Below are 68,889 nucleotides of genomic sequence, written 5' to 3'. Positions count from 1 at the left end.
ACGCGCCCACCGAACACAGGGCGGGGCGGCCCACGAAGGACATGGTTACGGCGCCGCTCAGCAGGAACACCACGGAAGCTGGGGGGCCTCGCTTACAGACTCAAGCGTGTGCTTCGAACCAGAGACAGATAACACAAACCAGAGACATAACATGGTGCTGTCTTCCCCGCGGCCCGATCGCACGTCGAGGACCCAAAGAGTAGACGTGGCAATGGCTCCTCTGACTTCCACTAACACCTCACGGCGCTCTGAGTCCCACCCCCCCCCCACCCCCCACCTCTGAGCTTCGACTGGGTTGGAAGTCTTGGTTCTCGAGGGAGGAAAGTCCCCCCGGAAATCCGCAATGGCTCTTTCGATTTGGAAGACGAGGCTCCCACGCAGAAACGTGGGGGCCCTCGTGCCGCCGCGTCGAAACACTAAGGAGAGGGTGACCTCACCGGCTGGGGCCGTGGAGCCCTCATACCAGGGACAAGGTGGGTTGTCGCTTCACGCTGAGAGCAGGAAGAGGCAAGGCTCGAACCCAGGGAGTCATCTGAGGTGCGTTTTGGTATTTCTGCCGCCCAGAGTAAACAGAAGGCTACCACAACCAAAAGTAAGTAAATAGCCGGATAACTGGAGGTTTGTGCCCCCCCCCGGGGACGAAGGTCTAAGGCACCCCGTTAGTTAAAGAAACCGTGCCCAGCGGAGATGCTGCCGCGGGCGAGGGACCCCCGACAGGGGACGGTACGGGAGCGGGCGCGGTGACAGCTGTCTGTGCTCCGATGCCCGTTAAGTGTGTACGTGTTTGTATCTCGCGGCTTTTAAGATCTCCTCGTCCCCCTTGGCGTTTTCGGGGAGCGCTGTTGGGAGTGGACGCTGCAATCTGGTCTCAGGCAGAAGATTCAGACAGAAGGAGACCGAATGGGAAGGGTCGCCAGGGACGGCGTCTCGTCCCGCCGATGCGGGGGGGTGGGGGGGTGGGGGGGAGGCTCGACCGCCTGGCTCCAGCACGACACGCTTCATCTTCTCGGGCAGGCACGGAGGGCTGGGTGCTCTGTTTCTGCTTCTGTTATAGGAAGTTCCCATCCGCTCAGAAATGAACGTTCGCCAGCTGGATGAACAAAGGGCAGGACTGTGGCAGTCCGGAAGTTTCTGGCTCGTCGCCCGCCGCCTTTACGTTCGACGTGATCTCAAACATCCTTTACGCTGTGCCTCGCGAGGTCCCCGCCAACCTCATTTTGCCCTTTGCCAGCGTCTCCCTGGGAAGCTCTGGGAGGTAGACTGGGGAGCCCTCCTCCTTCCTCTGTGCTTCCTGTGAATTCCCGCCAGCGTGTAAAGACTCTTCACGGTTTTGTCCTGAAGCAGCTGCCGAATCCGGTCCGTGGCTTTTCCGACAAGCACAGAATCCACTTGATCATGCGGCCGGCCCTCGCAGGCGGCAGCCGGCGGGTGCCCCTCCCCCGGGGTCTGGGTCCCCAGCCATTGGGACGCTCGGTGCAGAGATGCCAGCTGAAGCTGCCAGTGCTCCTTCCTCCAAAGTCTGACCTCAGCTCCGTGCTGTCCCTCTTCTGTGTTACTTGGTGATAAGTACTTGGTGATAGGACCCTCTTCTCTGCCCCTAGCCCTGGAGGTGGTCATCGCTTCCTGCAGCTGATGCCTCAGAGAGACTTCAGATGTCTTGTTTTGTTAAGTTCACTTATTTATTTTGAGAGACAGAGAGGGGGGCAGAGAGAGAGAACCCCAAGTAGACTCCATGCTGTCAGCACAGAGCCCCAATGTGGGGCTCGATCCCACAAACCGTGAGATCGTGACCTGAGTTGAGATCAAGAGTCGGGCGCTTAACCACCTGAGCCACCCAGATGCCCCTAGACGTTTTTATTTTGTTGGACAGTTATCTAGTTAACTTTGGACGTCATGAACGACCACATCTATTAACTTCTCTCTGGTCAGATCATTGGTGGGATTTCTGTCTTTGAACTGGACCCTGAGTCCCTTATCAATGATCTGTATTGCAAATTTCCTCTCACGTCCGTGACTTTCCTTTTCACTTATTGTTTTAAGTTGTTATTTTCTTTTAAGTTTATTTATTTGTCTTGAGGAGTAGGGAGGCAGACAGAGAAGGAGAGAGAGAATCCCAAGCAGGTTCCGTGCCGTCCGTGCAGAGCCCGACGCAGGACTCAATCTCACCAACCATGAGATCGTGACCTGAGCCAAAATCAAGAGTTGGACGCTCAACCAACTGAGCAACCCAGGCACCCTTTAAGTTTTTATTTTAATTCCAGTTAGTTAACATTTTTTCCACTTACTTTTAAAATAAGTTTTCACGGGGCACCTGCGTGGCTCAGTCGGTTGAGCATCTGACATCAGCTCAGGTCATGATCTCACGGTCCGTGAGTTCCAGCCCCCCGCGTTGGGCTCTGTGCTGACAGCTTGGAGCCTGGACCCTGCTTGGGATTCTGTGTCTCCTCCTCTCTCTGCCTCTCCCCCGCTTGTACTCCGTCTCTCTCTCTCTCCTTCTCTCTCAAAAATGAATAAACATTTAAAAAAATAAAGCAAAATAAGCTTTTTAATTTAGGAAAGTTTTAGACTCACAGAAAAATTGCAAAGATAGTTCAGAGTTACCATATACCCCCCCATATACACCATAGATGTGTATATTTTTTAGCATTTAAGGCTCTTAGTCCCCCACCCCCACCCCACACATGATTTTTTTTTTTTTAAGTTTATTTATTTATTTTGAGTTCGGGAGGAGCACAGAGAGAGGGAGAGAGAGAGTCCCAAGCAGGCTCTGTCCTGCAGTCCCAGCAGGGAGCCTGGCTCAGGGCTCAAACTCAACAACTGTGAGGTCATGACCTGAGCTGAAATCAAGAGCCAGGAGGCTTAACCAACTGAGCCCCCCAGGGGAAACCTGGCCCCCCATCCCGCATGATTTTAACTGCATCCTACAAGCTTTGATATGTTGCATTTTTATCATTATTCCATTAAAGTACTTTACAATTTATATTCTGAATTTCTCTTTGATCCATGAGAAATTTGGAAATACATTTCTTTAAAAAAATTTTTTTTAATGTTTATTTACTTTTGAGAGACAAAGAGAGACAGAGCATGAGCAGGGAAGGGGTGGAGAGAGAGGGAGACATAGAATCCGAAGTAGGCTCCAGGCTCCAGGCCTTCAGCACAGAGCTGGGAGGGGGGCTCGAACTCACAAACCATGAGATCATGATCTGAGCCGAAGGTGGGATGCTTAACCGACTGAGCCACCCAGGCACCCCTAGAAATATATTTCTTAATGATCATTAAATATGCTTTCTTCTAGTTGGTTTTTTTTTATTGTTTTATAGACCATTTTTCCCGTGACTCTATTTATATATGATCTGAACACTCTGAAATATGTCGAAACTAACTTACAGCCGCCACATGCTCAGTTTCCTGAATGTTCTGAGTCCGTGGGCAGGATGCGCACAGGGGGTGCGCACGCAGGACTCGCAGGTACAGGACGCGCGCTCACCGCGCAGGGGCGGGGCGTGCACTCGCGGTGCGGGTTCGCGGTGCGGGTTCGCGGTGCGGGTTCGCGGTGCGGGTTCGCGGTGCGGGTTCGCGGTGCGGGTTCGCGGTGCGGGTTCGCGGTGCGGGTTCGCGGTGCGGGCGCAGCGCCCCGGGGGCCCCCGTCAGGACCGGTGTCTTTGTCACCGTCGGGGAAACCGTAAAATACACTCGGTAAGGGAGCGAGCAGATGCCACATGAGGGTATTATTGGGGCATGACTGGAGGGGGTGCGGAATGCTCGGGGCAGCATCGGGGCAAGGGAAGTTCAAGACCTAATTTTGAGACGCAGTGAGCAGCGAGCAAACTTGAATTATCTTGAAAAACATATCGATCCTTAGGAGTCAGAATGCTGATAGCAGTGGCAAAAGTGCACGAGAAGCAACACAAAACTACTGTCAATAAAACGCTGGGACCAACCGCGACGGTGGCGGGCGGAGACAAGGGCCGCTCCGGGTCCCCGGCTCCCCCGCCCCCAGTCGCGCGCTCCGGCCCCGCCCCCGGAGCATCCGCGGCTCCGGCTCGTCGCGCCGCCCTGCCCGGCCTCGGCGCTCGGCTCGGCATGCCTGCGGCGCTGCCATGGAGACGCGGCCCCGAGGCCAACGGGCCCCGCCCCCGCCTCCGAGCGCCCCGCCCCCGCGCCCGCACGTCACCGCGGCCGCTCGGCGCGGGTGACTGGGCGCGGGTCTGCGGTGGGGGCGGGTGACTGGGGCGGGAGGAGATGGGGGGCGCGGAGGACTGGGGCGGGAGGCGACGGGGAGGGGTGACTGGGGCGGGAGGAGATGGGGGGCGCGGGTGACTGGACCGGGAGGCGACGGGGAGGGGTGATCGGGGCGGGAGGCGATGGGGGCCACGAGGGACTGGGGCAGGAGGCGACGGGGAGGGGTGACCGGGGCGGGAGGCGATGGGGGGGGCGCAGGGGACTGGGACGGGAGGTGATGGGGAAGGGTGACCGGGGCAGGAGGCGATGGGATGAGAAGGCGATGGGGAGGGGTGACTGGGGCGGGTGGCAGTGGGGGAAGAGCCCAGTAACAGGGCGACTCTTGGTAGGAGGCAGTGATGGGTGGAGGGCCCAGGATGCTGGGGAGGCAACGGGGTCGTGCCATGAAGGGATCCCGTGCCATGAAGGATGCCCGCTGGCCGGGCAAAGTCAGGGAGACTCTGCCACCAGAAATGAGGGCAGCGCTGAGTGATGGGGACTCTGGCCATAAAGAAGGAAAATTCTGCATGGCTGGGAAAGCATTTGGGGGGGTCTTGTGGATGCTTCCCTGTTTGGTTTCCACATGACGTCATTTCTCTTTCCAGCCCAGGGGCCTCCCAGATGCCTGGAGCAGAAAGAACGTGCTGGTGGCGGGGTGAGTACCAAGCCATCCTCAGCATGGGCAGCCCAGGCAAACACCCTCCAGGCCAGGCGCCGAGGGATGAGCCCCCAAACCTGTGCTCTTCCAAGTTCTCAGGACTTCCGTCACAGATGCAGACTCAAGCGCTCCAACAAGCAGTTCCCCGGTATTGCCCGTTAGCTCCTAAAAGAAGTAGGATAAGTCACAGGCCTGCCCCTTACACCCAGGCTCACAGTCTGGGTCACTGGACGGCGACTGAAATCGTGAAATGTGTCAGTACTTTGGTCTGATGCTCCGATCCAAGAAGAGTTAAGATCCTGAGCCGTCAAGGCCCCGCTTGCCGCTGGGTGCTTTCCCCCGCACCTGACGACACGGTCATTTCTTTGTAGCATCACTCCGGGCAAGAGCTGAGGACAAAGCACTGAAGGAAAGCCTGGCTCCAAACCCCGCCGTGCATCAGCGCTGGAGGCCCGCCCAGGCCCAGATCAGTGGAGGGCAGCTACGGGGAATGAGGTCAAGTTTCGTCTAGTTGCACGGTGTCCTTTCACGCAGGGCACCAGAGATACCTTTCCGAGTTAAGTGGGTCAAGCCATGGTGTCAGAATCACAGTAGACCCCCGGCAAGTCCCCCCAAGGTGGGTGCCTCGTCCCTGGCAACCGTACATCTAGTAAGGTGCGCATAGCCGTCACCAGAAGACTCTGTGGCCGGGGCGCCACCGTCCAGCTTGCTGTCTCACGTGTGGTTCTCAGGTGTCTTTCCAGAATGCTCAGAGGCTCCTCTCAAGTTTCCTCGCGATGCAGTCGTCCTGAGGGTGTTGCCTACAAAGGGCCTGGATTCCTCCTTTTTGCCACGGAGTTCGATAAGGGATCCCGAAACCCAACAACCGAAAAAGTCAGTTAGCGCACTTAGCATAAGGCAGCAGGCAGCTGTCCACGCCACGCGAGGTCTGGCTCAGAGAGGCCCAGTGTGCAGGAGCCCAGGAGGGGAGTTTGCGGCCAGGGATGAGTGGCCGCGTGCCGCTGGCGGAGAAGGCCCTGTCTGAGAGCTATGCCCGGCTCCGGTACCGGGACACCTCCTTGCTCATCTGGCAGCAGCAGCAGCAGAAACTGGAATCCGTGCCCCCCGGGACATACCTGAGCAGGAGCCGAAGCATGTGGTACTCCCAGTACGGAAACGAGGCCATCCTGGTCCGGGACAGAAACAAGCTTGAGGTCTCCCGGGACACGGGCCAGTCCAAGTTTTGTACGGTCATGTAACTCCAGCCTGAAGACCGGGGCCCAGGCACCAGGCTGGGGGGAGAGCAGGCCACGTTTCGTTCAGGGGCCTTGGTGATTTCCAGTCCTTACTGGGAGATGGCGAACAGTGAGCGCGAAGACGAAGCCGGGCCGGTGGCGCCCAAGCCCTCTCTCACGGGATCGAGGGACTGGCGGACCTGGCCTCTGGGCCCGGTGCCTGGTCCGCTGGCACTGCGGGCACAGCCCAGGCCGGGGCACGGCCAGACGCTGCTTTTCTCTGACGCTTCCAAACGAACCAAGCAAGGGGGACTCCCTGGCTACAAACCACCTTTTCAAAACCTTCTAGGCTGTCGTTAGCATTCCCCCTTCTGCCTGGTCTGGAGACAGATCTAGAAAAAGGTGGAGGGGTTAGCGCCACGTATGGGCAGGCAGCGTCTGCGGGGGGCAGGCTGGATTCCGAGGCCGGCGGCGGCACCGCGGCAGGGACTGACGCCGCGCGTCTTGTTCCAAGATGGGCATCGCGTGCAAGGCGCGGGGCAGCTTCCGCACCAGCTGCCGGGTACGTCCCAACACGGGGCGGAAGCCCAGAACTACTGGGCTGGAATCGCGTGGCTGGAAAAGGCCGGTGCGGCTTCGCAGTGCGCCGCCTCTGCGGGGCCGGGCGCGGGCCGCGGGAGGCATTTTCAAAGGCTTTGCCGTCTGCTGTGACTGAAGGCTGTGAGGCTGTGCAGCTGTAGGAATCTTTTGTCAAGGCTGGTTTTTCTAAATAAATACCCTTCGGGACACTCCTTCCTTCCTCCCTTTTCTTTTCTTTTATGTTTGTTCGTAGCACCTTAACTCGGCTTCAGATTCTGTGTGTGTGTGTGTGTGTGTGTGTGTGTGTTCATACCAGGAGAATCTAATGATTGCTACAAACCCCGTTACAGGAACGCATAAAGCAACCCCAAAGCATCAGCCCTGTGCGTGTGCGCGCACAACTGCACGTGCTTTTGCAGGCACGGCCTGCGCCGTGCGCCTTGTTCTGGGAGTTTCTTCTGCCGTACAGAGGGACGTCTCCACCATGCTTTGAATGTCTGATCAGCATTCCGGTGAGAGCCGGCAGGTGGGCAGAGGGTCTCCTTGATGGTGCCGTGCAGACAGCACAGCTCGAGCTTCGTCGTACGTGGTTCTCTTTGTGGCTGTGCCAAGTTCACTGGCAAACATCCCGGAAGTGGGACTGCTGGGTCCGAGTGCGTTCCCCAAATGTTTAGTGTCCAGCCACCGGCCTGGTCTTTTGTGACCACGGACCCCTGGCCGGCTTGCTGCATGGGTTGGGAGGCTTGAAGTCACATTTCCTGGATCGCCTCCCGGAGTGGACGAGGGAGGCTGGTCCCAGGTACCAAGTGAGGCCTCTGCAGTGAGAGCTGGCCTGTGGAGCAGCCGACACGGGAATTAACCCAGTGGACGGCTGGGTCAACATCTCTGCAGGTCTCCCGTTAAAGTCCTGCTTGGGAAGAAAGCAGACTTCAGAGACTCATCGGGAATGCCTCTGTGCCACACGCTGACCCGCACCGGATGAACCTGAGAACAGGTGCCGGTTGAGTTCGGTTTGGCCCCAGGCATGGAGGGGTAGCGCCTGGGAAGACCAGCACCGGCCACCACCCACCGCCCGTGTCTGCAACTGCAAGGGTCAGGGTGTGCAGGTGACCGACGTGCGCCGGCTGCTTGTAGGACAGTAGGCGCTAAGCTGCTTAGAGCATCGGAAGCCACCATCTGCCCGAGGGAAGCCCGGACTGCTGGTCTCCCTGGCTTGGGCTGGGGCCACTGAGGTGGACACGGCCCAGCCCCCGTCCTTGGGGAGGTTGGCCTGGATGAGGCGGGGGGGGGGAAGAGTGTGGACAAGGATGCCGGTGCAGGGGATGCTGGGAGGGTGCCCGCTGACAGCCTGGGGGTGGGGCGGGGCGGGGCGCCAGGCCTGGACCTGGGCCCACCGGCAGCTTTCTGGAGGACAAAAGCTGCCGGCTCCACAAGGCCCGGCTCAAACGGCCAGACTGCTTGCACAACAGCGTCCGAGCTCCCGCGTCAACCGCTCCTCGCCGAAGCTTCTACTACGCGCCGGGTTCCGCAAACGTGCGACAGTGTCTGATGCCCGTTGTCCCGGAACCCGCCCCCGTGGGGACCGAGGCACGGCGGGGAAGGGGGGATCCGCCCGGACAGGAGGGATGGCCGCAGGAGGACGGGAACGTGACAGATGTGCCTCCACACGGAGGACAGCTTGCTCTGGAGGACAGTGGGCAGACAGGAAAGGCTACGAACGATGCTCCTGAAACCCTGGTGCCTTCCTGCCCGGGCGGAGGACCGGAGCTGCTTGGCGTATTTCTGCCCGGCCCCTCGTTCTGCAGCAGTAAGGGGACTGGGCCGCCTTCCGAGCACCTCCACACACACGCACAGGAGGCTGGGAGCCACCAAAAGCACAGGAAACAGCACGTACGGCACCTCTTTTTTTTGCTGTTTGTTTTATTATGAAACAAAACAAATGCCCCAGGAGAAGGGTCCATGATTACCAGAGACATCCAAGAGTACTTTCTACCATTTTTATTCTGTTGTGTTGAGGCCAGCACTGCAATAAACAAGCTAAAACTACTTACATTGGACTCATTTTCAGTAACTGACATTTACAGGAATATACTAGAAACGGCACTAAAAAGTTTAAGAAAAGTTACGGTAAACTTGCATGCACATCATACAGAAAAGTAACATTTTAAATATAAAAAAGAAAAACTTCCTGGAGGCGTTACGCCAGCGTCGAGGCACAGGCTACAGCGGGTGGAATGCGTCCCTTCTCTGGGCGGTGTTTCTCCCAGAGGGCTGTCACAGACGTGGGTGTGGCAGAACAAAAACAAACAAAAGGAAAACATATCTTACAGTTTGTAAGCAAGAGGACGCCGCCGGCCGGCCGCCCGGCAGGAGCAAGGGTCTCTGCCCCCTCGGCCTCCGGGGCTCACGTGTTTACGCACGGGTCCCTCCCGCTCGACAAAAGGCCGTGAGGGGCTGCCCTCGGGTCCTCGGCGCCGGGACGGCCCTGCCCGTCGTCCCGCTGCAGCCTCCCCAACACAGAGACGAGGAGAGACGGCAGCCACCGCAGGCTGACCTCGAGGGGGCCGAGGACGTTCCCCCAAACTCTAAAGAGAAACCAGCTTTGAAGTCTGCACAGAAAGCCTTAAAAAAAAAAAAACCGCAGCACCGACAGCCTACGACTGTTCCGGATGGACAGCAGCCCTCCGTGCCATCGCGGCCAGCAGCCTCTTCCCGGGGCGAGAGGGGCAGAGGTGTTCCAGAACCCGGTCTCCTGCAGAGCCGGCGGGTACCGAAGGGCTCGGAAACGCGTCCGCCGTGTGAGGAGCCCGGGCTCCCCGACCTACCGGCTCACACAGGCCCCTCGCCGCCTCTGCGGCTGGACAGGTGCTCCCGGGGAGCCCCCCCTTGGCCCCGTGCAACTCTCGGCACCCTCTGTTCGGGGTCCGTTCGTCACCCGGAGGTGCGCTCGCCGTGCGTTGCCAGAGAGATCCTGCTTTAAGACCCATCCATCGTGTCATGTATTCATTCCTTAAAGTCCTAGTTTAAATATTCCATTAAAGATCTGCTTAGAAAACACCTTTGAAAAACAAGGGTAACTTTAAAAAATGGCAAGTTTAAAATCCACATATATTTTCATTATAAACAAAACGTGATTAAAAGTTTAACTGGCTCAAAACTCACCTAGCGTCAGAATCACCAGCAGTAAGAAAAATGGTAACCCATCCACTGCCCCGTCAGTCAGAGTTCCACATCCACCAAGGGCATCCGTGACCGTAAGGGCCGGTGGAATCTGAATGCATTTTATGATTTAAAAAAACTGCCCCCCTATTAGGATACTGAGGACTAGTCCCCTCGTCTGCCTGGAAACGTGCCACCAGACCAAAGGCCAGGCCACCCGCAGCTCCGCCCCCAGCACCCGCCTCCAGGAAGTCCTCGCAGGGAGGCCTGGGAGAATGCCCTGTGTCAGTCATTTCTGTGCTAATGGGAAAATGCCCTGTGTGGTCTTGGGGAGCGAACCCTCCTGCGGCCGGGGGGATTTGGGGGTCTTTCACCCCTGGAGAGAGGAGCCCAGCCAGGGCGAGCCCCTGCCCTGGGGGCTGGGAGGTGAGGGGTGCCCCGTCTGGGGACCCGGACGGCTGACCCCTGGCACTCTTGGCCTCAGCCACACGCTCAGAGCTCAGGCAGGCAGTGTGGGGCGGGGCGTCCCTGTACTCAAAGGCCGCAGGGCGGCCTCTGGAAGAAACAAAACCAAAACATAACCTTCTGTTAAACTCTGTATATTATTATTATTATTTTTTTTACAATAGAAAGTTAAAAATCAAGACTTAGATTTACTATACATTTTTTTTTTCTCTCAGATTACAAAGTTTATATTATATAACTGGGGTTCCCTAAATTGATTTCTTTTAAAACAGTCCTAAAGAGACCAGAGGCGAATACAAAAGAACTCAACGAAATAAAAACTGGGGGTGTGCTGCAGCTGGAAGTTGTCTGTACGTCTGCAAACGTCTCTCTCTCACACACTCACACACACACACACACACACACACACGAAGAACAGACGCGGAACCCCAGCGGAGCCAGGAGGGGGGCCGGCGCGGGCGGTGGGGCGCGAGCACCTGCAGGCCGGAGTCCGGGGTTCTCCTGCCAACCACTGACGAGGCCTGCACTTCTGCGATTTTTTCTTTTTAATGCATTTCTTTTGCAGTTTTGTTTTTCTTTTCTTTTTTTTTAAAAAAATGACCAATGATGTTAATAAATAAAGTATTCATATATACATGAAGTTGGGGAAACGGTTCCAGGGTGTGCGGCAGCTGATGAGTCGGGGACACACGTCGGGCTGGGCTTTCGTAGAAAACTGCTGGACCTTACAAAAAGGTCTCCTTTTATTTTTTTATTTATTTTTTGTCTTTTTAACCTTTTTTTTTGTTTTTCGTTGTTTTGTTTTTTTTTCTTAAGTTGAGGTAAAAGTTTCAGTGTATGGAAACCTACGAGCTGCACACGCAGCCCCCGTGTTCCCTTCCGGGAGCCCCGGACACCCCTCGTCTCCGCGCCCGCCTGCCTCTCTCCCCGCCCCTGCAGAAGCCCTGCCTGGAGCTGGACGGGGCCCCCGAAGCCCGCGCCAGGCTGGCTGTTCTCCGCGCCCCCAGAAAGAGGCGACCCCAGCCGCGAGGCTGAGCTCGGGGCCCAAAGGACAAAGACAGCGCCTGTTTGCCAAGCTGACCGCTCTCCATACAGTACCATCCAGAGAAACTTCCTTTGCAACAACGCGTTCCGGAGCTAGAGACCAGGTGGGGCGTAAGAGAGGCGTTTCGCAAGAAACCTCAGACCGCATCTGGCATGTTTTCTCTACGGCTGTCAGGTCAGCGTTCGAAGTTACCATCTCCAAGCAACCGAGTTCGGTTACAAAGGCTTTATGCAGAGTCGCACCGTCTCATGAAGCCTCGCGTACCCACGAGAAAGATCTCTGACCTATTAAAGCAAAAACTGGAAGCTACCGTAACACTGAGTTAAGAAGAAAGCCCGCACACCATGGAACGAAAGTGGTATATTAACCACAGAAGGGAACACTGCAGAGTCGGGGCGTGTGCGACGTCGCTGGTTTTGTGCCGTTCTGTGAGTCCAGAGCTCATTCCGAGTCGCTGCTGTCGGAGCTGGATCCGCTGGAACTGCTGCTCTCGGACGCGGACGAGCTGCTGCTGCTGAGCCGGGACGGCCCTCCCGAGGGCGCGGAGCCCGCTTTCTCTGAGGGAGACGCGGCAGGTGAGAGGCGCTCCCCCGCGCACCCCCACGCACCCCTGCACCCGCCGGGCGAGCCCTTCCGGAACGCCCACCGGCGTCACACCGCCACGTCCCGTGCCTCGACCCACCCGTTTCTTCACCCCGAAGCTCGGGCAGCATTAACGAATGTTTGTTGAAAAGAATGACCGCGTCAATGAGATCATGGTACGGTAAGAGATGCGCTCGGCCTCCGTCCGGGTTCTGGGCACAGAGCTCCTAAAACCCTTGGAATCCCCGGACGGGGACGTCTTTGGTTATTTGCACGGAGCCCCCTTTACATCACACCCGAGTTTATGCTCATGAGCGACTCAGGGTACACCTGGTCCCCAGGAAAACCATGTGGAGGGGGCTGGGAACTTCCATCCCCTGGCCCCTAACTCCGGGGAAGGGAGGGCAGGGGAGGTGGAGCGCTAAAATGTTCCCGCTCCCCAGAGCTTCCAGGTTGGCGGACGGGCGGAGGGGCGGGGAGGCTCCAGCGAGGGGAGGGAAGCTCCACGCCCTCACCCCTGCCACGCCTCGCCCTGTGCACCCCTCCCCTTCGGCTGTTCCTGAGTTGTGCCCTTTACAATAAACGACACAGTAAATAAAGCACCTTCCTGAGTTCTGCGAGCCATTCTAGCAAATTATCAAATCCGAGCAGAGGGTCACGGGAACCCCAGTTGACAGGTCGGTGGTAAGGCAGGCCCAGGACTTGCACCTGGCATCTAAGAGAAGGGCGGTCTTTGGGGGTGGACCCCCCACCACTGGGGTCTGAGCGAACCCTACGTAAATAGTGTCAGGACCGAACTGGATGGCTGGACCCCACCCACAGCTGGCACTGCAGAGTCAGTGTGAGCAGAAGCCCACACGCTTGGTGTCAGAAGTGGGAGTAAAACTAGCTCAGAGGTCAACAAAACTAAATATACTTGAGTCTAGAAAACACAGGTGCGATCTGCTAGGAATCTGACGGGGCGTGGGGGGAGGTCAGCAGTATAAAGATATCCACCAGTCACGTGCCGCCTACTCTGCCCTTCCCAGGGGCGATCCAGGGGACCCTCCCAGGCTTCAGAGGGAGCAGGCAGGGCAAGCAGGACTCGGCAAGGCGGCGGCAGCCAGCCGCCACACTATCGTGCAGATGGGACCCCGACTCTGATCACCACCTGGGCGCCACCATCCCCGGGGCTGGGAGAACATTATCTGCCCTTTCTTACAGGCTCCAGAGGAAAGAGACAACGAGTCAAATCACCTGCTCACCTAAAATAAGGCTCCGCGGTCCACAAAGCACAGGGCCTGGCCAGGGGCAGCCGGGAAGAAAGCCCGTTGCCAGGGGCCAGGACCCCAGTCCCTCTCAAGCCACGGGGTCTACCCCCAAAGACCACAGTGAGGCCCTTCCACAGAGTCCTCTCCGGGGGTCCTGGCCTGGGGCGCTTCCAACCCATGCCTCCCATCTGCTCAACCTCCCTGCAGGACCGGGGTCCCCAGTTTACAGGCAAGGGACTCGGGGGTTCAAGAGATCGAGAGCTTCACCTAAGGACACACTGCCCCTGAGCCGGTGGCGCCGCAGACCGAAGCCTGGGTCCGCCGGCCACTGCCCTACCGCCGACCCTCCCCGCTCGCCAGCAGCAGCAGGGGCCGCCGGGGGACCCCACGCCTCGGCAGCAGCGTGGCCCACGCACAGGTACCTTTCTTGGCAGGCTTCTTGTTGTTCAGCTGTCCGCTGACATCCTGCAGCCGCCTCTCTAACTCCTTCTTCTTTTCCTGAGCTAACTCCTCCTTGGACTTGGCCGCCTGCTTCTTCCCGCTTGTGGCTGCAGAAGAGCACGGAGCTGAGAGGCGGGGCGGGGCGAGGGCGGGCAGCCACCCCTGGGGCCAAGGCCGCACCCGGCCCTCGGCAGGGCGGCCTCCAGGTGCCAGCCAGCACCCCCCCTCCCGGATGCTCACGAGCTGTGCCTGCCCCCCCCCCCCCCCCCGCAAGGCCGCCGCCCGAGCTCCCTGCCGGGACACGGACACCGGCCCGCATGCGCTGTTCCCTCGCCACAGGCACAGCCTTTTCTGCAAACCTCACGCCATCCCCACTCCACACGGCGCACAGACGGGCGCGTGCCGCTTGGCGACACCGTCCCCCGTGCGGAGGGCAGAGTCGAGACCTGAACGCTGACCCTCCAACTCACAGTTCTCCTCACGGGCGCAGCTCTCCCTCGGCTCGGCCGCCCCGCACGCCTGTGCCGCCACCTCGGAGTCCAAGGGGAACTTACCGAGGGCCCAAAGTGCGTGACTGCGGGGGTCACGTGACTCCGTCCAGGGGGAAGCAACCGACCCCTCAGAGTGAGGGAGAAAGCCCGATGAGCGGGCCACACGCAGGTGTAGGCGCACGCTGGCTGTTCCCTGGGGCCGGGCGCTGCCCAGCGCTCCTGCCTCCTCGGGCCTGTCCTTTCCCTCACTCCCCAGCACCCGCCGCCCCAGGCAGTGCCTCGTCCCCGTCCGGTGCCAATGTCCGTCCTGGGAGGCCTCTGGACCCTCAACTCCCAGTAAGAGGAAACTGGTCTGCCCCGGCAGGGGGACCATCGAGAGGTCCCCTGCAGCCCTGCTCCAAACGGAGCCTCAGGGAGGCTTGTGGCGAAGGCCTTAGCTGGCACTCGAATGCAGGAGGCTCAGGACCGACCCAGGGGTCCTGCCTGTCCCTGTGACCGCCAAGGCGTGCACGTGCCGCCCACCTGCCCAAGGGCAGGGGAGGAGGGCCCGGCTGAGCCATCAGCACCTGTCTTTGGGGCACATGGCGGGAACGGGGGGAGGAGAGTGACCCACCCCACTTCCTAGCTCCCCCCCCCCCCCGCCCCCACCGGGCCTACAGAAGAGGGAAGCGGGGGAGGCAGTGGGGAGGAGGACAGAGATGGCAAGCAGGGTGCTCTGCCCCCACAACTTACAGAATGGCTTCCTTTGCTTTTTCTGTAAACAAGACTTGACGTATCTCTCTAGTTCCCGCAACGTGGTGGGTTTCAGAGTCTCAAAGTCAATCTCTATCTCGTCAGGGTTGGAGTCCCTGAGTGAGGGCTCCCGGGACTGGATGATGTGCACCACCCGGCCCAGCTTCTCCCCGGGCAGCCGGTTGATGTCCAGGCTGAGCTGGCGCTTCTCGTCGTAGCTCATGGGCAAGCCCTCTTCCTCCTCCTCCGAGTCGTAGGAGGCCGACGCCTGCTTGCCGCCCTTCTTGGGCTGCCTGAGGGACACGGCAAAGAACACCGTGGCACAGAGCCCCTGTCCCGTCCCGCTGACCATGTGGAGCCCCTGCCTCTGTCCTCCCAGCCCCCGTGGAGCCCCTGCCCCATCCTCCTGTCTCCTGCCCCCCTGCCCCCCGTCCCCCCACCCCCATGAAGCCCCAGCCTCATCCCCTCTGCCCCTTGTCCCCCCAGCCTCATGGAGCCCCTGCCCCGTCCCCTGTGAAGCCCCTACCCCTGTTCCCCCAGCCCCTGTGGAGGCCCTGCCCCATGACCCTACCCCCACCCCCACCCCGTGGAGCCTCCAGCCCCCCCTGAAGCCCAGCCCCTTGCCCACATTCTGTCTGGCCTTCTTCCTCTCCAGAACCAGGCTCTTTTACCAAGGAGCAAGCCCAAAGTGGTGCCCCAGGCAGAGAAGCCAGGTGGGCTGAGGGCTGCATGTGTACCTGCAGGGATACAGAACACCCTGTTCCAGCAGAAGGTGCTCCAAGCCTGAGCCAGGAAAGGACTACAGTGGCCAGCTCCCTTCAACACCCCACAGGCATCTCAAATTCATCTCAAATTCAGCAGGTCAAAAACTGACCTCCATACTGACATAATCCAAAAGGAGACAGGAACGGAGACAGAGGAGTAAAAGCCAGAGGGATGACAGAAGACACGGAATGGCAGACCAAAACGCAACTGTAACAATTACTACACTAAACATAAATGGTCTAAAGACACCACCTAAAAGAAAAGCAAAGTCAGGCTGGATAAGAAACAAGACCCGACTTGTGTGTGGTCCACAAGCCCCATTTTAAATACAGTGACAGAACCAGGTTAAGAGTAAAGAAATGGGGGAATCAAAGGCTAACCAAAAGAAAGCTGAGCTGCAGTGGGTGTATTAGCACCAGACAGAGGAGACTTCAGAAAAAGGAATATCGTCAGGAAGAAACAGCACATGGTAAAGGGATCAAGTGACCGAGAAGACATCACGGTCCTCAGCGTGCATGTGTCTAAAGTCCAAGCCTCGGGGCGCCTGGGTGGCGCAGTCGGTTAAGCGTCCGACTTCAGCCAGGTCACGATCTCACGGTCCGTGAGTTCGAGCCCCGCGTCGGGCTCTGGGCTGATGGCTCGGAGCCTGGAGCCTGTTTCCGATTCTGTGTCTCCCTCTCTCTCTGCCCCTCCCCCGTTCATGCTCTGTCTCTCTCTGTCCCAAAAATAAATAAACGTTGAAAAAAAACAAAAATTTTAAATCCAAGCCTCAAAATACATGAAGCAAAACCGGTAGAACCAAAGGAGGCAGACACATCCGCGATTACGGCTGGGGACCCAACGATTCTCTCCCTCACATTAATTAATGCAACAAATCAGCAAGAAGAGAGAAGACCAACACCACCATCAACCAAATTAACCCAACTGACATGTTTTTGTCTTCTTTCCCCCCTGACACTTAGGCAACACTAGACCCAAAAGCGGGAGAACACATATGCAAGTCAACGTGGAACATTGCCAAATCTTGGCCATAAAATAAATCTGAACAAACTCAAAAGTACTGAGATCACACAAAGTATGTTCTCAGACCCTAATGGAATTAAACCAGAAACTAGTAACAGAAAAATCTCCAGAAGAATCTCTAGTTACTTGGAAATTAACACGTCTAAATATCCTGTGGTCAAAGAGGAAGTCTGAAGGGAAATCAGAAGGTATTTTGAACCAAATAAAATCATGTACCAAATTTATAGAGTACAGCTGAAATAGTGTTTAGATAGAAATTAATAATTGTTACTAAATGCTTCCATTACAAAAGATCTCAAATCAATAAACCTAAGTTCCTAATTCAAGAGAGCAAATTAAGTCCAAAGCAAGCAAAGGAAATAATAAAAATAAGACCATAAACAAAAGGAAGCGAAAGCAGACAAAAACCAATGACGTTAAAAGCTAGTTGTTTCTACGGCCAATAAAACAAATCAGTCAATCTCCACATTCACTGAGAAAAAAGACACAAATTACCACCACCAGGAATAAAAGAAAGGACGCATCACTACAGACCCCACAGATGTTACGAGGATAACAAAGGCACACAGCAAACAAACCAATGCCCATAAATTCCACAATTCGGGGAAAGGAGCAATGTGTCAAAAGGCACAAATCCCCAAAACTCAGCCAAGAAGAAACTGATAAGCTGACTAGTCCCCTAGCTACAAAAATAACTGGGTTCGTTGTTAAAAACCTAACAACGAAAACTCCAGGCCTGGATGCTTTTGCTGGGGAGTTCTACTTAATACTTAAGAATGAACACCAACTCTACACATCTACTCAGAAAATAAGAGAGAGCACCTCCCAACTCATTTTTGAGGCCAGTGTTATACTGACACCAAATCCAGACAGAGAGTACGAGAAAATCTGAGGGAGGAAGGGCAAAACCCGAGTATTCCCACCACCACCTCTGGACAATGCTGCCGTCAACCCCGCTGCCAGAGTCCACACGCCTCTGTCCTCTGGCTTCCAGGCACCGCGGCCTGTCCCTTTGGCCTCCCACCTCCACAGCCACCCGGGCCCCTCTTGCCCGCAGAACCACAAAACCTCCCAGGGTGTCCTTTCTCCCATTACTGCCTCCCACTGACCCATTCTCCACATGGACCAGGATCTGACCACTTCTAGCTCCAACACTTCCTGACTCCCCTTCACTTGCTCAGGGAATGAAACCAGAAGCCTCAACAAAGCTGGCCCACCTCAGCCACTCCTCTTCCCGACCCAGTCTCTGTTCCTCAGTGGAGCCGACCTCGTCCTAATTCCCACTAGTCTCTAGAACGCTTCTGCTGGGCTCCATGGCTTTGTCCCCACTGTTCCTGACCCTTGGAACCGTAACCCGACTGCTGCCGAGTTGCTGCAAGACTGCTGCTCTTGCACAGCGGTCACCCCCCCTCTGGGAAGCCTTCCTTCTACCTTGCGGGAGAGGCATGCCTTCCCCCCGTCCTCCACTGTCCCCGTTGTCCGGGGAGGGGTAGGCACTCCTCGGGGCAGTGGCTGGTGTGGCAAGAGTGAAGACAGAAGGTAGGCAGACCAGACAGCAGAATCTCTACCAAGGTGCAGTGCCCCCGGATCAAATCAGGAAAACATCCCCAAAGCCTGGAGATGCCAAGGTCTGTGCCAGATGGTGCCCGAGATCGAGAGGCTAGCTGCACGGACTGCTGAGCAAGGCCCCCCAGAGCCCAGTCTTCGCAAAAAGGGCCTCATCTGTCCCCCTAGTCTCCCCAAAAGGCGGGAGAGACAAGGACCACCCAGCTCCCATCCCGCTGGATGACGAGAGCCCAGTCTCCGCATCACCGGGACTTGCCCCCAAGGCTCAAAGGCCCAGATCCAGCACCTGACCCACCACACAAGCACCTAGGACGTGGGGCACTGGGCTCGAGGGGGTCTGAAGGCACTACAGCCCACCTGCTGGCCGCGGCCGTGCTGCTGGCCTTCTTGGCGGGAGGCTTCTTCGGTTGGGCCTGCTTGGCAGGTGGGGCCACCTTGGCCTTCTTGTCATCCTCGGACTTCGCCTTGTGCCTCTCCTTGTCCTTGTCCTTGTCCTTGTCCTTCTTCTTCTTCTCCTTCTCCTTCTTCTCCTTCTTCCTCTTTGGCTTATTCACTGGGGCCTGCGACAGGGCGGCCAGCTGCTCGTGCACGGCCTTCAGCTGGAAGATAGCAGGTGGCTGAGCAAGGCTGCCCTGGGGCTGGCCCAAGGGGGCCACAGGTGGTGGCGGGGGCTTTGGGGTGCCCTTGGAGCTACCTCCACCTTGCAGGGAGGTGAGCCAGGGCCACCGGGGCCACACCCTGCTGTGGAAAGGCAGGCAGGTCCCAGAGCAGGTGGCATCGAGCTCCACTCTGCCCTCACTGCCCCGTGACGGCTGGAGAAGAGCTGCCTTGCCGTCCTCACCGGAAACGAGGCTCACGGGTGGCCAGGAGGCCAGCAGGTGAGCCTGGTGACACGTGCAGACCAGGACAGGTGCACAGTAACAACCTGATAAATCGTAGCCAAGGGTGCCTGGGGGGCTCAGTCGGTTAAGCCTCCGACTTTGACTCAGGTCATGATCTCACGGTTCACGAGTTCGAGCCCTGCGTCGGGCTCTGTGCTGACAGCTCGGAGCCTGGAGCCTGCTTCCGATTCTGTGCCCCTCCCCTGCTCGCTCGCTCACTCTCTCTCTCTCTCTCTCTCTTTCAAAAACAAATAAACATTAAAAAAGCAAAACAAAAAACCTTAAATGGTAGCTAACGTTCTTCTCACCAGGTATCTTCCAGACGAAGGCAAGTCTACATAGAGGCCTGTTAGATAGAGGTCTATTCGTCTGCACGAAGGAGGTTTTCCACAGCTTCCTTCAGAAGCCACAGGGAGGCCACTCGGCAGATGCACAGACTGACCCAGAGCCAGCAGCTACCATCTCGTTTCAGGGACACCCCCCCCCCAACATGGGCCACGAGGGGCCACCGTAAGCGGCACCTCACAGGGGAGGAAACGGATCCTCGCGGATCCCAGGCTGCCCGGTGGCTGCACCCAGGGCCACCTTCCCTGTGGCGTCGCCTCTAACGAGGCTCAAGCCGAAGTCCAACGCCAGCCCCACCGTGGTGACCGCGGAGGCACCTGCACTCGGCTCTCAGGCCGCCTCACCCCCGCAGCGGCCAGGGAGCCGGCCCCTCTCAGACACTTCCGCGGCGGGCGAGGCACCCGGGGTCCGCCGGGACCCCCGGAACGGCCACCGCAAGCCAGGCGGGCGTGACCCCGACCCGCGGGCGTGGCCGAGGGGCCCCCGGAACAGACGACTGCCCGCACCTGCTCCTGCAGCTCTGCCAGCCTGGTGGCCCTCTCCTCCTCCGAGTCCGAGCTGCCTGAGTCCGAGGAGCTCTCCTCGCTGCTGCGGCTGCTCTCGGTGCCCTTGCTCAGCACGGGGGCCGCAGGGGCGGGCAGCGCCGGTGCCTCCGCGGGCTCGTCCGGCATCTTGGCGAACCGCATCTCAAACACGTCCTGTGGGAGAGCAGGGGCCGCCTGAGGTCCTGGACGCCCACGAGGCGGCCCCTCAGGGTGGGGGACCCACACCCGAGGGCCCCTGAGATGCCCTTGGAGATAACACCCACAGCTGCTTGGAAGGCCCCCCCCCCAGGGTGCCCCCCCACCTATCCAGGCCCCGGGCGCAGGTCCAGGGACAGGCGCCACGGGGCCCCAGCCACGGACACAGCCTTCTAGGAACTGGTCCGAAAGCCCCCTTTCTCAAGCACGCAAACCTTCTGGAGACCGGTGCCTCCCTTTAGCCTCTGGGTCTGAGGCTCTCCGAGGCTGCCCCCCCTGCAAAGCAGCCCGAGTGCCTGCCTTTGTCTGACCTGTGACCTCTGTGGGGCCCCCAGCTGCTGGGTCTAGGGGCTGGTTTACTTCCCCCTTGGGGTCACCTTGGGGTTTTTACTGCAGCATCGCATCTCATTCCGACTCAGGCCCCAAAAAAGTTGTCCTGTCAAAGTTGGCTTTCGAAAAGCCCCCCACAGAGCAGGACCCAGGCCCTCAGGAGCACCTCCCAGCGCAGGTCCCCTCTCCCGGCCGCCCAGGTTCATTTCAGATGGGGGCGCGCAGCCACGTGGGAGCTCTCCCTCTGCAGAGCTCATGCGGCTGCATCCACACCAGATGACTCACATGAGATGCCACCCCAGTGACGAGCCATCCAGCTCCAGAAGCACCCGCTCCGGGTTCTGGACCCAGACTCTCCTCCTGGGGTGAAGACCGCCCCAAAGACACAGAGGCGCGGAGCCAGGGTCTGGCCGGGCTCTGGCACGTGGCCTGGAGGGGCGCGGACCCCAGAGCTGCCCCCGCACACTGTGCCAGCCCATGCGCTAAACGGCCATCGCTAATCACGGCTCTCGGCCTCTGTGGCTGTGCTGTCGAGAACCACCTTTTGCAGGACAGAAGCGGGGCCTCCGGCCTCCGCTTGCACACCCGACCTGCCACCAGGGCCGCCTGGCTCCCTTATTAGGCTGAACCGGTGCACCGGGTTCAGAAGCATCACGGAGCAAACACGGAGGGGAATTCTGCTCCGAGGCACAGCGGGCGTGGTCTCAGTACGAAACCGCAGACCCCGCGGGCTTTCTCCGGGCATTCTGGGACCACCAAGGCCACTCCGCCCTCCTCCCCAGCGGGAGCCGGTCCACAGAGGGCATTCCCCCCCCCCCCCCGCATCAGCACGGCCCCCCCACAGGAGGACCCAGTGGCACGAAGACGGCTTCTCAGCTTCTCCCCCATCCCTCCCTGAGTCTCGGGTGGTCAAGGGTTCTGAGCAAGACAAACAGAAAAAAGCGTTCTAAGCAAAAAACCAGGAACATCTCACGCGACACACATACTGCGTCCTGGAGAAACGGAATGCTGGAAGAGAGAGAGTAGAGGTCCACGATTTTTACCCTTCCCTCCAAAATACTGTTCCAATTACACGACATTTAAAACTCCGCTGCTATTAACCATGAAAGCAACAGCGCCCATCACCAAGGGAGCGTACTGGCCCCCGCAGAAACGTGTGCGCAGCACCCAGACTTTGGCCAGAAATCCCACGCATGCACGTGCACACACACACACACGTCTGTGCGTGCGAGGTGTGAGAGCACAGGTACACAGTCCCTGCACCAAAGGTCAGGCTCGCCTTCCCTACGGTTCCCACACCTCGTTCCCACAAACCGCTTTCGGCGTCAGAAAAGGCCACGCAAACAGCCATCACATACAACCTCCGGCAGCCTCGCGGCGAGGCCCCCCCCACACCCCCAGGCACGGAGCTGAGAGCAGGAGAGCTGCAGGAGAACGGACACCCCCTCATCCTCCCCGGCCCAGCTGGAGCGCACGCCCGTCCCGGAGGGCGTGTGCCCGCGGCTCGCCTGTCCGCCCCCGGGGAGAAACGTGTCCCGCGGCATTCCTGGCCAGATGTCCCCTGCGATGCCCATGTCCTTCCCGAGTGCCCACCCTGGGCTGGGTCCCACCTGTGCCCAGAAGGCCCCTCTGCCCGGGAGCGCCTCAGGTTACCTGGAGCTTCCTGGCCATGGCCACCACCTCGTGGTCTGGGGGGTTGTACTTGTAGCAATTGGAGAACATTAACCGGATGTCAGCTGCGAAACCCTGCGCGTCTGGGTACTCGCGGCTGTCCATCTTCTTCTGTAAGACATGAGCAACAGGGTGTGACGGGCGCTGCCCCCGCCCAGCAACCCCACTCCCCGCCAGGCCCCGCCTGCATGGACCACTGCCAGCAGCAAGCCCAATAAATAGAGAGAGAGAGAGAGAGAGAGAGAGAGGGAGAGAGGGAGGGAGAGAGGGAGGGAGGGAGGGAGGAAGCAGGACTCAAGGGCTTGGGAGGGGGCTCTGGGACCCCCTGGAACAACACCCCAGAGAGGCCGCTGCCCTGGGTGGAAGGAAAGGAGGCATCCTGGCTCCCGCAGCCGCCACGTAAGCTCTCCTTGCCCTGGTTTCCACACATTGCGTGACATTATACACAGTGAAATCCCTCACGGGGGGAGCTTCGGGGGGGACGAGGGGCTTCCGGTAAAAGTCACTGCCAACACTGGGCAGGGGGGAGGGGGTCTCCTCAGGTCATGGACTGAGACGTTCACTTCACCTCTCTGAGGACCCAGAGGCCCCCCCACAAGCAGCACCGGACAGTCCTGGCCGACCCAGTGGAACAAGGTGGGGCTGGCAGGGGTGAGACTCAGGCAGGCTGTATGCCGAGCACAGAGGCACCACCATGGACGGGCACAAGCTGCCAGTCAGGGCAGATGGAGGGGAGACTCGGTGAGGGAGCGAGCTCCCTGGCTCTCCCAGGCCCAAGCAGAAATCATCAGTCAGCGACCTCCTGTCGGCGAGGGTTGCCCCTCTTCCCTGGGCGTTGAGCGCCACTGCAGAGGGACCCTGCAGGTTAGGGCCCAACCACCTGTCTCATTTGAGCCTAGACTAACAGAATCCCGGACTCTGGTGGGCTGAGTGCAGCCCGACTCCAGGACCCTCGGCCTCTCTAGCGCCCTGGATACATGCCCCGTCTCCCACCAGCTGCAGAGCTGCGGACAGCACCCAGGCTGCATGGCTCCAGCCCTCGGCACAGCCTCCCTACCGCGGGAGGCCCGGCTACCGGGCACAAACGGGCACCCGAGACCCTCTTGACTTCTGTACGATTTTCAGGCTCTGGTGCTAACTTGACCGCTGGCCGCCTGGGCGGGGCTGAGGCACAGACAGGCTAAACCTAAGTGCACTGGGGGCCCAACGAGAGTCGGCGGCTGGCTGGGGCTCCTCGGGGGCTCCCGGATGATGGGTGTTTCTCAAGGGGAGCGCCAGAGCAAACCGCCCAGGTCCCCGCAGGACGCGGCCCCCTCCCCACAGCCTCAGCGCTTCCCACTCAGCCTCTCCCCGGCTGTGTGGCCTGGACGTGTGGCTGCTCGCGTCCGGCCTCACGTGCCCCCCAAGGCTCTGGGGATTAAGAAGGGCACGAGTGTCACTGTTGTCAACGACGCCCTCATCTGGGTGACGTGAGCTCTGCCGGCCGAGCTCAAGGCTTGAAGAGTCAAAGACCTGGATTCCGGGCCTGGGTCCGCCCACAACTCACCCACCCGGCCAGCCTCAGCTTCCCGGTCTCTCAACAGCAGCGGCGCGTGCAGACGAAAAGGCCCAGCCCCAGAGCCCCCAACCCAAGTCCCAGCCAGGTCACTGCATGGGGAGAACGAGACGGGCAGACAGCCCTGTCTGGGACTGAGGGGGCCGGCCACCTGCTGTCAGCCTGGAGCCAGGACCCCATAGACCCCACGGAGGGAGAGAGCCTCCACGAGGCGAGCGCTCGGCCTCCGAGAACTGCACCTGGGAGCGCGTGTTCCCGCCGCCCCACAGTCAAGACTGGCTAGACACGAGCCGGCCTCGGCCAAGCACGAATCTGAAGCACGGCTAGCAATCTTCCCCGGGAAGGGAGGCAGCCACAGAGCTGGGATCTGCTCTCCACCGGCCTCTGCCTTGCTGGCACCTTTGCGTTCGTCCTGCATTTGTACTGACTCATGCTGGTCACGAACCGTCCAAAGCCAAGGTTACCAGGTTCCCAGTGGGGGCAGGACCTAAGGTATCTGAGGAAGAGGCCTGGTCACTCGAATGCTTCACCAAGCGCCACCACCGAGGTGGGGCGGGGGGCGGACAGCCAGGTCTGTCCTGCCTGAAACCCACACGCGCCCGGGGGAGGAGGCTCCGGTAAGGAGACTCTGCCCGTGTCTGGCAACACTGGGAAAGGAGGCAGAATGACGGAGACCAGCCGTTCCAGGGCCAGACCCTATCCGTGCAAAGGCGCCACCACTCCCCTTTGTGGGGTGGCTCTTGGGGCCACTCGGGCAGCCTGCAGAGGAGGTGGCCTACAGTCCCCCACTGCCAGGGGCGTTCCTCGGAACCTCGGGAGCCAACACTGGGCCGGCTCGGAGCGCTCTCTGAGGCCGGAGACGGGGGGAGGGGGGCAGGTGTGCTGGGGCCCAAGCCCGATCGGGACAGGGGGTCAGGAACCCCACCTGTGTGTGCTCAGGGAAGACCCCTGGGAGCTCATGCCAGCCCTGGGTCTGCTGCCCTTCGGCTGCGGCCGCCCCCCGGGGCACTTTCTCTCCCCGGTCTCTGCTTGTTTAACACCGGCCTGGCCTGGCACAACACCCGAGAAAGCCCCGGGCGGAGCCCCTGGCACAGGAACCGGGGGCGGGGGGGTCCCGGGCTCTCGGTCTCAGCTCTGCCACCTGCCCCACTCCGAGGCCCCGGTCTGGCCAGTGAGGGCGTGGGTCGCCCGAAAGGGCCCCCTTGCTGAGGTCACGGAAACCGCAGACGCGCCGGCACGGGAGGCGGGAAGGAGAGCGCAGACCCGGGTGCAAGCGGGACGAGGACCCCGAAGCCGCAGGCTCAGCAGACAGAACGCGCCTCCCACCCCACCCCCCCGCCCCCGGGCCCGCGGGACCCCTGCGGCCAGCGGTCAACGCGCCAGCCCCGCCCTGAGCGGGCCCCGCGTCCGCGTACCTTGACGGTGCTGAGGTCCATCGGGTGCTTGATGATGTCGTGGTAGTCGTGCAGCTCTAGGGCCTCGGCGTCCACCGGCTTGTAGAAGGGCCAGGCGTAGGCCGCGTGCTTCTTGGACAGCATCTCCTTGAGGATGCTGTCACAGTGCCGCAAGTGCTCCGACAGCTTGCCCTTCTTGCCCGCGTGCTGCGGCACCTCGCCGTCCTCCAGGTCCTTCTTGGGCGGCTTGATGGGGCGGCCCCCGCTCTCTCGCCGCGCCACCACCTTGGCCTGCTTGGGGTCTGACAGCGGCGGGGGCGACTCGCTCCGGCTCGCGGTGATGGCCGACGTGGTGGGCGTCGTGGTGTCTGCTTTCCGCTTCACACCCTTTTTCTGCGACAGCGACGACGCGACCGGTGAGCCCCGGGCACGAGGACGCGGGTGGCTGCAGCCGCGCTCCCAGGGCGCTATTGGCCAGGCACCGAGCAAAGCGACCGCGCGCACGCGCATGCACAGCCACACCCGTCCTCCCGCTGCCCCCCACCCCCGCGGCACACGGGACGCCGAGGCTCAGAGGGGCCACGTTTCAGGCCCAAGGTCACACAGCTGGCAGTGGTGAGGCTGGACTCAGAAACCGTCCCCCGAGCCGCCCCTCTGAGGGCCCTGTCCGTTTGCCCCCAGGCCTCCGAGGCTCCGGTCACACCCCAGCAGCGTGAGGTGTCACGTGCGACTCAGCTGCATCTGTCTGACCTCGGGGGCCGTGCTGGCTCCAGAGGCCAGCATGGCCAGGATGACCCCAGGACCCGGATCGTCCCCAAGCGGGACTCGGGCTAAGGGACAGCAGAGATGAACGGGATTCCCGGCTCTTAAAGGCCAGTGGGAAAGCCCCAGATCAGGGCCTCAAAGCTGGGGCTCCAGGGGCAGCCACGGTGGAGCAGGCCGGGGCCCGGAGGCAGGAAGAGCGGGGAGGGCAGGGTTGCAGCCGCGGGTCTCGGACCAAGGACTCCCAGGGGCTGATTGGGCAAGTCGGGACTTTCACCCCAAAGGCAGCGGGAGCCACAGAGAGCTCTCTTCCCCGAGGAGAGGGAATGTCAAAACGACCAACAGAGCCTTTCGCAGGCGTGTGCAGGGCACTCACAGGGGCTGTGCCCGGTGAGGGAGAACCTGTTAAAGCCCGGGAGTCCTGGGGCGTGCGCGTCTCTTCAGGCACCGGGCCGGGGGGCCCACAGGCATCACGGTGTGTGCTGCGGCCAGGGCTCAGTGCGTCCCCGAGACCGGCTCGGCCAGCTCCCCACCTCCCAGACAGGCAGAGGCGCCCCTCGGAGCCGCAGCGCCCGGGCTGACGGCCTCACGGGGATCTGCTCCCTGGGGCGCCGCCACGGTCTCCGCCCCGGCCAAGCCACTGCCCCCCGGCTGGCAGGGGCACGAGCTGGCGGTCCACAGACACTCGTGGGCACCCACAGGACGCCGAGCGCGTGCCACAGAGGCCCGGCGGAGAGCTCATCTGGCCATGGCAAACAGGACACGCTCCAAAAACAGCCGGGCACTGTGCTCGGCAGCCTGGCCAGGCGCCGCCCGGGAAAGAGCAGGCGGTGAAGACCACGGGGGAGGGAGAGCAACGGAGGGGGCGTTTTACCTTGGGGGAGCCACTTAACCCCTCTGAGCGCCTGCTTCCTCATCTGTAAGATGGGGGAAATACTGTCTGCCCCAGAGGGCCGCTGTGAGGGGCAAACGGAAGACACACGTCAGCGTCCGGCACGCGGCCTGCCCCAGACCTCACGGGGAGCGCCGGCTCTGAGCCCAGACCCGGCCAGGACGGTCCCCGCCACGGAAGTGCCAGCCACACCGGGGGGACGGATGGCGCCGGAGCTCACGCCAGCAGGGGCGGGTGCAAGGCCCCCCGTGACGCACCCGGGCCGCTGCCCTAAATGCAAGCGTGAGCGGGGGAGCTGCGGGCCCCTCCACGCTGCTCCCCACACCTTCCCACAGGACCCTTGCGCAGAGAAGACCGAGCCTTCAGGGCCAGAGAAGTGGGGGTTCAGCACAGCCTGCCCTCACCAGCTGTGTGACCTAAAGCCACCCGAGCCTCGGTCTCCCCGTCTGCATCAGGAGCACGGAGAGAACCAAAGTCACGTGTACCCAACACCCGACGAGCAGTCGGTGCCCAGGGACAGGTGGCCGTGCGCCCCCCCCCCCCCTCGGCCCGCCCCACACCTGCCTGAATCCAGGAACCCCGGCCTGGCCATCAGACAGCCGGCTGACCTCGTCCCCAGGAACGCTCACCTTGACGACAGGCGGTGTGGGAGGGACCACGGGGATGATGGGCGTCGAGGGAGGAGGTGGGGCGGCGGCCGGGGGGACGGGGACCGACGTGATGTTTGCAGTAATGGTTGGCACAGGGGTGGCGGCAATGACGGGCGTCTGGGAGACGGTGGGGGGGACGCTCTGAAAGGGGGCTGCTGGGGTGACAGAGGACACGGCCGCCACTTGCTGCGTACCTTGAAGGCAAGGAAAGCACGTTGAACACACCAGGCTCTACCTGCCAGCCAGCTTCTAGAAGCTTCTAGAAGCTTCCTGGACCATCCCCTCCAGCCAGAGCACTCCGGGGCCAGGGAGCCCCTCCCCCTGAGGCCCCGGCCCTGAACCTTGGCTGCCTCCACGGAACACACCTCCCCAGGCTCTCCCTCTGGCCAGAGACTAAAATCTCAACGAGGAAGCTGGACAAGGGGCAGCCTGGGAGGAAGGGCCGGGCGTGGGACCGCGAAACCGGAGGTTCACTCAGACTCCACCTCTAACCAGCTGAGAGACCCAGGCGGAGCTCCTTAACCACCCACGGTCCCATCTGCGAAGTGTGATGGCCGGCGGTGTGGGGGACCCACTGCGGCCTCCCCCGTCAGCCTCTCCATCAGGGCGCACCTCGGTTCCAGGTTCCGGCCAGGTACGACCCCCAAGGCTCCCAGTGCTAATCCCCACTGCCCTCTCGACAGGGCGCACAGCCCCTCTCCTGTCACAGAGAATGCAACACAGGCCAGAGAGGCAAAGTCCTGGGGGGACACAAGGACCTCCTGTCCAGACTGCTGGAAGAGGTGGTCTCAGAGGATGGGGACATGGCAAGACCACAGTCTCCCCACAACAGCAGGCTCGAAGGCAGACAGTAACAGGCCACCAAGGGCCGGCGGGACCTCAGACAGCCCCGACTCGACAGACAGGGAAACTGAGCTCAGAGGGGCCGAGGGACCCGCACGAGAAATGCTGCTGTCAGTCCCCGGGGGGTGTCAGGATAAAGGGACCGTGCCCGTCCGCCCCTTTACCTGCACTCTGGGTTCCGCCAGCCGGCTTCCGGCCTTTGCCCTTCGGAGCAGGGGGTAATAATTCAACTTCCTCCTGGGGCATCTGGGCCACTTTCTGCAGAAAAATTTTCTCTAAGGCTTGGGCCATTAGCACTATGTCATCTGTGGGCTGAAGACACAGGGGGAGCCAAGGTCACTTGTCGGGAAAGGAACCACGTGTTCGCCAAAGACATCGCTGGTTGTAGCTCAAGAAAACACTGACTCGAGAATCTGTTAAGAGATTTACTAGGGCGGGAGGCGGGAGGAGGCCAAAGGGGCGCATCCCACTGTGGAGACGGGAAGGGTAACAACCACCCTTCAGCCCATCACGTGGAGGAAACACAACCTTCTACCCGCTCCCACTCAATTCGTCTCTGCTTTAATCACGTCGCTCTTGAAAACGGCGAAACCCCCACGAATGTAGGGTCCCGTGGACCTTCCCTAATCTACTCTTCCCGCTGCAAACCACTGTGTGGACACGCTCCCTCATCGTGCAGGGTCCTCGCCGTCTCGGGCGGCTGCACACACGCGAGCCCGCATCTCTACGGGAGGGGCGTCTAGGTCGGAGGGCGCGGACGGTTTGAAGCATTTGGTTCCCTAAACTCCTTCTGAAAAGGCTGTTCCCACTTTTACCTCCCCTCCCCCAGGGTGGGGGAGGGGGGCGGTGTGGGCAGCGTGTGGGACCCTGAGTGGGGACGGTGGCCAGAAGGGCGGAGGGCCAGGGGGTGACGTGCCCGGCCCCGAGGGCCCTCTTGCGGCCACGTGCGCCCTTACCTTGTTATAAATGTAACAGTTTGTGAACATGGTGTTGAAGTCCTGCATACACTCGCTCGCGCTCCAATAATAACTGTTTTCTAGTCTCTTCTTGATAGTCCCCATGTCCATCGGGTTCTTTATTATCTTATGATAATCCTAGGAAAGAGATTTTCAGAGGCGTCATCAGCACCCACCGCGTGGCCCTTTCCGCTGCTCCCGAGGACAGTGACTGCACGCCGCGCAGTCTCTTCAGGTGAGTCAGGCGCCAGGCCCGGGTCAAAGGCAGGATGTGGGGCGAGCGCCCGGCCAGCCGCAAACCCCTCCACGCCTCTCGCCCGACGGCTTCTGCCTGCATGGGAGGCTCTTAGAGACGCACGCGACTGTGCAGCCGGAGCAGGCCCCAGAGCTGATCGGCACTCTAGAGACGGGGCCGAGCCCCCTCCCGGATTCCAAACCAAGGGTCTGCCGGAGGCCGGTGCCGAGCCGGGCCACCAACTCCTGGCCCCGGGCTTCGCCTTCAAACGCTCAGGGTTTCTCTACCTGGGTCCAGATGAGAAACCCATCGGATGGATGGCCCGCGCCGGGAACGTGACCGCCAGGGGCGGGTGCAGCGCTCTCCAGGAGGGTACACGGGACAGGAGGAAGACGGGTGAGTCCTGTCTCCTGCTCCCGCCGTCTCCAGCCCGTAGGGCTCAGGTCTCTACACTCGGTGCCCTGCTCCCTACACTCGGGGACACGGCCCTCCCACTCCCACCGCCGCTCCTTGGTCACCAAGGGCCACGGGCTGTGCCTGGCTTACCGGCACCACCGCTGCCTCGGCCCGAGGGGCGGTCCGTCCAGGAACGGGGCCGCAGGGGGGCAGGGATGAGCGGGTACTCACAGGCAGGTTGAGCTTGATGGCGTCCACGGGCTGGTAGAAGGGCCAGGCGAACTGGTGCTTCCAGAGCGTCTTCACCACCACATTCTGCATGTACTGTAGCTGGTTGGTCTTGCGGCCTGGCTTGGTGGGGTTGGAGACCTCCGGCGGGGGCGGGTTCACAGGGCCCGGGGCCGCCGGGATCCCCGTGGGGGCGACCGTCGCGGTGGTGGACATCCTCCGCTGCTCGCTCACTGGCCGTCACAGCAGCGGCTCGGGGACGCCCTGGCTTCCACTGTGCTCCTTTCGGAGGCCTGACGTCCCATTTCTGGGCCCAGCTGGGCAGCACCTACGGGGGAGGAGGTACAGCAGAGACGGCCCGGTCACCCAGGCCCCACCGCCTCTCCCAGCCCCACGGACTCCCGCGTGGTCGCAGTGAGGCCGATTCATCTTGCTCACGACAGTCGCCCTGGTCAAACCAGCCCTCCCCTGTCACCCAACCACTCTAACTATGGCTCTCAGGCTGGGGCAGGGAGGTAACAGAACACGGGCCACCTGGCCACGCGGGCGACGCAAGGGCGGGAAGGCGGCCGTCCGGGCACACGGCAGCGGCGGGAGGCGGTGGCCCCGGACGCGGCCAGTCCTGGCTCACTGCCCACCAACTGCCTGCCTACTGGGGGCGGACTCTGACTGTTCTTGGCCGTGGCACCTTTGGGGGAATGATTCACACGTAGAGACGGCTACAGCATCGACCCCGCAGAGCCGAGCCGGGCAGGCAGGACGTGTGCGGAACCACGCACCGCGTGTGGAGCTGGGCCCCCGGGGCAGCGAAGTTCTGATGTAACCACGAGAACGGGTGCTGGTTTGTGATGGCGGGCGGGGGTATGACACGCCCGGCCCCGGGCCAATCGGGAGGGCGGGGGGAGGGCACCCCCCACCCTCCTCTCTCAGCAAATGAGGGGCTGCTGTGGACCTCCCTCCCCCCACCCCCCGCCAACTTTCAGGAATGCCCTCCAGGCTCACGGCTGGAATCCAAGATGATTAACTACACCCCAGAACACACAGGCCGGCCCCGACATCGGAGCCCCAACATATCCCGGGGGCCAGCCGGCAGCCCGCTTTTACTCGCGAATGGACTGTTTACTTTACGAGTGGACTGTTGGCCGCCTGTGGAATGAGAGCACCGGGCCACATTTCTGAGCCCTGCTACACTCCAGGTTTCTGTGTGTCCCAGTCCCCGTCACAATATCCAGACGTGTCGGGGCCGGGTGGCAGTGCCCTCTGCATGAGGGGCCGGGGAGCACCGGGGGACGGCACTGGGACGGCACATGTCGGTGACCGCGATCAGCCACCCTGCCCACAACTTGCAAAAGCGGATGGTTAAGACCTGGGGAGTTCTGTGAGCTGGTTAGCACCCTGTGGGTAGCTGGCCACCTGCCACGTGGGAGTGTTCACGCCAAAGTAACGGGCACCTGCTACAAACCACCGCGAGCGGCGCGAAGAGGGTTCAGACAGCAGGGGCATCTCTGACGCACCAAGCAGACCGGCGGTGCATCCGAGGGACACCCCGGAACCACCACCACGAGGCGCCGCGCCCAGCACCCTGGGGAGCCCACAGCCCCACCCCCCCTTCCACGCACTGCCGCGGTGAGCTGGCGCCTCTCCCGCTCCTCTGGGTCGCCAAGCCTGGGCAGCAGCACGGTCGGCATGGTGTCCTCGGCCCCCGCCAGCGGCTCAGCGGGGAGGGTGGCCGTGCCAGCTCATGCTAATGGCTACGAGGGTGGGTCTTGACCACCAGAAAGGTGTGGGAGCCGGGCGCAAACCTGGGTCGTGCTCACACCCTGCGGCCCCACCCTCACTCCTGGCAGGTCAGCCCACGCTTGGCCTGAGCACCACTGCCACCTGCTGGGATCCCTGTGAACCCCTTGCCGCCAGCCCTCCCCGCGCATCGCATCTGGCAGGGGGGTGGGCCCAGGCCACCCGGGGCCGCTGTTGCTGCCGCCGCCACTCTGCCCAGGAAGCCAGGGAACAAGCAGGATGCAGCCAGGGGCTAAAACACCATCTGGGGGTCTGGGGGGACACGGGCCAACACCCCCGCCCCAAGCAGGAGGACAGACGGGCACTGCTCACTGCAGGGACACGCTCAGGAGGCCACCAAGACTGGAGAAATGCCCCAAGGCCTCCCTCCCTCCCTCCTCCGACCACTGCTGCTCCAAACCCGTGGCTGAGCAGGGAGCCAGCGCCGGCCACAAACACTGGAACGCGTCCCCAACCCTGCCTTCAGGGGAGTGCCCAGGGGCAGACCAGCAGCCGCCGCGACCTGGGGCCCAGACGGCGCCGCGGAAGCTCCTGCACCGAAGGTCAGCGGTCACTACGGGCCACAGGAGGCCTTCCACGGTGGCCCGAGGTGAAGCCCGCCTCCAGCTCCGCTCAGGGGCCCGGTGAGACGCGCAGGAGGGGCCCAGCACCGTCCAGCCCATGACGCCCCAAGATCTGTGGGGACTGTGCACGGCGATGGGCCCTCCCCCTTCCTGCAAACACTCTACTGAACCTGGGCGGGGACACCGCCCCCCCCCCCCCAGACCGCTGCAAATACCTGAGGGTGACAGCACCCAGCCCGCGGCCTCTCACGCCTCCCGGGAGCCGGTCCTCCTTCCCCGGCAGCCCAGGCACCAGCTCAACGGGGAGGAAGGAAGGGCAGCCAGAGCAGAAGAGGCTGGGGACCCCCCCCCCCCCAAGCCCTTCCAGCCCAGGTGCCAGGACCCACCTCTCCAGAGGAGGCTGGACCGGCAAGGGGACGGCCAGAGAACTTGGGCCACACACCTCCAATACCTGATGCCCGGGAGGCGGCCCGTGGAGGGAGGGGGACTCAGGGAGAGGCCCCCTGGTCCTGGTCATAAAACCGCACAGGCACCCGGTGTCATCCCCTCCGGCGCGGCGGGCAGCGTCGAGTGGCCGCAGCCCCGCAGGCGCACGCACACCGTCACCCCTCGAGATGGAGCCGAGGCCTGGGCGTCGGTCACCTCTGCTCAAAGCGCAGGTGGACGGCGGGTCCAGGACGAGCAGGGCCGCACTGAAAGCCTGGCCTTGCCTTTCCCCCTGGACACTTCTCCGGGCCAGGCGGTGGCCTCGCAGACGCTGACGAGGACGAAGGAGAGCCACAGGCCACCGTGGGAACCCCCACCGGGAGGCGGAGGACGGGCAAGGACCTGCACACCAGCCCGCGAGGACGGGGGCTCTCACCCTCTGCTTGGGTTTCTGAACAGGTAGGTTGTGTTTAAAACCCGTTTCTTTTGCAAAAGAAAGAGCATAAAGGAATTTCTATTTCGAAAAACCGCTCGAGCACCAGCCAGCCCCAGTCCTGCACTCGGTTCACGGCCAAGCGTTCGGAGTGCCCGTTTCTCCTCCGAGGCCTGGGGCCGCGGACCTGGGGTCAGGGGAAGGGCTGAGCAGCCCAGCAAGCTCCCGGGAGGGGAAACCCCAGGGCCACCTTGACCCCAAAGTACGGGGTGGCACCCAGCAGCGTGGCCAGCCCCTGGGGTCCCACCGGCCACACCCAGGCTACCCGGACCCAGCCCACCCCTCAGGGCAAAGCACAGGACAAGACCCAGAGCACGCGAGCATGGCTCCTGCCACTCGGCCTGGAGGCACACGGAGCCGGCACGCTATCCATCAGCCTCCCTGGGTGGGATCAGGGCTGCGTTCTGAGACCAGGAAGCAAATGATGCTTCCAGAAAGAAATTAAAACTTGGGGTGCCTCGGTCGGTCAGGCGTCCGACTTTGGCTCAGGCCATGATCTCACGGTTCCTGAGTGTGAGCCCCACGTCGGGCTCTGTGCCGACAGCTCGGAGCCTGGAGCTGCTTTGGGTCCTGTGTCTCCCTCTCTCTGACCCTCCCCCACTCACACTCACGTCTCTCTCTCAAAAGTAAATAAAACATTTAAAAAAAAACAAAAAACAAAAAAAACTTACACAGACCACTAGCCGACCCCCTCACAGGGTTCAGCCACGAACTAAAAATCTGTAATGGACAAAGCACAAAATGACAGGGAGGTTTAACGTGCTGTGAAGGTCGGCTGCCGTGGAATCCCGCGACAACAGCTCCCAGGGTGGCCACCGGTCCCCGGACGCCCACAGCGCCCCGAGCAGCCTCTCCCTGGGACGTGTCCAGGAGCAGGGCCGACCCCACCAGCCAGCACCCACCACCCTCAGGCCCAGCCCTCACAGCTGCCCCCCACCCCCACCCCGGGCGAGGCTGGTAGTGGCAGACGGCAGAGAAAACACCGAGAGGCACGCGGAGCGGTCGGCCGCGGCCACGAGCCCCTCGCCTCTGCTGGTGCCGAGACGCGCGTGTGACCTATGAGGTCAGTGACCGTGCAGGCTCACAGATGACAAGGCTGAGGCTCCCTGCCCTCGGCGTATTTCCTGAGCTGGGCATTCGAGGGACAGGACCCAGGCAGCCGAAGAAGGTGACGGTCCTGCTGTCACCACACCGACATCAAGGGCACCAGGCCAGGGGGGCCGCACAGAGGGCGGCAAGAAACACCCGCCCGGGTCTCCACACCAGGGTTCAAAACTCGGCTCTCCTCGCTGGCCGACCTCCAGCATTGCCGTCGTCCTACCGAGCGCTCCCAACCCAGCCCCACGGACAGAAACACGGGCGGCATGGCTTCCCACCCACGAGGATATGGAGACCAGGGACATCCTGGCCAACGGCTAGGGAGCTGGGTGACTCTGGCATGTTGGGCTGGAAGAAAATTAGGTGCCCTGGTTCCCAAGTCACCCGGGGAGGGGGACTCAGCACAGCCAAGGGCCGGGGACCACAGCCGCGAGTCTCTGTACGCCCATTACGGGATGCTGTGCGGACACGCGGAGGTCACACGCGGGACAGACATTGGAAACATGTCCGCCTAAGGTAAACACAGCCTTGCACCTCACCTCTGTGTCCCGGCGGACCGGGACCGGCCCCTCAACGTCCTCCCAACCCCACACGTTATGACCATGAGCCACCCAGCCAGCCACGCACACAGAAGCATCACACGTGTCAGAGGAGCAGGGAGGCTCCTGCCGCACCCACTGCTCTCCCCCGGGCCTGCCCCTCCGGGTGGGCGCCAGCCCCTCTCTGCCCCAACAGGCCTGAGCTCCCTGCGGGAACACGGGACACCCCAGCCCCGCCCCTCGGCCGCGCCAGGCCGGGGAGAAACAGCGGGGCAGAAGCCCGCCCTGCTGCACTGGCCGGGGACAGAAGACACAGAAAACTGCCGGCTTGGCTTGCTCCTGCATCTACTGCTGGGGACCTCCGGCACCTCCTCGAGGGAGTCTCCAGTGGGGGCGCCCTGGGGCCCCCAAATCGAGGGGGAAACAAAGGCAGACCAGGGCACCAGAAGGGTCCAACCCCGTCGTAGCTGGGTGGATCCGCGTGACACGGAAGGCTGCCCGTCCCTGGGGTCAACTTCTACACCCACCTGGGACTCCCAGGTCGCACGGAAGGGGACAGGCCTGTGCTGCTCCACTGCACGCTCTTGGCAGTCACGGGCGGGCGAGGGCTGCTGGGTGGTGGCCCCGGACTCTGGCGCCTGAGCCGGCTGCTAGAAATGCCTGCTGCAAAGTGAATCGAGGGGCGTTTCCTTCAACACTCTTTGGTAATCTTTCGGATTCAGCGTTAGGACTTTGGGGGCAACAGAGGTATCGCGGCTTTCAGTTTTCTGGAGCTACTATCTTCCAGAGACAGGTGCTCAGAGTCTTACGAATGAAACACGCCCAGAGCTTGCTTCCCGATAGTGGGGGTGGAGCCTGAAAATGAGTGGGGGTCTGGAGACAGGACAAACCAGGAGAAGCTGGGCACCCTGGGGGCTATGGACTGCACTGGAAGCTCCTACAGCACCAGAACAGGGTGAACCCCTTTTCCCTGGGTGTTCAGGACCCTGCACCCCCCCACCCCGCTCACAGCAGCTGTGAGATCTGGGGGACATGACCTTGCTCCCCACTCCCCCCTCACCTGGCTAGGAAGAGGACCCCCATGCAGGTCCAAAGCGCGGGAAGTGTGGGTGCCAAAGAGACCCCAGCACCTTCAGACACGGGACATGTAGAATCTGTAAGCTGCCAAGTCTGCCCTGCCCCCGCCCCAGCCGCTCCCAGGGGACAGGGTAAGGGTCTCGTCTTCTGGGCTAAACAGGAACGAAACGCATGGCGCCAATTCACCGGCATCAGAGCCCGCGGGCCTGCCAGCTGGCTGGAAACCGTTCTTCTAGAACGTGGGCCTGAAGGTTTGTAAGCACACATGACGTGGGAGCGATTAATTTCACGTTTAAGCCTCCCCGCAGACCAGCAGCCTCCGGCTCCCCACGCACCCGCTGGCAGCCGCTCTACCCCGGAAAGCTATTTATTGCACAGACGGCCCTCCCCGTCTGCACGGGCAGCCCTCCCGTTCACCGAGCGGGGACTCCTCTCCGACACGGCCCTGCAGACGGCAGGCAAGTGGCGCTCCTTCCAGGGACAGCCAGGAAGCCTCCGCCAAGTGCCCACTCTGCGCTCAGCACCGCCAGGCAGGGAGGGAGCCCGGTTCCTCGGAGGGGGAGGACGGAGGCACAGGGGACCTGCCCCACTTCCCAGAGGATGCCCGCCAGGGCAGGAAGGCAGCACGTGCAAGGCGGGTGAAGGTCAAAGTGGAGACAGGCCGCCTTCAACTCTGGAGGATCTGAAACTGCCCAGAGCGGAAACTCAGATAAACCACAAAAACCCTCAAACACAAGTGAAAGCCAGAGATCCGGAGTCCCCAAAGTGGGCAGGTGGCAGGGGAGGGCAGGGGGCAGACTGGCCACCAACCCTCAGGGGCTACACACGCTCCACTCTGTGAGGGGCTCTGTGCCGGGCCTTGGTGGGGGGGGGTGGGGGGTGGGAGACGGGCCCCGGGCTGCAGGCAGCGAGGTGGGGGCTGGCCCGGAGCCAGCCGGCCGGCCCCCCCCCCCACCGCTTCCCAAGGGTCTTGGACCCAGCCTCTGGGACCCACCTCCCTCCTCCACGGGGAACTAGGATCCCAGATAAAACACAGAAGTCCACCAGAGGCTCACTCAGCCCACGGGGACATCAGGAAAGACCCCTTATTCGGGGTCCCCGGACAAATGAGTAGGATCCTCGGTCCAGTCGCCACCGTGGAAAACACCCCCAAGACGGGGCAGCAGCCGCCCACAGGTGGCGCCGGAGGCAGGCAGAGTTGGACTCTCCCGGGCAGCCGGGACGGAGGCTGGTGGGGGACAGAAACGAGGGACACACGGACACTCACTTGCAGGTGGCCCTGGAGCACCTTCAGCCATGGGGGGATGAGACCGGGAGGGGGCAGGGGCCACACGGGGCATTTCCAGGCTGGCCTGGGCCAGAGCAAGGAGCCTTTATTTGGGGCTGGGGGGGCGGGGGGCAGGAGCCTCAGCTTTCAAAGGGAGGGTCGAGGGACCATAGGGGAGGGGTCGGTGGAGGTCCTCGGCGGGACCCTGGCATGGGGAGCATCTGAGCGGAGACCATGGCACGTCCTGGGAGGAGAGGAGGCACCGAGGACGCTGTCTTTGAAGGGGGAGGTCACTGGTAGGGGTCTGTCCCCAGTCTCAGCCAGAGAAGGGGACACGGGGCAGGGCCGGAGACTGCCTATGCTGCCTTGCCCTGCTCAGATCCACAGTTCCCTCCAGCAACAAGGACGGCCTTCAAACACTCGGCCTCCTGAGGGAGGTGCGGGAGGGCTCTCTCTCTCTGTGCCCCTGGGAGCCCCCACGGCCACACTCCAGTCCCAGTGTCCTCTCAGTCCACCTGGCACGGCACCCTTGGGAGGCCGTGTGAGCTCCGTCTTCCAGGGGGGACGGAGGCTCGGGGCTGAAGGGGCACGAGGTCACCCGGCCAGGAGGAGGCAGATTCCCCGCCCAGCAGACGGGAGCGGAGTGCCGCCCCAGAGCCGGACAACCTGTGCCCCCAGGCGGCACACGCTGACAGGCGGCCGCCCAGGGGCTGGCCATCCAAGTCTCAGGAAACGGGATCCGTGAGGCCAGGGTCGGCTCCCATGACAGACAGAGCCAACTGCCGCTTCCTGTGGGGCCAGGGGAGGGGACCCCAGGGGAGGGGAGCAGACGGGGAGGCTGGGCCTGTCACAACCCGCTCAGGCAGGGAGCGCGCCCTGGGTCTAGGTCACACCTGCTCTCCCGAAGCATGGGACTCGACCCCGGCTGGCCCAGGCCCATCTAACGTGCAGCCACTCCACTGGGTCTGTAGGACTGTCCCAAGGCCCCGTGCCTGGCCCGCAGACCAACCTGCACTGCGGCCCCAACCTTCCTGACGACCCCCCCCCCCCCCGCCTTGTCCTCTGGGCTCCGTACCCACAGCACCTGGGGGCCCGGGCCCCTGGCCCACCTCATGCTTCTTCAGCCCGCTGTTTGCTAAGGTCTTACACTTCTCCCCACCCCGCCGGCCCTCCTTGGGGAAGCCCGCCTCCGAAGGGCTGCTTTCTTGGCTGAACATCGGCCTCGACACGGACCTGAGACCCCACTGCCAAGTGGGGCTCACGGCTCACCAGCCGCACCCCGTCGCCACTGCAAGGCTCTGTCTCTATACATCTCCATATGTCTTTTGACCTCCCCCCACCATACTAAGGGTGCCTCTCAATGGGTGTGAAGGCCCAGAGACAGACAGACACACACACACACACACACACACACACACACACACACACACACACACACGCTCGGATACGCTGAGCCCTGGCCCAGGCACCTGGCGGGCCAGAATCTGGTGTCAGCGGTGGGGAAGCCCAGCAACACCCATACGCATCCCCGCAGGGCACCCCTCAAGGCCAGGCCACAGGCCGCACTGAATGACACCTTCCATGGGGCCGGGAAGGGGCAAGTGACCCGTGGCTCAAAGGGAAATGTCTTCAGGGAACAGACGCCGTGAGGACAGAGTGACTGGCATCCACACTCATCCAGGGGAGGGAAGGACCATCCGCTCGGGACAGCTGGTCTCCCCGAGGACGCTGGAGGCCGAATGGCCCCGCACACATACGGAGGCGGGGGCCCGGCCCCATGAGCACCAGGGTTCGGAGCCCTGGCCACTCCTTCGGCCTGCCGACTTTCTACCACGCGGCTGTGGCAGGCCTGCCCGGTGTGGGGTGCAGCCCACGGGCCCCGGCGTGTTCCATCCCGGGAAGGGAGCCGGGAGCGCCCAGTCGCCTGACGGGAACCAGACCACGTCACAGGCGGGCACCGCTTCAACCGCTGCCGTGCCGGGCTGCCAGGAGCTCCGAGGACCCGCCAAGGGAGCCCGGAGAGCTGACCGCCACGCCTGACGGGGTCCCGACCCCACCTCGCCCCACGCCAGGCTAGGCTGCCGCCCACCACGGCCTGGCCTCCGCTCCCCAAACGAGGCCGCTCAGCGACACGCGGCGTGAGGAGCAGGGACCTCCTGAGCCCCTGGCCACCCTCGGCATCTAGTGGATGTTACCACGGCCCACACGCGCTGGGAGTACCGCCGCCCTAGCGGTCCCGGGAACAGTACCCACGGTAGTGGTGTCACCACGGCCCCGGCGCTCACTGGGATATCACGTAGGTGTTACTACAACCCAGGACTCACTGGGAATACTGCCCACGGTGCAGATGCTGCCACCGCCCTAGTGCCCGCTGGGAACGGTACCCACGGTGGTGACGTCACTACAGCCCTGTGCTCCCTGGGAACCCGCCCGCGGTGCTGGAGTTACCGCGGCCCAAGTGCCTGCGTGTACCCCAAGCTCTATTCCCCGGCGCTCCTCGGCCTCTCTGACAGGCCCGTGGGGGCTTTCTGCCATCACAGGGGACAGTGGCCAGGTCATCTGTGTCTCTAAGCCCAGACCCACACCCGGCCCGGCCGGGACAGCTCGGAGGCAGTGAGGACGGAGTCCAGAGGGCGCGGACCTTACCCGGGAGCCGACGGCCAGCCTAGCCGGAGCTCTCAACCGCGAGTGCCCATCGACGCCAGGGCTGGTGCTGGAAGCAGCCGGCCATCAGCTGGGGGAATCAGCCCCTTCGGGAGGCCCGTGCCACTCTCTGCCCCTTACACGCACGCTGCACCCCCGTGACACCCTCCGGTCACTGCCCCTGTACGGGAAAGGCATCCCCTCGGCTTAGTCACAGGCCTGAAATGGCTCCTTTTCCTTCTAGTAACACGTTACGAGGGTCCGGCCACACACACCTGCGAACGTGTTCCTGTTTGCGGGCAGCGGCCGCCGTGACAGCGGCCAGCAGGTGAAGGCATCCCCACCCCCTGTCCTGAGGCACTTGGTGCCCAGGACCCCAACGGGGCCCCCACCGCAGCCACCAGCACGTCCTGATCACGTCCCACACCAGCCACCGAGCCCGACTTCAACCGCACGCAGAGAAAGTGAGCGAGGAACACCGGAACTGTCACTGCACTCCAGGTGACCTTTTTTGAGGGGCTGGAACAGTACTGCCAAACACCTCACTAACTTCTGACGAGGCCCCCCAGTACTTCTGGGACCTGCGGCGGGGGGGGGGGGGGGGAGAGGGCTTCCTTCAAAACGCAGCTTTCAGCTGGCTCTCGCTGCAGGTTGTAAAGGGCCTAGGAAGGAGTCAGTTGAGAGCAGACTCTGTTCTAGAACAGTTAAAAGCTGGCAAAAGAAATCAACACTCCCCGGTAGCACTGAACGGCGGAGCCCAGAGCCCCGGCCACACACACACACGCAGGCCCCCGCCATCTCCACCGCAAACGTGCATCCAGGAGCCAGACTTCAAATGCAAACCACCACCGTGTGAATGATCCCCAAACATGACACTCTGCCTTTAAGCGCCGCCCCCCCCAGCTCCACGATTCTCGGATGGCAGGAGCACAGGTACCCGGAGCGGGGGTGTGAGCACCAAAGGGCCTCGTGGACACAGCGGGCACCACCTGGGCACCTGGATGGTGACCGGTGCGCCCGGCCCAAGCACACCAGGCGGCCCAGCACTCTGGGGACACCTGTTGGTCTCTTCCGCTCAAACAAAAGGACAAAGCCTCAGGCGGGAGGGGAGGCGCGCTCCCAAGAAGACACGAGTCCCTGGGGCACCCCGAGTTCCCAGAGGCACGTGTGCAACGAGCAGGGTGCCACTTTCTGCATGGTCCACTAAAATTTCCTTGCAAAACAAAGACTGCCTCAACTGGCGCCCGACCCGCTGAGGCCAGGTATCCGGGGCTTGCCTTTGGGGTGCCCCTGGTCACAGTTCAAAGATCAGTTGGGGGGGGGAAAAAAGAAGGACCAGAACCACTCTGCTCGGGGCGGGGGGAGGGGGAGAACAGTGCTCCCCCAGGGAAGCTCCGCCACCTAGAACCAGGAAGTGGCCGTGCACCTCACCACTTGCCGGGCACCCGGCTCTGGCGGCTGGCAAGTTGCCAGCCTGCAGGAGGCGGGCACAGGAAGGAGCCGCGGGCTGCAGCAGGGAGCTGGGCTGGGCGGTGCGCTGGAGGGGCCCCCCCTCCACTTTCACTTTCTGCCCAGGACTGCCTGAGAGTCAAAGGCGGGAGCCCAATGTTTACAAATCCCGTCCTTTATTCGAAGCGCACTTCCAAAGCACGCGCAAGCTGCTGCTGAAGGAAATCAATTACTCTACTTCCTAAAAACAAAATGAAGATCAAAACGGTGCCCAACGTCCATCCCAAAAAAGCGTCTTAAATCCCTCTTCCCTGGACGTCCCCGTGGCAGGGCTGGGACAGGATCTAGGCCTCTGAGGAGCTGCTTGGAGGTAGCTTCCAGATGCCCAGGGGCTGAGGCAGGCCCCCCCAGGTCACCAGAAAGGTCAGAGAGGAATGCCCCTCCGCTGCCCACGTCACCTCCCGTCCCTCCCCACTGTGTGCCCTATCTTTCCTTATCTGTAACCACCAGCACACGTCAAGGCCTCAAGACAGAAAAGGGCAAACACAGAGCTTTATTTGCAAATGAGAGGCCACCTTTAGGGCTGCTGCGAAGGGCCCCTGGGAAGGAGAAGAGGTCCTTACCTCCTGAGAACTGACCCCCTGCACAGATTCACACATATCTTTGACCCCTTTGCAGCCAAAGCTACTCCCCTGTCCCCTGCCGCCACCAAAATGCCAGGCCAGGCAACTTTGTATAGACTTCAGGATCTCCCAGGGCCACGCCACAGACCCAAGAAAAGAATCCCCATCTTAAAGAAAAAGAGTAAGGGAGATAGCTAACAAAACTCCCTTCTTCGTCCTCAGTGGGGTGGGGGAGCACGAGGAGAGGCCGGAGGGATTGTTTCCCTCATTTTCCTCTTGCCGTTAGTTTGCCCACTGATGCACAATACCCGCCCCACACCCACCACGTTAACTTTGCAGTCAATAACCAAGTTAGCAGACGGGGGAGGGACGCCAGTTCTGCACGTCTGGGCAGAAAGCTTTCAGACAAAATGAAGGGTCGCGGGACACTGGGGGAATGGGCTCAATAGAGAGAATTCACAGGAGGAACCCGCCCCAAGCGGGCCACCTAGCAGACCCCATTCTGCGTCCCCACTTCCAGCTTTCCAAAATCGTTCCTGCCCCCCCCCCGCCCCCCAGGGAAATGAGGCCGCACAAGGCTCCACGCTAGCCCTGCCCCCATATGAGCAACCGGTGGAGGGAGAGGGAGAGGGAGAGGGGGAGAGAAAGAGAGAGAGAGAGAGCGCTCCCCGGGGCCCCCAGCTTTATTCACGGAGGAGCCCACTACGGCCGCGGGGACGTTCGGGGTCTGCGTGGCGGGCATTCCTCCCCGATGGGCTTGTGCCATGGTCAGGCCGGTGCCCACCCCGAGTGGGAAAGGGGAGAAGCACCCCGCTCCTCCCGCTCCATGTCGACCTCGCCCGGATTAAGCGCTTTTCGGGCTCATTTCAAAACGGGAACTGGGTCTCCTCCTGGCCTGGCCGCAACGACCCAGCAACTCAAAGGGGCTCAAAGTCAGCGCGGGGCCCCTAACTCTGGGAGGAAGCTGCCCCGCGCCACTCCGAGGCGGGCCCGGCCTGGTCTCGCCCCCCGCCCCGGGGGCGGCGGCGGCGGCGCCGGGCCCCCAGCGCGAGCCCCGAGGGGCCGCAGCCAGGGCGGGTGGGCGCCGGGAAAGTGGCGCCGCCGCGCACGGCGGGCCCGGGACGCCGCCGCGCACCTTCCCCTCCGCGTCCCCCCTCGTTCCCCCCTCCGAAAGATGGCGGGCAGAGGAAAGGGGGAAAAAAATCCCTTCCGCGAGGGAGGGCGCGGGAGGCCGGGTTGGCGCGGGGCGCGCGGGCCGTGCCAACTCCGGGCTGCGCGCCCCAGCTGCGGTGACGCCCCCAGCCCGGGGCGCGGGCGGCCGGGAGGGCGCGGGCGAGGGCGGAGGGGAGGGAGCCCGCGCCGCCGCCGCCGCGACCCCGGGCGGCCGCCGCGCTTTGTTGCATCGTGGCCGCGCACAAAGGCGGCGGCGGCCGGGGCGCCCGGCTCCCGGGACGCGCCGGCGGCCCGCGCGGGGCGCACGGGGGCCGCGCTCCCCGGCCCGCCCGGCCCGCCGCCGCCCGCCGCCGCCCGCCGCCCCGCGCGCGCAAGGAAGCAAGAGAAAGGCGTACTTGGCCTCGGCGGCTCCAGCGGCCGTCCCTCCCGGCCCGCGCGGCCGGCTCCTCTTTGGCTCGCCGGCCCCGGCAGCATAATAGACGCGCCGGAGCCGAGCAGGGCTCATGCGCTGCGCCGCGGCGCCTGGCGGGAGTCGTAGTCCGCGGCCGGGCCCGCGCTGGGGCCGCCCAGGGGAGGCCGCGGCGCGCGGACTACATGTCCCGGCCCCGCCGGCGCCGCGCCCCGCCCCGCGCGCCCCCGCCCGCTGCCCGCCCCGCCGACCCCGGCCGCGATCGTGGCCCGGCCCGGTGGGGCGCGCGGGCGGGGCGTGGCGGGGCGGGGACCCCCGGCGGCCGCCCCTAGCCCGGGCCCGCGTGGCCAGCCCTGCATCCCCGCCGCCCGCCCCGCCGCGCGGGGGACTCGGGCCCACGGGCGAATTTCCTGGCGCCCGCGGGAGGCGTGGAAAAGGCAGGAGCGCGGCCGGCGGCGGCCCTCCCGCCGCCACTCCCGCCCGGGGACCCCGGAGCCCGGGGGTGGGGGGCCGCCCTCGAACCCCAGCCGCGCGCCGTTGGGGCGGCGCGCACCTGCCCAGCCCCGTGTTTGTAAACAAACCGCGCGCCTAATTAGCCCGGCGGGGGCGCGCGCGAAGGGCGGGGGCGGGGCTTCGGCGCGCGCGCGCGCGCAGGGGCGGCCCCGCCCGGGGAGGAGCCGCGCTCGGCCGCGCCCCCTCCGTCTACCCTTCTCCGCCTGGGCCCCCCGCCCAGCTCGCGTCCCTCTGGTGCGGGGGTCAAGAGCCCAATGCCGCTGGCGTGCGAGAAGGCGCCGAACCGCCGGAGCTGGCAGGGAGCAGGGGGTGTTCACGGCTCTGCCCAAAGCCCTGGTCGGTCCGCCAGCCTCAGTTTCCCCATCTGCGCCGGGAGGAGCAGGAATGAGCTAAAGGTCCCCATCCTGAGATTCCAGGAGTGGGCCACAAAGGTAACAGCAGAGACCCTTGGCTCTTCTGTGTTTTCAAAAGCTCAGCTCATGGACACGTTTCGGGTCTTGTTTTGGGTGGCCATTCCTCAGGTGTATACACGAGAACAGTTTTATCCAGCTGTAATATCAGGTGGACGCACCTTGCGTACGTGAGACCCCCATAAAAATGTCTAGGGACAGGTTTTCCTCTGTGTTGGCTGAACCTGACAATTGCAAGGTCAAGTTCGCTTGTGCGGGCTGGACCCATCCCAAGCCCCTGGGGTCGCTGGGTTTACTTCAGGGTGCTCAGGCGTTCTCCCGCGGAAATGCATGCATCTTACTAATGTTAGAGTGAGTGCGGTCTCCCCTGAGCCCATTCAGCCATCCTGTGGTTCCAGAATGTCCCACCTGTCCTACAGGTGAGGAAACTGAGACTCTGAGAGGTGGAGCGACTTGCCCTGGGTCACAGAGCTAACATGTGGGAGAGCTGAGATGCCAGAGCCTGGGGGCCTGGGAAACAGTTTGCAGGACAGGCCAACACCTTCCCGGACCATCCACGCTGCCCCTTCCCTGGGAGCCCAGGACCCCTTACACACCCCAGGCAAGACTCCAGAGCAAGGCGCCCGTGGGGAAAACCTTGCCTTTCTAGTTTCCAAAGTGGGAGAAGGCCAAGGAGTGGATGATGAGAATCTGCAGGTTGACACGTTAGACCTGTGGTCCCGATAGCACCCCTCCGGAAGCCCGGGTTTACAGACTCCTGTGTTAGTCATCTCCAAGGCTGCGTTCCTTTCCTGTCGTCTGGGTCTCCTCCTCTAGGACGGCCTGGGCACGCGCCATCAGGATGATCCCACCTCACTCCTCCTCGGGCCAAACCAAAGATCCTCTCCACCTGGTCTTGGCCTTGCAGAGCCTGGTTGGAGTCCACAGAGGCTGCCCCTGACCAGCCAGGCTGTCAAGGCTGCTGACCGAATGTCCAGGACCCTGAGGACCCTCCTTGGGTAGCCTGCTGATCCAAAGAGTACCCGCGCCAGGAATATAGCAGGAACCTGGGCTCTCCCTGGGGACCTGACTTTGATGGAAGGACGCGGGTCCCCACCTTTCCCTTCCTCGTGCTCACTTGCGCTGCCCAGGTGGCTCGGTGGGGTAACCTTCCGTGAGGCTGGAAGTCTCTAGGAGCAGAATCTGTAAGAGGAATGTGACAGAGGCTGGCATTTGGGCATCCCAGCCCCTGGCTAACTACCTGTCAGGCCTGGTGCCGTGGCCCCTCCCTGGGGCCTCTTGAGAGGCAGGGCTGCCTTGGGAAGAAACCCACGGCGGCCCCAGTGACCGTCCCCTAATCAGCCCAGGCTCTTGGAGTTTCAACACCACTGAGGTCGGGCCCCTGGGGACTGCTGAGTGCCCGGAATGGAGTCACTTAATCTCCCCAACCCTGGTTTCCTCATCTGTCAAAGGAGTACAGAAATAGGGCCTGAGCTCTGCTGTGGGAGGGAAAAGGGTGTGTGCAAAAGGCCGGGCCTGCGGCCCCAACTTTGTCGGGGCTCCCCTCTCCACCTCCATCTCTTACTTGCATGGCCCATTTATCGGCTATCCCCGCTCCAGTGTGGCAGCTCTGTGACAGCAGGGCTCTGTCCCCAGGGCCTATGGGGGGTCTGGCATGAAGGAATGACTTGTTTTCTCCTGCTCCTGTCCCACCCTGCAGCCTGCATCTGGAAACCTCAGGACAGCCAGACCTCCTCCAGCTAAGGCCGCTGCCCCGTTCACCCCCACACAGAACCCTGCGGGAAGCCTTAAGGCCATGGCCTTAAAGCTTGTCCCCAGCCTTAAACCCACATTCAGGCCAGGACGGGGCCCAGGGCCTCAACTGCCTCCTCCACTTTCATGCGGTCTTTGCCCGTCATGACCCTGGAGGCATCGAGCAGTTTGTATTACTGCATTACAGTTTCTACACAAGTCTCTCAAAAGTTTAGTTATTGTGGGGCGCCCGGATGGCGCGCTCCAGTTGAGCATCCGACTCTTGATTTCAGCTCAGGTCATGATCTCACGGTCTGTGGGTTTGAGCCCCGCATCAGGCTCTGCACTGACGGCCGGATCCTGCTTGGGATTCTCTCTCTCCCTCTCTTTCTACCTGTCCCCCGCTCGTGAGGGCACGCTTGCTTGCTCTTATAAATAAATAAATAAATAAATAAATAAATAAATAAATAAATAGTTATTGTGAGTCCTCCCCAGCTTCCCAGGAGACTCATCAGCCCCCAGAACAACTTAAGAAAAAAAAAAAAGGAGGGGGGCACCTGGGTGGTTAAGTGTCTGACTTTTGATCTCAGCTCCTGTCATGATGTCTCGGCTCGTGAGTTTGAGTCCTGTGTCGGGGTCTGCACTGACAGCACGGAGCCGGCTTGGGATTCATTCCGTCTCCCTCTCTCCCTCGCCCCCCCCCCCAAAATAAATAAATAAACATTAAAAAAAAAGTTTCTGAGCCCCACATGGGGCGCCTGGGTGGCTCAGTCGGTTAAGCGTCCGACTTCAGCTCGTGAGTTCGAGCCCCGCGTCAGGCTCTGTGCTGATGGCTCAGAGCCTGGAACCTGCTTCGGATTCTGTGTCTCCCTCTCTCTGCCCCTCCCCTGCTTGCACTCTGCCTCCCTGTCTCTCAACAATCAATAAATGTTGACTTTTTTTTTTTTTTAAGAAAGGACTATCTGTCTTTACAAAGGCTGGGTTGCAGAGAGCTTTGGGGGTGAAGGGCAGAGGTTTCTGACTGCACAGTCATTTAATGAGCACCTACTGTGTGCCAGCACACGGTGTCAGCAGCTTTACATACATAATTTCACCGAATCCGCAGACAATTCTATGAGGTAGGGGTTACCGTGCCCACTTTGCAGATGAAAATGGAGGCACAGCGAGGTTAAATTGCTAACTAGCCTGAGCCAGGTGAGGGTTCACCTTTCACCCGCAAGGCGCCTTCTAGGACCCTGCTGCGTTTTGGTAGGGGAGGCGAGGGGCACGTTTGAGGAACCGGAGGCTCCTGTTCTTAACTGGTGGTTCTCTTAGAAAAGCGTGAGGAGCCTCAGTCAGGGGATGAGGGTGCCTGACGGTGCTCGGTGCTTGGTGCTGTGGGGAAAGATCAAGCCGGGAAGGAAGCCAGGGAGGCTGGGCTCGGGTGGTCGTGGCAGCAAAGCGTGGGAGGGAACCAGGATTGTGAGTGCTTTTACTTTATTCTCCTTGACAATCATTGCTTTCTTCCATGGCAAACAGGTATTGCTATGAACCAAAACCTACATTTTGTTTGCAGAAACAATCATGGTAATAGAACGGAGACGGGCTGGCCCGGGAAGTGCTGCGGTTTCTGGTCTCCTGGAATCCTCGCTCAAAGTGGAGGTGCCCCTGGCATTACAAGGCCGTGGTGACAGCCCCTCTTGGCTTTGCCACCTGCAGGAAAGCTATCTGTGTTGACGTCCTGTGACATCATGGCCCTGTCTGTATTCCCTCCTCCTATCCCCTGCCTCTGAGGAGGAATCCCGAGATGACGAGATAAGTATGTTCAGAATGATTGAAAATGTAAAATAAGTAATAAAAAAAAAAGGCTAACAAAAATTTTGAAATTTTGAAAAAAAAATCTTAGAAGTTCTAGAAATCAAAAATACAGGCTAAAAAATAAAAAACCAAAAACAAAAATACAGGCTACATGGAAATTTAAACCTCAGAGGAAGGGATACAGAGTGGCTTAGACACTGTTGAAGAGAGAATTAGTTAGAGGAACAAAGAGGTGGAAAATATGAAAATTGGAAAATTCATTTAAAAAACAGGAAAGAGGTGTTATGTCATCCTTCTAATAGGAACTCCAGATAGACAGAATTAAGAATTAAAGGGGAGAAGAAATATTTGTACAGATAATAGATGAAACTTGAACAAAATAGATGGAGGAAATGAATCCTTCAAGCACAAGCAGGATAAACGAGTCAGTGCGCCCCTAAACATATCACAGAGGAACAAAAGCCATCAGAGAAAACGAGATCTGACTGGCAATCGGCTGAGATAAAGTCAGCAAAAATGGCAGAGCAGAGGACTCCAAGGGCCCATAACTCTGCAGAAACAGCAAACTGGCAAAAACTGTCAGAATATACTTTATCTGAACTCTGGAAACTAGTCAAAGGTTTACATAAACTGGAAAAACAATCAAGGAAGAGGCAGTTTAATGTCAGCATTGCGTGAAATTTCCATTGAATAACTAGCTGACCACTGAGCTAATCAAACAGACACTTCGCTGGCCACACACACAACACAGAATACTGGATTTACAAAGTGAGTTCAGAAAAATCAAGCCAACAGCAGCCATCAGCAGCAAACCCTAGGGAGGGAGGAGAATCTGACTTCCAGAGCTGCCACGTTATAATATTCAAAATGTCCAATTTCCAACAACAACAACAACAACAACAAAATGTGAGGCATGCAAACAAGCAAGAAAATGTAGCCAGTATACTGGGAAAGAGATTAATAGAAACGGTCCCTCGGGAAACCCAAATGTTAGATTTCCTGGATAAAGACTTTAAATCAACCCTGTTAATATGCTCAAGGGCTATGGGAAACCAGGCACAAAGAATTAAGGGGACCATAAGCACAATATCTCACCAAATAGAGAGCAGCAATAAAACGGATAGAAATAATGAAAGGGAGCCAAATAGAAATTCTAGGTTTGAAAAGAGAAATAGCTGAAACAGAAAATTCACTAGAAGCGCTCCATAACAAATTTGAGCAAGCAGAAGAAACAAAGAACTTAATGATACATTGATTGAGATGATCGAAACTGAGAAAAGAGAGAAAAATGAACAGAGTCTCAGAGACTGGCAGAATGCTACCAAGCATACTAATGTATGTACAATGGGAAAATTACAGACTCATTGGGGAAGAAGGAATATTTTATGAAATAACAGCCAAAAATTTCCCAAATTTGATGAAAGACAAAAGTTTGCATAGCCAAGAAGCTCAAAAAAGTTATCCAAGGTGGGATAAACTCAAAGAGATCTGTACATTATAATCAAAATGTTGAAAGACAAAGAAAATCGTGGAAGCAGAGAGAAGTCACTCATCATGTACAAGGGGGCTTCAGTATGATCAAGAGCTTATCTGTCATCAGAAACCATGGAGGTGGGGCGCCTGCATAGCTCAACTGTAAAGCATCCGATTCTTGGTTTCAACTCAGGTCATGATCTTATGGTTCGGGAGTTCAAACCCCGTGTTGGGCTCTGTGCTGATAGTGTGCAGCCTGCTTGGGATAGTCTCTCTTCTCTCTCTGCCTCTCCCTTGCTCATGCTCTCTCAAAATGAATGAATAAACTTAGAAAAAAAAAACAAAACACAACCACATGGAGTCCAGAAAGCAGCACGATGACATATGCAAAGTGCTAAAAGAGAAAAAATCCTGTCAACCAAGATTCCATATCCAGCAAAACTATCTTGTAAAAAAGAAAGAGAAATCAAGACATTCTCAGATAAACAAAAACTGAGAGTTTGTTGCTAGAAACCTGCCCTTTGAGGAATGAATGGACAGGAGAGAGTAGCTTGAATCCACATGAAGAAATAAAGAACAGTAAAGGGAACTACTTCGGTAAATATGAAAGTCAGATTAATATATTTTTGGTTAGTAACACCTCTTTTTCTACCTATGTCATTTAAAAGACAACGACACATGCAATAATTATAAATCTATGTCAGTGGATCATGTGTAGAGATATATTTGTAACAATGACAACATGAGGGAGGAATAGCCTGATACAGAAGCATCATTTTTGTATACTAGTGAAACCAATACAAAATAGTTTATTATAAATTAATACGTTAATTATAATCTCCAGGGCAACAAATAAGAAGAAAATAACTAAAAATATTTAGTGAAAGAGAAGAAAATGGTGCAGTAGCAAATATCTAATACAAAAGAAGATACTGGTGGAAGAATTGGGGCACAAAAAAGATAAAAGACATATCAAAACTGAATGGCAAAACAGCAGAAGTGCTTCTGTGTAGGTAGTTACATTAAATGTAAATGGGTTAAATTATCCAATTCAAAGGCAGCAATTGAAAGGGGGAAAAAACATAATCCAGCCATATGCTGTCTGCAAGAGACTAGAACCAAAGAAACAAATAAGTTAAAAGTAAAAGAATAGGAAAACATACTCCATTTAAACAGTGACCAGAGACACCTGGGTAGCTCAGTCAGTTAAGCATCCAATTTCAGCTCAGGCCATGATCTCACGGTTCAAGTGTTCCTGCGTCGGCTCTGTGCTGACAGCTCAGATTCTGTTTCTCCCTCTCTCTCTGCCCCTCCCCCACTCATGCTCACTCACTCAGTCTCTCTCTCTCTCTCTCTCAAAAATAAAATAAGAACATTTAAAAAATAATAAACAGTGACCAAAAGAGAGCTGGAGCGGCTATATTAATATCAGACAAACTAGACTCTGAGCCCAAAATTGTTACAAGAGACAAAGAAACACGTTGTATAATGATAAAGGGTTTAACATAACAAGAACATATAACGATAATAAACATGTATGCCCATACAAACAGAGCCCCCAACAAGGGGCAATATGAAACAAAAGCTAACAGAATCAAAGGGAGAAATAACGGCTCAATAAGAATAGTTGGAGACCTCAACACCTCCATTCCAATAATGAATGGAACAGGTAGACAAGATCAGCAGGGCAACAGAGGACGTGAATGATACTATAGCCAACCAGACCTAACACTTATGTAGATTGCTCTGCCCAACAGCAGCAGAACACACATGCTTCTCAAGGGCCCAGGGAACGTCCTCCGGGACAGACCACATGTTAAGCCACAAAACAAGTCTCAAAAACTTATTAAAAAGATTAAAATGAGGGGCACCTGAGTGGCTCAGTTGGTTGAGCATCGGACTTCAGCTCAGGACATGATCTCACAGTATGTGGGTTCGAACCCCACATCAGGCTCTGTGCTGACAGCGTGGAGGACATGATCTCACAGTATGTGGGTTCGAGCCCCACATCAGGCTCTGTGCTGACAGCGTGGAGCCTGCCTGGGATTCTGTCTCTCCCTCTCTCTCTCTGTCCCTCCTCTGCTCTCTCTTTCTCTCTTTCAAAGTTGAATAAACATTTACAAATTTATAAATAATAATTTTTTTAAATATTAAAATGATACAAAATATCTCCTCTGACCACAACCAAAGGAAGCGAGAAATCACTACCAGAAAGAAAATTTGAGAATTCATGAACATGTGGAAATCAGACAACACACTCTGAAACAACCAATGGGTCAAAGAAGATCACAAGGGAGATTAGAAAATACTAAGCAAACAAACAAAAAAATCCAAACATTCCAAAACTTATGGGGTTTGGCAGAAGCAGCACCCAGAGAGAAATTCATAGCTATATGTGCCTATATTAAAAAAGAGAAAACATCTCAGATCAACCACCTGAACTCCCACCAAAAGGAACTAGAAAAGGAGCAAACTAAACTCAAAGCTAGCAGAAGGAAGGAAGCAATACAAATTAGAGAGGATATGAATAAAATAAATAATAGAAAAGCAAGAGAGAGGACCAACTAAATTAAAAGAGTAAAAGATTTTTTGTTTTTTTAATCAACAGGGACACCTGGGTAGCTCAGTCAGTTAAGTGTCCAACTCTTGATCTCAGCTCAGGTCTTGATCTAAGGGTTGTGAGTTCAAGCCCTAGATTAGGCTTCACACTGGGTATAGAGCCTACTTTGAAAAAAATCAACAGGGGCGCCTGGGTGGCGCAGTCGGTTAAGCGTCTGACTTCAGCCAGGTCACGATCTCGCGGTCCGTGAGTTCGAGCCCCGCGTCAGGCTCTGGGCTGATGGCTCAGAGCCTGGAGCCTGTTTCCGATTCTGTGTCTCCCTCTCTCTCTGCCCCTCCCCCGTTCATGCTCTGTCTCTCTCTGTCCCAAAAATAAATAAACGTTGAAAAAAAAATTAAAAAAAAAAAAAAAAAGAAAAAAATCAACAAAACAGAGAGTGCCTGGGTGGCTCAGTCAGTTAAGCATCTGACTTCAGCTCAGGTCATGATCCCACAGTTCATGAGTTTGAGCCCCACATCAGGCTTTGTGCTGATAGCTCAGAGCCTCGATGGAACCTGCTTCAGTTTCTGTGTCTCCCTCTGTCTCTGCCCCTCCCCTGCTCTCTCTCTCTCTCTCTCAAAATAAATAAAATTTTTTTTAAAGTCAACAAAATAGACCATCCTTTAGGTAGATTGGCCTGGAAAACAAGAGAGAAGCTCATATGAGTAGAAGCAGGAATCAGAATGGGGGGTTAACTTTCTTATGTGAAGATACTTGGGCTTACTTTTCTTCCTTTTTAGGGTTTGCCAACAAATTCAATAACCTACATGAGATGGATGAACCCCTAGGAATGTGCACACTGGCCAAACTGTCTTGAGAAGAAACACAAAATCTTGGAGCGCCTGAGGGCCTCAGTCGGTTAGGCATCCGACTTCGGCTCAGGTCATGGTCTCACAGTTCATGAGTTTGAGACCCCCGTTGGGCTCTGTGCTGACAACTCAGAGCCTGGAGCCTGCTTCGGGTTCTGTGTCTCCCTCTCTCTGCCCCTCCCCCACTCACACTCTGTCTCTCTCTCTCAAAAAATAAATAATAAAACATTTTTAAAAATTAAAAAAAGAGAGAAGAAACACAAAATCTCAAAAAACCTACAATAAGTAAAAGAGGTTGGATAGGTAATCAAAAACCTCCGACAGAGAAAAGCCCAGGACCAAATGGCCTCATTGGTGAATTCCATCAAACGTTTAAAGAATTAACAGCAGTATTTCTCAATCTCTTCCCAAAAATAGAGGAGGGGGGATCGCTCCCCTATCATTTATGAGGCCATTATTACCCTCGTACCACAGCCAGATAAAGACACCACAAGAAAACTACAGACCAATATCCCTTGTGGGTACAGGCACAAAAATCCTCAAGAAAATACCAGCAAGCAGCATATTAAAAGGATCACACAACAACTGAGACTTACTCCAGGAATGAAAGAGTAGTTCGACACATCAATATCAATGAATGCAGTACACCACGTTAAAAGAACTGGGGAGAAAAAGATGATCTTGTTATGGGGTGAATTCCAATTCTTATGTGAGTCATAACCCTCGTTAACTTCAGAATGTGACTGTAGTTGAAGATAGGGTCTTTCAAGAGGTATTTGGGTTAAAATGAGGTCATTAGGGTGGACCCTAATCAAAAATGACAGATGCCATCCTAAGAAGAAAAAATGTGGGCACCAAAGTGCACAGAAAGAATCATCTTTTTTGCAAATGGTGCCGGGACAACTGGATATCCCCATGCAAAAGAATAAAAACGAACCCCTTCCTCACACCGTATACAAAAATGAACTCCAAATGGATCAAAGGCGTAAAGGTAAAAACTAAAACCACAAAACTCTTAGCAGAGAACATAGGAATAAATCTACAAGACCTTGGATTTGGCCATGAATTATTAGATACTAAGCCAAAACATGAGCAACAAAAGAAAAAACAGATAAATTTGACTTCATCAAAATAAAAAACTTTCAGGGCACCTGGGTGGCTCAGTCGGTTGGGCGTCCAACTTCGGCTCGGGTCATGATCTCACGGTCTGTGAGTTTGAGCCCCGGGTAGGGCTCTGTGCTGACAGCTCGGAGCCTGGAGTCTGCTTCTGTTTCTGTGTCTCCCTCTCTCTCTCTCTCTCCCTTTCCCATTCACGCTTTGTCTCTCTCTGCCTTTCAAAAATGAATAAATGTTAAAAAAAAAAAATTAAAAACCTTCATGCATCCAAGAGCACTAAAGAAAGTGAAGAGACAACCCAAAAGAATGAGAGAAAATATCTGCAAATTATGTATTTGATTAGAGCCTAGTATCCAAAATATATGAAGAACTCTTATAACGTAACAGCCCAAAAACAAGCAACGCAACTTAAAAACAGGCAAAAGACTTGAACAGATCTTAATTCTTAAGACCTTAAGAAGACTTCATCGACCTTTGTATCTCCGAAGATCTAGAAGTGATCTACAAGCACAGGACAAGATGCTTAGCACCGTTAGTCATCAAGAATGTAAGTCAAAGCCACAGTGAGAATACCCAGGAGGATAACTATTAAAAAACAAACACAAACACAAACAAAACAAACAAAACCCTGAAAATAACCAGTGCTGGGAAGGATGTGGCGAAATTGGAGCCCTTGCACAGTGGGAGTGGGAAATGGAGCAGACCCTTTGGAAAACAGTTTGGTGGTTTTCCTGGAAAAGGTAAGCACAGAATTGCCATACGACTCAGCAATTCCACTCTCAGGTGGGAACCCAAGAGAACTGCAAACAGGTGTTCGAAGAATTTTACACAGTTTATAGAAGCATCGTTCCTAAGAGCCCCAAAGTGGGAAGAACCCCAATGTCCGTCAAGTGATGAATGATTAATAAAATGTAGGATGTCCGCACGCGGGATAGGATTCGGCCGTAAGAAGGAACCAAGTGCTGACGTCTGTCACAACGTGGATGGATTCTGAAAAGGATATGCCGGGTGAAAAGAGACGAGGCACGAGATCACATGTTGTAGGATTTCAGTGATGTCGAACGCCCATAGTGGGCAAACCCGTAGAGACAGAAAGCAGATGGGTATCTGCCAGGGGCTGGTGGGAGGGGGTGTGGGGAGTGACCGCTCAGTGGGTACGGGGTTTCTTTTTGGGGTGAAGAGTAGTCTTGGATGTGGGCAGCAGCCCCACGTTGCCTTTCCGTCTGCAAGAGAGGAGGAGCCCCCACCCGCCCAGCCCCGGCCACCTCCCTCTGCCTTGTTTACTGTTATCACTTTGGGTGTCTATCTCGCAGAGCTCATATGAACCCCTGCTGATGTCCCAAGAGAGATGGGAGGGGAGGTGGGGGGCGGGGGAGGCAGGACTCTGAGGTCTCTGTGCTCAGCAGGATGAAGGCCACTGCTGTCTTCAGGGCAGTCTGCCTTTAAAATTGGAGAGGTATAGAGGGGCGCCTGGGTGGCTCAGGCGGTGAAGCGTCCGACTTCAGCTCAGGTCACCATCTCGCGGTCTGTGAGTTCGAGCCCCGCGTCGGGCACTGTCCTGACAGCTCAGAGCCTGGAGCCTGCTTCCGATTCTGGGTCTCCCTCTCTCTCTGCCCCTCCCCCGCTCAGGCTCCGTCTCTCTGTCTCTCAAAGGTAAATAAATACTAGAAAAATATATACATAATAAATGAAATTGGAGAGGTTCCCACAAAGATAATAGCAGTAGAAGACTTTCAAGCCATTAAAAGGGCACCAGAAAATAAGTTGTCCTCTGTCGCACGCACCTGCGCACCCCACGCTGTGTGCGCAGGGGGTCAAGTGAGGGTTTGCAACAGTGGCCCCTGGGCACCGGCTGTTGAGGCCCAGCACAGGTGATCGCGGAGCGTGTGTGTTTCAGCGTCACGCGGGTCTGGGTTTGAGTCCTAACTGCCCCCCTTGTCGTGTGACCTCCAGCTGGTTGCTAAACCCCTCTGAGCTTCAGTTTCCTCAGCCGTGAAATGGGGATGATGAGGAACGGGCGCTGCGGGGTCCTGGGGGAGGAAGGAGGCGGTGCCTGAGACATGAGCCGAGGACCGAACAGGGCAACCGGCAATGGACCCGACAGCGAGGAAGTCCTGAGAGGTGGCAGATGGAGGGGCGGAGCCGTGGGGCTCCCCGCCTCGGGCACAGGCACCCCCGTGCCCCAAATGCCCCATCAGGACCTGGTGTCATGCCCTTGACCCCCAGCAGCACCCTACTCCCCACATTCAGCTGGCCACCATCTCCTGCGGGTCCTGCTTCCTGAATATCACCCCACTGTGTCCACTCCCTGTCTCTTCCTGTAAAACCACAGCAGCCTCCAGCTTCCACAGAGCAGCGGGACGGGACACAGCCCCGTCAAGGTTGCGCCACGTCTCCAGCGTGGCCTGCAGCTCCCACACGCTCCGGCCGATCGCACATCCTGGCCCTCAGACTCACCAAACGCCTTCCTGCCACAGGGCCTTTGCATAAGCTGTTTGTTCTTCCTGCTGGGAACACTCGTCTCCTCTGCCTGGCTTTCCCTGGCTCCTGCTGCTCACTTTTCCTACGTCCCTTCAGGCTCTCAGGGGTCTCCTCCCCAGGGAGCCTGCCTGATCACACCCCCTCTTTTTATCCCTCACACACCTCGCAGGACTCGCCCCCACCGTGGGGCAACAACTCTTAAGCTGTGTGTCGCTCCCAAGGGCTGTGGCCCTGCGGCTGTATTAATCTCCCCGTCCGTGACTGGTGTTTAGCACAGATGAGCTGGACAAACGACGTGTGGACGGATCTGTTGGGTATGGCTCTCGGCCCGTGGGTTGCGAGTGCGGGGTGAGGCGGGGCGGGGCTCCACGCAGGGCCCTTGCCAAGCGGTGACTGGGAGACACCAGGAGCAAATGAAGTCACGAAGGTGGTACTTGGCCTGTGGCTGCTTTAATTGTGACAGCTGCTCATTTTATTTATCTTATATTTATTTCTTCTTCAGATTTTAGTTTTTTAAGTGATCCCTACACTCAACGAGGGGCTCGAACTCACAACCCCAAGATCAGGACTCTCCCACTTCAGCGACTGGGCCAGCCAGGCGCTGCTGAGAGCTGCTCATTTAAAAAAAAAAAATTTTTTTTAATGTTTATTCATTTTTGAAAGGCGGAGAGAGAGCACAAGCAGGGATGGGGCAGAGAGAAAGGGGGACACAGAATCCGAAGCAGGCTCCGGGCTCCGAGCTGTCAGCACGGAGCCCGACGCGGGGCTCGAACTCACGAACCGCGAGATCGTGACCTGAACCCAAGTTGGGCGTTCAACCGACTGAGCCCCCCAGGCGCCCCGAGCTGCTCGTTTTAGAAAGATTTGTAGAGTTCTCGGAGTCAGTATTTTAAGTCTGGCCCAAACAGCAGGTCATCCCTTTCCTGGAACAGGAAAAGTCCATCTGGAAGTTCTAGTCTATCTACAACTGCCCGGTGAGCCTCTGCATTTTCGGGGGGGGGGGGGGGGGGGGGGGGGGGGAGGGACCTGTGACACCAAGTTGACCTTCTCTAAAACACAGAGGGAGAAAATGGTGTGTGATGCTCTTGAGACGTCGTCTTCCCAAAAGCCTTGGGGCGAAGCGGAAAGCAGGTGTGGGGGAGGGAAGGCGAAACTGGGGCGGGGGGGGGGCCCTGCACACCTGCCACTCCCTTCAGGGCCTCCGTCCCGGCTCCCACCTGTCTGTTCCCTCTGAACCACCTCACATGCGGGACCACAGCGCCCCACCCAGATGGCACGTCCCTCCTCCAGCCCTGCCCCGTAGGTGCCCGCCCTGCGTCGGGTGCTGCCGCTGTGCCGCCTTACAGACAAGGAAACCGAGGCTGAGAGGACACAGGCGTCCAGAGGGTCAGAGCCAGGACCGGCCAACACCCCTGGGCCGAACCGCTAGACTCCCCTGCCTCGTGCCCATATTTCCAAAGTTCTGCACGCAACGCCAGGGGGCCCACAGAGGCCCTGGGGGTGCCGGAACCCCAGGTCAAGAAACGAGTCAGAGGGTGGAGTGGGGAGGGGACCCCCAGAGCTTTGCAGGGCCGGGACAGCCCCGCAGAGGGAGCTGCGGCCCTGCTGGCCACCCGGGTGCCAGGCTTCCCCGGCCCCCGCCTGTGCCCAGGGCCATCCAGGGCAACAAAAAGAGTGGCCAAAGGCCGGCGGCTGCCTCTCGCGTGGAGCGCCTCCGTCTGGTCCACGCTGATGAGCCAAAGCCCCCCCACCCCATCTCTCTCTGCGGGGGGGGGGGGGGGACAAGGGGTGTGCCCGTTCTTTGTTTAAATAAACTTTTTATTTAAGATTGCTCTTACATTTACAGAAAAGCTGCAGGTAACACAGGGGCTCCCGCAGACCCTTCTCCCAGATTCCCCATCATCACCCCCCTCGCATCACCAAGGTCAAGGCGCCTGCACAACAAGAAGGCGCCCTCGGCACAGACCGTATGTGGCTTTCGCCAGCGCGTCTGTCCGTCCGTCCGTCTGTCAGCTTCCTCCTCCTGCTCAGAACCCGACCCGGACGCCACACGCGACCTGCGGTTGTCTCCTCCCATCTGTGACAGCGTGTCAGTCTGTCCCTGCTCCTCGGGAGGAGGGAGGACCGGGGCAATTGGGAGGGGCAGTGGCCAGTTATCTCGTAGAATGCCCCCCAGGCTGGGCTGGTCATGTGTCTTCTCACCAGGACTCTGGGATTATGGGTGTTGGAAAGAAGGCCACAGAGGTGAAGAGCCCTTCCCACCCCATACCATCCCCTCCCTGGGGCCCCGCTGTCCTGGGAAGGGGGGTGTCAGCGGGGAGGTACCTTGTTACCCGGGTGTCTCCCGGGTGCCACCTTGGCAGACGGGACCCCCCCCCCTTTTGAGGAACAGCTGCTTCTGTCTATCTGTGTCACCCCCTGTGTATCTATTTCATGCTTTGGGTCATAAGCCAACATGAGATGTTTCCCCCCTCAAGTCGCCCCAGCAGGGGTGGCTCCTTCAGGTGGGCCCCCACGACCCTGTGACACGACCCACCCTTTTGCTATTTCCAGAAGCTTCCTTCACTTTCTGGGCGCTGCAACATGCTCAAAAGTTGTCACAAACCCACTCTCCGGCTGATCTACTTAACCCCTTGGTAAGTCATTATTGAGCGCCTCCTGTATACGCAGTGCTGCAAGGACACCGGGAGTAAAATCAGTGTTCGTAAGACAACTCTCCATCCTTCTGTCCGGCAAAGAGCGGTTGGTCAAGCTGCTGCTGCTCTGTCTCCGGCGGGGGCGGGGGCCTGGGGGTTCTGGAGAACACGATGGGAGGAGGGCCCTGGAGAGGGGCAAAGAGACCTAAAACCCTAATTATGGCAGCACCTGTGTAGTTGGACCCGTGCTGAGGTCTATGCAGAAGGAAGTCAGGAGAGTTTAGAGCCCCTTGAGACTGATGGGGACAGGGACTCTTGGCTCTACACAGACTCTTTGGAGGGAGCTGCCACGGCCATCCTCCGGGGGACCATGTGGCATGTGACAATGTGCGGGGATCCTTTCCAGAACCCTTCGTCATGCTGCAGGGGGTGGAGTTCTAGCACAGAGGACAGGACTCGAATGCGGGTGTGTCCGAATGGCCCAGGATGGTGATGCTGGTGGAGGGGCGTCACCACGGCGACCAGCCTCCAGCAGGGCCTGGCAGACCCGCCCCTGTCTCCAGGGCCAGACCGGGGAGCCGGGGCCGGCCAGCCGGCTGGCGATCTGTGCTGCTGCGAGCAGCCCCGCCTTGCACCCCGATGTCAACACACATGGCGAACCCAGAGCACAGGGTGAGACGCTCACTCCCTGGAAATGACACGAAGCCTCCAGAGCCTCAGACATTACAGGAACTGTCACTCCCCACCTTCACCAAACTGTGGCGAATGGCGGAAAGGGAGAAGAAGGGGGAGGGATGTATGCACCTATTTATTAACAGTTGGGGAGACTGAGTCAGAGGAGGGCTGCAGGCGGGCCTGAGGACCCCCAGGAAACCTAGCTGCCGGGCTTCAGTGGCCTGAGTCTCCCTCACAAATGCACAGACTGGCCATGCTGGGTCGGGGTGGGGCTGGGCTTTCTGGCTCCTGACCTAAGCCACAGCCAGAACTGAGTGTCCCTCCTACCCCGGGGTCATTTCCTCCGGCTTGCTCTCCTCCCATGGCCTGGAAGCCCACCACCGATATTTGTTGCTACTCATAGAATCTTCTGGACTGAAGGGCTGAGTGTCGGGCAGGGCATCTGGTGGGCACCTGGGGTTCTGCTCTGTCTGCTTTCAACACGGTGGACCCGGAGTGGGGAGGGTGATTTCGGACGCTCCGATGTCCCTGGGGCAAAGATCACGTATGTCCTATGGCTTACGGTGTACCCTCAGCACCCGGCACAGGGCTCGGCACAGAGCAAGCACTTGATTGATACTTGTTGAATACGTGAACACAGCACAGTCTGGGTTTCTGTCTCAGGAGAAGATTTTGAAAAGTGCTCAACTGACATTCCCTGGGGCAGGAAAACCTCTGATCGTCAGCAGGGTGTTTTGGCTTGCTCATCTCCTTCTCCTTGGGAATTTCTCACGGCATCTTGGGTCCACGAAGCAGGGGGTTCTGGGCCTGAATCTCAGCTCAATATTATATCTCTCTGCCCATGTTTTCCTCCTCTCCTCAAACGGACATATCTCATTTGTGGATTAAGTAGGATCATGTGGCAGAAACGTTTACCTGGCAAAGTGGAAGCACTCGGTAATGGCTACTTGTATCATGGCCACCAATGATGCTGTGATGTCTCACCTGGACTGTTTATTGGTGGTCCTAATTGCCTTTCCTATATTCTGTCCACCCACCCATCCACCCAGCCACCTTTCCAGCCATCCACCCAGCCACCTTTCCATCCACCCACCCAGCCACCCACCCGCCCATCCAGCCACCCACCTATCCATCCATCCACTCACCTATCCATCCAGCCAGCCAGCCACCCGCCTATCCATCCATCCAGCCAGCCACCCTTCCGTCCACCCACCCAACCACCCATCCATCCATCCACCCATCCATCCATCCACCCACCCATCCATCCATCCACCCACCCACCATCCATCCACCACCCACCCATCCATCCCCCACCCACCCTTCCATTCACCCACCCATTCACCACCCACCCATCCACCTACCCATCCATCCATCCATTCACCATCTACCCATCCACCCATCCCTCTATATGCCCACTCAACCATCCACCCATCCATCCACCCATCCGCCCACCCGCCCATCCATCCATCCATCCAGCCATCCACCCATCCACCCACCCGCCCATCCATCCATCCATCCATCCATCCACCCACCCACCCACCCATCTATCCATCCATCCAGCCAGCCAGCCAGCCACCCTTCCAACCACCCACCTCCATCCCACCCACCTCCATCCACCACCCATCCTCCACCCCAGCCACCACCCCATCCACCCGCATTCCCTGCCACCCGATCCACCCACCCAATCCACCCACCCATCCCACCCAGCCACCTATCCACCCATCCATCCACCCATCCACCCACCCACCCATCCAGCCCACCCACGCGATCCAGCCACCAGACAGCCAGCCGAGCCACTCGCCTCATCATCCATCCAGCCAAGCCACCCTTCCGTTCCACCCCCCCCACCACCCACCCATCCACCCACCCTCCCACCCACCCGCCCATCCACCCACCCATCCACCCACCCATCCATCCATCCACCCGCCCATCCACCCACCCATCCACCCACCCATCCATCCATCCACCCCCCCCCCCCCCCCCCCCCACCCTCCCACCCCCCCCCACCCCCATCCACCCACCCACCACCCCACCAATACCACCCATGCCATCCCCATCCACCCTATCGACCCGCCCACGCCACCCGCCCATCCAGCCGTCTCGACCCGCCCAACCGCATCCATCACGCCATCCACCCTTCCATCCACCCGCACGCCATGTCACCACCCCCACCCTCCCCCCTACCCCTCCATCACCTCATCCCATCCATCCCCCATCACCCATCCACCCATCCATCTATATGCCCACTCAACCATCCACCCATCCATCCACCCATCCACCCATCCACCCACCCTCCCATCCATCCATCCATCCATCCACCCACCCATCTATCCAGCCAGCCAGCCACCCATCCACCCATCCACCCACCCATCCACCCATCCACCCATCCACACACCCATCCACCCCCCATCCATCCACCCATCCATCCCTCCACCCATCCATCCATCCACCCACCCACCCATCCATCCATCCACCCATCCATCCATCCACCCATCCATCCATCCACCCACCCATCCATCCACCCATCCATCCACCCACCCTCCCATCCACCCATCCATCCACCCACCCATCTATCCAGCCAGCCAGCCAGCCAGCCACCCATCCACCCACCCACCCACCCATCCACCCATCCACCCACCCATCCACCCATCCACCCACCCATCCACCCACCCATCCACCCATCCATCCATCCACCCATCCATCCATCCACCCATCCATCCACCCACCCATCTATCCAGCCAGCCAGCCAGCCAGCCACCCTTCCATCCACCCACCCACCCACCTATCCATCCATCCATCCATCCATCCATCCATCCATCTAACATTGATTAACTACAACATGCAGGCATTGGGATGTTGGGAAGTCCTGAGCCCATTTCTCCTTGTATCTGTCTAAAGCAGACTCAAGGTATGCCACTTCCTAGTTCAAGGTGAACCAGCAGCACTTCTGGAGGGCTACTTGGTGGTATTTACCCAACTTAAATGACTTCTGTTTCTGGGAAGATGAAGCAGAAACCTACTTGTCTACATTCCTTCTGCTAAGGCCAACTAAGAATCCTGAACTTTATATGAATAACATAAGAAGACTCTGAAAAGCAGAGAGAAGGCTGCTGGGGCTCTCTGGCCCCAAGGAATGCCATGGTGCGAAGTTCCCCAGGTTTTCCTTGTGCCTCCTGTATCGTAGTTGCGAAGCCAGCAACCTCAAAACGTACAATGGGCACGGACACAAAAGCCCAACGAAAGCCTGCTCTCTTGAGCCACAGGACCGGAAAAGGGGCAGCTTAGCAGGAGAGACATTCTTCAGACAATAACCACTCTTCTCCAGCCCAACACCACTGAAAACACTGTGGCACCACCCTGTCCCGGCCAGCAAAGACCAATAAGGGAGCCACCTTCTACCCTCACCAGGCTGTACTGGGGCACCACACCTCCACACCCTTTGCTGGTTATGTCAGAGAAGGACGTTAGGGAGCCAGGAGTTTTCATTCTGCTGGCTGGTAACCCATCCCCCCAAACCGCTGCAGTACGTGTGGAGGCCGTGTGGGGAGCAAGACCAAGACCCTCCTCCCTCCTCCAGCCAGGGAGGCATCAGTCGAAGCCCACCCGTGAGCTGGAACTCTGACACCTGAGATGAACAAAGAGCGCCCCCGTCAGGTGGGGGCCGGACCTCTCCCCCGACCTGGCAGCAACAGGGATGTGGCACCCCTCATCCCAGCCCCTTGCCAGAGCACAGTCAGAGGAGGTCAGCTAAAATGGTTCCAATAAGACCCAGAGCCTCACAACATAATACCCAAAATGTCCAGGTTTTGATTCACCTTCCCCCCAAACAAAAACAAACACCAGACAAAAACAACAAACAAACAAACAAACAAACAAAAAACCCAGCAGTCATACTTAGAGCCAGGAAGATCCCAGAGTGAAAAAAGACAATAGATTGTCACATGGAAATGACAGAGTGGTCTCTGAAGGATGTGACAAAGGTTTTATTGATTTTATTATTTATTTTATTTAGAGCATGAGAGAGAGCACGAGTGGGAGAGAGGGGCAGAGGGAGAAAGAGAATCTTACGCAAGCTCCATTCTCAGCGTGAGCCCGATGTGGGGCTTGATCCCACGCCCTTGGGCTCATGATCTGAGCCAAAATCAAGAGTCAGACGCTCAACTGGCTGAGACCCCCAGGCGCCCCAATGTGACAAAGATTTTAAAGCATTCATCATAAAAAGGCTTTTGTGAACATACTCAAAACAAATGAGAAACTAGAAAGTCTCAGCAAAGAAAGAGAATATATAAACAACCAAATGGAAATTTCAGAGCTGAAAAATACAATAACTGAAATTTAAAAAACCCAATGGATGAGGGGCACCTGGGTGGCTCAGTCGGTTAGGCGTCCCGACTTTAGCTCAGGTCATGATCTCTCGGTCCGTGAGTTCAAGCCCTGCGTCCGGGCTCTGTGCTGACAGCTCGGGGCCTGGAGCCCGTTCCGATTCTGTGTCTCCCTCTCTCTCTGGCCCCTCCCCTGTTCATGCTCTGTCTCTCTCTGTCTCAAAATAAATAAACGTTAGGGGCGCCTGGGTGGCGCAGTCGGTTAAGCGTCCGACTTCAGCCAGGTCACGATCTCGCGGTCCGTGAGTTCGAGCCCCGCGTCGGGCTCTGGGCTGATGGCTCAGCCTGGAGTCTCTTTCCGATTCTGTGTCTCCCTCTCTCTCTGCCCCTCCCCCGTTCATGCTCTGTCTCTCTCTGTCCCAAAAATAATAAATGTTGAAAAAAAAAATTAAAAAAAAAAAAATAAATAATAAACGTTAAAAAAATTGAAAAAAAATTAAAAATAAAAACTCAACGGGATGGGCTCAGACTCATCACGATGAAGAGGAGAGAAGAAAGAATGATGAATCGGTAGATAGAACATCTGGTGGCACCTGGGTGACTCAGTCGGTTAAGCGTCTGACTCTTGGTTTCGGCTCAGATCATGATCTTCCGGTTTCGTGGGTTCGAGCCCTATGTCGGGCTCCGTGCTGGCAGTGAGGAGACGGCTGGGGATTCTCTCTTGCTCTCCCTCTTTCTCTGCCCCTCCCCTGCTCATGCTCGCACTCTCTCTCTTTCAAAATTATTTATGTTTGGGTCTCAGGGACCCGTGAGACTCTCACAGAGGATCTAACATTTGTGACGCTGGCTGGATTCCCAGAAGGGCAGAGCGTCAAAAAGTACTCAAAGAAAAAAAAATGGCTGAAAACTCTCCAAATCTGGCAAAAGGTACAGACCTGCCTATGGACTCAAGAAGCCGAGCGAACCTCGAATAGTTTGAACTTGAAGCAATGCACGCCAAGACGCATCACAAGCTGCCAACCACTAAACGCCAAGAGAGAAATCTTGAGAACGGTAAGAAAGAAACATGCTTTATCAAAAACTATTGAGAAAAAAAAAAGATAACAGCAGATTTCTCATTGGGAACTATGGAGGCCACAAGGGAGTGAATAACATTTTTAATGCGCTAGAAGACAAAGCTGTATGGGGCGCCTGGGGTGGCTCAGTCAGTTGAGCGTCTGACTTTGGCTCAGGTCGTAATCTTGCACTCCGTGAGTTCGAGCCCCATGTCAGGCTCTGTGCTGACCACTCGGAGCCCGGGGCCTGCTTTGGATTCCGTTCCTGCCCCACTCATTCTCTGTCTCTCAAAAATAAATAACATCAGCAAAACGATATTTAAAGAAAATAAGAGAAAAAAGCTGTCAATTTGGCAAACGTATCCATCAAGAAGGATAAAGACTTCTCAGATGCAGGAAAGGAAACCATTCGTGGCCAGCAGAACTGCTTAAGAGAAGTTCTCGGGCAAGAGGGAAATTTGGAATGTCAGGAATGACAGAAGAACAACAGACATTGTAAATATTTAGGTAAATAGACTGTTTTTTCCCTTTAATTTTTAAGAGATGTGTGTGATGCTGAAAGAAGAAAAACACTGCACTGTCTAGGGGGATATTCAGTGTCTTTGGTTCTGATTCACTTGACAACTATAAATAAAGAGACGGAGGCAAAGGGACCAATGTGCTGGTGAGGTCTAAAATATTGACATGCTGGGGCGCCTGGGTGCGCAGTCGGTTGGGGCGTCCGACTTCAGCCAGGTCAACGATCGTCGCGGTCCGTGAGTTCGAGCCCCGCGTCAGGCTCTGGGGCTGATGGGCTCAGAGCCTGGAGCCTGTTTCCGATTCTGTGTCTCCCTCTCTCTCTGCCCCCCCCCCGTTCATGCTCTGTCTCTCTCTGTCCCAAAATAAATAAACATTAAAATATTGACATGCTGTGGACTGTGAAGTAAACTTAGAAATATACTTATTTTAGTCCCTAAACAATCTACTAAAAAACTCTACACCCAGGGGCGCCTGGGTGGCTCAGTGTCCAAGTCTTGATTTTAGTTTGGGGTCACGATCCCAGGGTCGTGGGATCGAGCCCCACACCAGGCTCTGTGCTGAGCATGGAGCCTGCTTGAGCTTCTCTCTCTCTCTCTCTCTCTCATCTCTCTCTCTGTCCTCTCTGCCCCTCCCCCCACTCAAGCGTGCTCCTCTCTCTTTCTCTCAGAAAACAAAACAAAACAAAAAACTACACACACAAAACACATAGTCAAAATTCCCAATAGATAAATTACAATGGATCATTAAGAAGTATTCAAATAAGTTTTTAAGGCATGAAAAGATAAATAGACGTAAAAGAAAAAAACAAATAGAAAACAAATAATAAAACAATAGACCCAAATCCAGACATGCCAATAATTATATTACATGTAAATGGCTTCCCTAGAGTTGGTAAGGATATATTTTACACTTATAAATTAGTTAAGGGGGTAGTTACCGTGTTATGTGTTCTGTATGCAACAAAATAAAACATAAACAGCCTACACACAGCAAAGAGAAAAGATAACTTGTCAAAATGGATTGAAATCCATGACCCAACAATAGGCTGTCTATAGCAAGCTTCAATTATGACAGAGGCGGGTTAAAAATCAAAAGATAGAAAAAATTTTTTTTTTAAAAAAGTGGTTGAGCCTTAACCAACGCCTCACCCCTACTACAAACACGAACTCGACCTGGATGGCCGATCTGATTGCGAAAATGTAAGACAATGACTCTTTTGGAAGAAAATCTTTGTGACCATGTGGATTAGGCAGACGGTTAGATATGATGCCAGACGCACAATTAATAAGAGAAAAAAAGTCATAGAGGGAACTTCATCAAAGCAAAAGAAGCTTTGCTTTGTGAAAGACCCGGCCGGGCGAATAAAGACGAGACCCGGACTGGCAGAGAACGTTTGCAAATTACACGTCCCACAAAGGATGGTGTCCACCCTCTGGAAGTAACTCTCGCTACTCAACAATGGGAAGCCAAGCCATGTAAAAAAATAAGCAAAATGTTTAAACAGACACTTCACCAGAGAAGGTACAGAGAAAGGCACATCATTAGCCACAGAGAAATGCAAGTCAAAGCCACAGTTCGATACCCAAAAGAATTGGGAGCAGGGGCTCAAACAGATATTTACGCACCCAAGTGCACAGTGTGTAAACGGATATTTACACACCCAAGTACACACAGGCTCTCTTGTTCACGAGAGCCAAAAGACGGAAATAACTCCGCTGCCCGTCAGTAGCTGCCTTACAGAATGTGGAAGACCCATGCAACGGGACTCTATTCATCCACTAACAGGAGCAGAGTCCTAGCGCCTGCTAGAGCGCGGATGAACCTTGAAGACATCGTGCTAACAAGCCAGACACGCGGGGACAAATGCTGTACGATTCCGTATATGTGAAATGCCCAGAATGGGCAGATCCATCGAGAAGGAGGAGAGAGGTTATCCGGGGCAGGGGCATGGGGGGGAGCGGGGGATAGGAAGTTTGTGTTTAGTGAGTAGAGTTTAAGATGCTGTCTCAGGTCACGATCTCGCAGTCCGTGAGTTCGAGCCCCGCGTCGGGCTCTGGGCTGATGGCTCAGAGCCTGGAGCCTGCTTCCGATTCTGTGTCTCCCTCTCTGTCTGCCCTCCCCCATTCATGCTCTGTCTCTCTCTGTCTCAAAAATAAATAAATGTTAAAAAAATTTTAAAAAATTTTTAAGATGCTGAAAGAGTCCTGGAAATGGACAGCGGGGACGGCCGCATGCCCACGTGCTGATTGTATTTAATGCCACTAAATCGTATATTTAAAAAGTGGCTAAAAGGGTCACTTTTATGGCGTGCACATTTGGCCACGATAGACTGTGGGCAGCAAATCCACAATGAGAGGCCACTGCGTGTTGATTAGAAGGGGAGGGGACGGGAGAGCCTGACCGGGCCGGGTTCTGGTGAGGATCAGAGCCGCCGGGGCTCCCACACACCGCTGGCGGGACAGCAAGACGGGGCAGCCGCTCACTCTGCAAGACCGTGCTTCCAAAAGATCCAGCAAAATCCAACTCCCACGTACTGACTGGAGAGAAGCGGAGGTTCATGTTCACCCAAAAGCTTGTATACCAACGTGCATAGCGGCCCTCTTCACCATCGCTTCAGACTGGAAACAACTCAAAGGTCCTTGAGCGAGCACACCGGTAAAGGCGGGCCATACGGGCACCACTCGACAGTGACGAAGGACAAGCCGGACACACAACCACGTCGGTGACGCTCAGAGGCATCATGCTGTCCGGGGGAAGCCAGTCTCAAAGGTCACACCCTGTGTGATCCCATTTAGAGGCCATCCTGGAAGAGGCAGAACCCTGGGGACACGGAACGGGTTGGTGACGGCCGGGGATGGGGGAGTCAGGACTGCAAAGGGGCGACGGGAGGGAATCTCGGGGTTTGGAATTCGACAGTCCTGGTGACACAGGTGTATCCGTGTGCACAACTCTCAGAACTGTGTGGCCTCCCACATTCAATTGTATGACAGATTTGCAAAGAAAAAAAAGGATTGTGGACACCTGTACCTTCTGGGTGCTTCCTGGGTTCCAGGCCTGGCACTAAGTGCTCCGTGTTATTGCGTAAGAATCCTTGGAACACCGGACAAGTCGGTCTGACCATTCCCAT

General features: G+C 58.2%; 2 protein-coding genes and 1 long non-coding RNA gene across 5 annotated transcripts; 2 read left to right on the top strand and 1 right to left on the bottom strand.

Moving 5' to 3' along the window:
- Window positions 1-4,196: 4,196 nt before the first annotated feature.
- On the top strand, window positions 4,197-6,275 carry BRD3OS (BRD3 opposite strand). Of its 2 annotated transcripts, XM_030292685.1 has the most exons (4): window positions 4,197-4,213; window positions 4,827-4,876; window positions 5,251-5,495; window positions 5,611-6,275. In XM_030292685.1, the coding sequence occupies exon 4, from the start codon at window positions 5,863-5,865 to the stop codon at window positions 6,115-6,117; it is 255 nt and encodes an 84-aa protein (XP_030148545.1). In that variant the 5' UTR covers window positions 4,197-4,213; window positions 4,827-4,876; window positions 5,251-5,495; window positions 5,611-5,862; the 3' UTR covers window positions 6,118-6,275. The 2 variants fall into 2 exon arrangements, with proteins under 2 accessions (XP_030148545.1, XP_030148544.1); XM_030292684.1 differs by lacking the exon at window positions 4,197-4,213 and having other exon boundaries at window positions 4,508-4,876.
- A 2,297-nt stretch (window positions 6,276-8,572) lies between these two features.
- Window positions 8,573-43,714, bottom strand: BRD3 (bromodomain containing 3). 2 transcript variants are annotated; one of them, XM_030292680.1, is made up of 12 exons: window positions 43,613-43,714; window positions 30,073-30,397; window positions 29,211-29,348; window positions 28,419-28,512; window positions 27,391-27,605; window positions 25,129-25,500; window positions 22,141-22,269; window positions 19,924-20,115; window positions 18,549-18,790; window positions 14,838-15,130; window positions 13,596-13,721; window positions 8,573-11,898 (listed from the first exon to the last, which is right to left on the bottom strand). In XM_030292680.1, the coding sequence occupies exons 2-12, from the start codon at window positions 30,283-30,285 to the stop codon at window positions 11,783-11,785; spliced, it is 2,130 nt and encodes a 709-aa protein (XP_030148540.1). In that variant the 5' UTR covers window positions 30,286-30,397; window positions 43,613-43,714; the 3' UTR covers window positions 8,573-11,782. The 2 variants fall into 2 exon arrangements, with proteins under 2 accessions (XP_030148540.1, XP_030148539.1); XM_030292679.1 differs by having other exon boundaries at window positions 28,419-28,566; window positions 43,613-43,713.
- Window positions 43,715-44,333: 619 nt separating this feature from the next.
- On the top strand, window positions 44,334-48,063 carry LOC115499996. Its single transcript, XR_003964334.1, has 2 exons — window positions 44,334-44,570; window positions 47,799-48,063. It is a non-coding gene; the product is annotated as an uncharacterized LOC115499996 (long non-coding RNA).
- Window positions 48,064-68,889: the final 20,826 nt, after the last annotated feature.

This window comes from Lynx canadensis, chromosome D4, assembly GCF_007474595.2.
Source record: "Lynx canadensis isolate LIC74 chromosome D4, mLynCan4.pri.v2, whole genome shotgun sequence".
NCBI classification, from domain to species: Eukaryota; Metazoa; Chordata; class Mammalia; order Carnivora; family Felidae; genus Lynx; species Lynx canadensis.
This window is presented reverse-complemented; position numbering and strand designations above follow the sequence as displayed.

Excerpts from the sequence above, each read along its gene's own strand:
- BRD3OS (XM_030292685.1), top strand. The coding sequence starts at position 5,863 with ATGAGTGGCCGCGTGCCGCTGGCGGAGAAGGCCCTGTCTGAGAGCTAT.
- BRD3 (XM_030292679.1), bottom strand. The coding sequence starts at position 30,285 with ATGTCCACCACCGCGACGGTCGCCCCCACGGGGATCCCGGCGGCCCCG. Across the intron at positions 25,501-27,390 it reads CCACACCGCCTGTCGTCAAG|AAAAAGGGTGTGAAGCGGAA; the intron begins GTGAGCGTTCCT and ends TCGCTGTCGCAG. Across the intron at positions 22,270-25,128 it reads TGGACCTCAGCACCGTCAAG|AAGAAGATGGACAGCCGCGA; the intron begins GTACGCGGACGC and ends CATGTCTTACAG.